The 72,089-nt window shown below is 38.1% G+C and overlaps 1 protein-coding gene across 2 annotated transcripts; it reads left to right on the top strand.

The window, feature by feature from the left end:
• The first annotated feature begins 1,762 nt into the window (after nt 1-1,762).
• On the top strand, nt 1,763-55,572 carry gabrg2 (gamma-aminobutyric acid type A receptor subunit gamma2). Of its 2 annotated transcripts, none has more exons than XM_054625343.1 (9): nt 1,763-1,900; nt 10,065-10,204; nt 15,854-15,921; nt 19,028-19,248; nt 20,866-20,948; nt 22,820-22,957; nt 41,942-42,094; nt 44,488-44,693; nt 51,420-55,572. In XM_054625343.1, the coding sequence occupies exons 1-9, from the start codon at nt 1,782-1,784 to the stop codon at nt 51,450-51,452; spliced, it is 1,161 nt and encodes a 386-aa protein (XP_054481318.1). In that variant the 5' UTR covers nt 1,763-1,781; the 3' UTR covers nt 51,453-55,572. The 2 variants fall into 2 exon arrangements, with proteins under 2 accessions (XP_054481318.1, XP_054481317.1); XM_054625342.1 differs by lacking the exon at nt 51,420-55,572 and adding an exon at nt 49,981-50,357.
• Nucleotides 55,573-72,089: the final 16,517 nt, after the last annotated feature.

Consider the following 72,089-nt stretch of genomic DNA (forward strand, 5'->3'; position numbering starts at 1 on the left):
TCAGATACTCGTCTTGGATTGGTTTCTAAATATGTAAAAAGACTTGCAAAAACACTTATATCATTAAAGAAATGCGTATAATGCCAAAATATAGATATATCCTCTGGCAAAGGCTACTTAACCTCATTCAGTCACGCAATGAATTTAAGTACAAAATAAACATCAAAGTAAACTAATCATCCTCTTTTTTGGAAGGACAGTGTTTATTTAATTATTTATTGTCAAATCAGCTGGGCCGTGAGAGCCAGTATTCTCTGATTTGATCAGCAACAAACTGGCGGAAGCTGTCCTTGGTGCTGAATGGTGGTTTGTTATACAGATAAAAAGTAATAGAGCTGTCCATGGTGCTGAAAGCGTGACTGGACTCGACTCAGGCCTGCGGCTCATTTAGGATTTAGGGTCTTAAATAGATATGTATGGCATGAAGGGACACACAAGCAGACACACACAGACACACAAACACACACTTCTCTACCTGAAATGATATGTGTAATTACTAAGTGTTCTACCGTCATTGTGAATGTCACCTTAGAAATTGTGTCACATTATTTTGTCACTATTTTAACATATATATATATGTATATATATATGTTTGTGTGTATATATATTTATATGTTTGTGTGTATATATATTTATACATATAATCAGATTCAGAAGCTGTTTATTGCCAAGTACATTACACATACAATGAATTTGGCTAGGTGATTGATTGGTGCGTATCAGTAAACAGTGCAATAATATAAGACATAATTAAAAAAATATATGAAATGTACTAAAAAAAACAACCAAATAAGATGTTAAAACAAGTATATCATTAAAATGTCATGTATATTCATATATATATATATATATATATATATATATATATATATATATATATACACCTATCTGCTTATGTCACTATGTATAGTCGACACTTGTGCTAGCATCTATACATATATATAAATATAAATATGTATATATCTATATATCTTTTTATAAATAAATAAATATATATATACTATATATATATATATATATATATATATTTATAAATAAATATATATAAATATGTTATATCTATATATCTATTATATATATATATATATATATATATATATATATATATATATATATATATATATATATATATATATATATATATATATATATATATATATATATATATATATATATATATACCTATCTGCTTATGTCACTGTGTATAGTCGACACTTGTGCTAGCAGTAAGAAATCAAGCTAAGGCTGTGTTCCCAGTCAGTGCAGCCCTGCTTCCGCTTGGTGAAACCACGCATGTGTTGATCCGTGCTGCAGCAACGTGCATCAGCTCCTCTCTGACCCCGGTGTTAATCTGCATTCAGACTCAGGCTCTTCTGGGTTTTTTTTTTTTTTGTTGTTGCAGCCGCTCGACATTAGAGTAGCATATTACTGGGGGGGGGTTCTCAGTCTGTGGCCGGTTTTTTTTTATTTTAGGGCCCTGTCAGTCTGAAGATCCGCCAACAGACACGCACAAAAAAAAAAAAAAAAAAAAAAAAACAAGACCAAGAACGAGGCGACGCGAAATCATCCTTTCTTTCCTTTTTTTGGGGGGTTTTTTGTTTTTGGCTGATTTCACTTCACCGCACGTCCGCATCGGGTCCAGATCTGCAGCCCTGCGCTCCCCCGCTACCGTGCGTAATGTACCGTAGAGAGGAAACACAGTAAATAGACGGACACGTCCATCTGCAAAAAAAAAAAAAAAAAAAAAAAAAAAAAAAAAAAAAAGAAAAGAGGAAACGAAGATGGTGATGATGATGGCTTCACCAAATTTAGCTTCCAAATGCTCGACAGCAATGGCGAAGCCTTCCCTCCCCCTGAAGCTGTTTCTCTGGGTGTTTATTGCCGTTAATCTTCCTACAAGGTAAGAAGCCGTCATATTCCGTCTCTAAAGCCTGAATCTATCTCAGCCTTTTTGCTGGGTTGCGGGTGTCTTATTTTAACAACGCGTAATTTCTGCGGTGCCTCCCAGCTAATGCCACACACACACACACACACACAGCGATCCTGGATGATTAGATAGCTCAGAGGAATATCATTTTATTATAATAATAAGAAAAAACATAACATGTTTGCGCATATATCACATGTTTAATCGCAGCTGGAGATGGAGGTGTGATATATCTTTTTTTTTTAAAGATGCCTATAGCGACACATGCATCGCATTTACTGGCAGATTTTGTGCACCATAATGCATTTTTTCTTTTTTATACAGAAAACAAAAGCGACGAGCAGCTATAAGTCTGATTTAAATAATCGTGCTGTGGATATCATACGATGTAATATCTAGCGTTGTTATGCGGTTAAATGTGTCTCTTGAGGAGGCCAGGATCTCTCACAGTCTGCCCAGCGTTAGAAATAGCATAGTGGCAGGCTAATTTGCTTGGAGCTAAGGCTACATATAGTCCCTGCTAAGCTGTCTTTAAGGATCACGTCTATTCTAAGAGCCAGAGCCTTGTTATTAAACACAGGTGTCGGATGTGGCACAACTCGAATAGCTTTAAGTGCAAACAGTCGTTTGTAATGAAGACAACTTGAGTATGAAGGAGGGTATGTTTGATGTCTTGTATTTGGAATAAAAATAAATAAATAAAAAAAAGCATTTCAAAATGGCAGACAACCACACAGAGAACACAAAGTGTAAAGGCACAATAAGGACAGGGATAACACATATGGAGTCATCCTTGTCTTGAACACACACTCGCGCAGACTCGCACAGGCAAAGGACTGCCATTTCAGCTGGAACTGAGGTGCAGATTTGAGTTTGTTGAGAGAAGCTGTTTGGTCTTCCCCGCCAAGACGTTATTCCTCGTGTGTGCTAAGATGAGAGAAGGCAAGAGGGAGGACTGCCTCGGCTCCTCGCTTCGCTTTTCCTCTTCTTGTGCTCTTCTTTGAGGGTGAAAAATGGAGGCAGATAAATCAGACGGCGTTCAACCATCGTCACGCTGATCGCAACCTCGGGGCTCACTGCCCCAGTGCCCAGGCTTCATTGTCAGGCCTGTGCATTTCTAATTGTAGGCAGAAGTAGTGCTCACCATAGGCTTGAGTAAGCACTACAGATTACTACAGAATTACACCAACAATTAAGATATATGGGCAGGTTATGGATGATACAATATGAACAGGGGTGTGACATTTTGGGGCTTCTTAGATAATCATAACAAGGCCAAATGGGAGCTCTATATGTGAACACCTGTACACATGTAATATATGTGTCTCAAAGCTAGTTACCCCCTATCACAGCAAGATACATTCTTTTCCAAATACTTCATGTACAAGTCCTGTGTATTTTATAGTTTTTATAAAACGGCTAATTGCTCTGTAAGTAGCATGAGGCGTTATTTGTGATTCACGTATGAGACCTCTTACATAAGGCATCTCTCAAGGCCTCAGGCATGCTTTCAGTAATATATGCTACTTTGTGACTCATTGACAGTTACTATGTGTAGTGATGTCCGATTACATCACCACACATGAACCCAAGTGCACGGTCCTAAGTCATGGAGATGTTGAAGATATTTATCCACAATTGTTTCAGTCAATAATTAGGCTTCAGATGTAGGCCCAGGGTCCGCTAGGAGATTTAGGAAACCATGATAGTATGGCCATCGCAGGAGGAAGTGATGTCAGAGTGAGGAAGTGCTCTGCTCAGGTTTTCTGTTATGCCAAGTGATGTGTACTGTTTTGGTGGACATCAACAGCATTTTAGGTTGCAGATGCTATTCATCATAGAATCATAATTTGGGACCCACTGCAATTTATTTTGTATTTTCAGTTTTTATCTGTTTTCTAACCATAACTGTACCAGAACTTTGTATTTTAATACAAATTTATATTCCCATGGATCAACAAAGAGCCTGTATTGGTTTGATGGACATGGACATATATATACGTATATATGTAACATTACAGTAAATCAGATTTCCGGATTGTTGTTTAAAATTCCAATAGACATGCTAGTTTGTATTGGTGTCACTGAAGTCACATTTCTGTCCATACATCACATATGGTATATGACATAATGTTTATATCTTCCTCTAATGCCTGACAAGCAATAATGCAGTTCCTATAATCTGACATATATGAAAAATACAAAGTCCAGCAGTGTAACACTGGTTGTTAACTACATATTTTTTTCCCGTTTCAAGTAAATAATAATCCTCAATATAGCAGATTTCCTCTAAATCTGTCAGGGTTTATACAACATCACTTTACAATATTTCTCTAATGTGAAAATGTTGTGTTGTGAATTTACCTCTGTTCCTCATCACCTAAAATGTCAATCAATGTATAGCTTATGTTGTGTCAATGCTGGCAATGCAGGAATCCGTTAACGTAACAAAGCAGTGCAATGCCTCATGTAGTTGAGGCTTAAGAGGAACAACAACAACAACAACAACAACAACAGCTACCTTTCCAACAACATAAACACCCACACAGTTATCTTCAGTTGGCATAATTGTGTATAAAACAAATAATGACAAAGTAACTTAACGTAATGTAAATATTCCATCTTTTTATATTTCTTTTACATGGGACTTCTGAGTAAATTTTCCTTGCTAAAATTGCTTTGCTAGCAAGAATATGCTATGGCCATAATACATTAAATGAAGATGGCGCCATGACAATCACAGCTGATCAAAATGACTATAGGTTTGTTATATTCTTTGGAGCTGTTTGCTCTTCATGACAAATATCATGGCACATTTTGTGCTTATTGAATAAATGAAATCCTGAGTCAGCCTCTTGTAGCATTCCAGTTATACCAAGCCTAGTTATACTTAGTTATTAGTAAATGCAGTTCCATCCATTTAATTAGGAAACCTACAGTGTATTAGGCTCAATCAAACACATACACTATCTGAAGATGACAATCTAAGACCAAAGCTGCCTTTTGTTTATAACTTTGAGAGTCCGTCATATTCATAATTTAAGGTGAATTTAGATTAATGGGATAGAGTTTTGTGAATTAACAACAGTAGTGGTTACTCTAATTGACTCAGCCATGCAAGCACCACATGAAACCTGAGTAAGGGTCATTGATATTTGGACATAACATGCCTTGTTCTTTCTGAGTGTCTTATCTAAATTTATTTTTGACTATTTCACTAGTTCAAGCTTTTCTAAGAGATCCCGTGGATAAATATAGATCTACTACCCTTACTACAAAAGGGTCTGTGCGTTTCTATTTTAAGGACACGGCTACACGGCAGGTGAATGATGATGCTAGAGTAGAGAGCGAATACTTGTTAAAACTAGTCCACTGATGTTTGGTTTCCCTCCATGGTAATATATATGGCCTGAATTCACATGCATGGGGGAGTTTATTACTAACCAATCAATGTTGTTTTAGAATTTGACTCACTGTATCCTCACGCATATGAAGCTCCAAAAAGTTACGTAATTAAAATGCACACAGAAAGGTCACCCCACCCAGAATTGGACCCTGCTATCGCTTCCTTAATGATTGATAACATGTTAATCCACCAAACCTTTTACAGGATCTTAATTCCTTATCATCATCAAACATCTTCAAACCCTTAGATTTAGATAATCTAAGGTATTACTGATTGGCCCTTTTAACTTGATACACCACATTGGCAACATTACAAATTGGCCTAATCTGCCTTTCTGTACTTGATTGCTGAAATACACAAGTCAGCCTTGCATGCCAACATCAACGTATCTACAGGATTTGGAGTGTATCCTGTAATTATATCCTCTCTTCCTGAGGTCAGTTATAGTAATTAGACAGTCCAGGTTGTTGGTTGTTCTTTATGCAGGAACTGTAACAGCAGAACCGTTAAGCAGAAGCACAATTAACATTTTTAAATGACTACAAGGAAAAAGTGTCCAGTTCATTGTGTTCTATTGTTTTATTAACGGTAGAGCTTGTGAGAGGAGGGTTGTGCTGTAGCAACAACGTGACGTGCACAAGAAGGTTATTGTGTTGTTGCCATAGGTGCAGAACAAATTCCATGTCGGTTGTTAATTAGCATGAGTGTTCTCTACATTTGTTTCCTTTTATTAGGAACGGTTTAAAAACATGCAAAGACGATAGCCGAAGGGAACTTGATGTGGATTCTAATGGCAGGCACAGAGCTGTTTCTATCTCTGGTATTGCTGTCATTACCCTACTTAGACCATCTCATGAATGTGTAGAACTGCCCCGAAATAGGGCACTTCACCACTGCTTCACATGGAACCTGAGATGTGATTTTAATTGAGGTCTGTTTTGACCGCTCCATATGGAGCCGATGAGAGTGTTCTTTGATGATGGCGCTAAATGTGAAGGGGTTAGAATGTATGAAAATAGCAGACTCGCCTAAATGACAGTTGGTGTGAACACAACAGTTAACTCCAGTGTCATCCTTACAAACCCACTTGCGAACATACATATTCATAAAAATAAAAAAACACCGCACACAAACGCATAACAGCACTCGCACACGTACACAACACACTGGCGCAGACCTCTCTGTGGATATTCAGGTGCCGAATTAGTAGGCAAAACCTCAGATCTGCCTGCAGTGGTGAACACGTGGCTCTTCCTTTTGATCTGTTTGTCTTTGGAGCATTACCTGATGCACAAAGTGAAAAAAAGAAAAAAAGAGATGGTCCAAGTTCTTAAACCCTTCTCTGCCCTGTTTATCTACCCATCTATACATCTAGTCTGTCAGTGCCAGAGACAGATACTCCCTGCATATATCTTTTATGACATCCAGCAAGGCATATCTAAAAGGATCCACCTGAGAAAATGTATTAAGATTTAATGTTTTAGCTACTAGTGTTATGGTGCAGATGGAGGGCACCTAATGGCACTTAATGCAGTCTTAGGAAAAGTGCTGGTCAAAACATTCTTCCTCGCACCCAGCCTAAGAACATAAGAAAGCTATCAGGGCTTCTATCCTTGTGCTTTACCATGGAAACTGTGTCTTGTCATCTCACCATTAATGATTCTTTATTATTTCATTTAGAAGTCTCTTTTTCCTCTCGTTGCTTTAAAGCTTTGCTAAAAGCTCGCTACTTTTTCACTGTTTCTCTTTTCTCTATCTCACCCTATATTTCTGTATCTATCTATCAATCTATCACTTTTCTCTGTCTTGTTTCTGATGCATTGTGTGCCTGTACATATCAGTGTTACTTATCAATGATTTCTGTCATCAGAGGCACAACTTCCATGTAATTAGTGTTTGTAGGCCTCTCTTTAATGCATATGCATACAGGGAAGATCACACAAATAGTAGGAGATATGAATCGTGTGGTTGATTGAAAATTCCATCAGATATTAGACAGGTCCTTGGTGTGCATCGGAAAATTAGCTCCTTCCAAAGAGTGTGTGCACATTTACATTGGTGTATTAAAAGCAAACAATTTCAATATTTTATTTTGCTCTTGCTATGCCTTTTACTGAATATATATATATAGAGCACAATAATACAGTGAAACTAAACTATTAAAGAGCATAGTACAAATCACAATGCAGTAATAGTGGAGTGCTACATATGAATGGATAGCTCTGGATTTAATAAATAGCAATGGCAAGCAGAAAAGTTGTAAGTATTGATTTGAAAGAACTGAGAATTGTAGCAGACCACAAGTTTGAATTTGCTCAGAAGCACTGCGTTTCCTAGTTTAGGCAAGATTTGTTTAAAGACAAAAGATATGTCCATACTAAGTATTTGGAAAATAATGTCTCTTGCTGTGATAGGGGGTAACTAGCTTTGAGACACATATATTACATTTGTACAGGTGTTCACATATAGAGCTCCCATTTGGCCTGTTTTAAGTCACTTTAATATTTTTAAATTCCTTTGACAGTAATATGATTTAACTGGTGCTTTTACAAACCTCTTGGAGTTGATATATTTTTTAATAACATTCATACATCATGTTCATACTTTTCTTTCCACTCTTCTCTTTCCAACACACAAATAGAGTCCATAAACATCTCACCCCTAGCCTTCAGCAGTACACGCATCATAATGTAGTGGTAAGTCTCCTGACACACTATAGTCCTACGTGGCAGCAGCATGTTATTGCCAACATTAATTGGCCCTTATGCATTGTCACACCTCCATCTTCGTATTTTGTAACAGAGACCAAACAATTCCATACATATCATTTACCAAGACCCCACTTGTCCCTGGGAAAGCTAGAGAAAACATTTACAGCCCAGCCGTGGTAGTATTTGTGGTAGAGGGCTCTTGAGACATCATTATGCTTTCAGTTTGAGATGTCTGAGGTGAGGAAGTAAACTTCTCTTCTCCAGCTGCCACAGAAGCTTGCTTGGCCCTGAAAACCTATTTAGACTTCGAAAAAACAACTCTGACGTCAAGTTACCCAACTTTCCCCATCTTCACATTTTTTCACCAAGTTGGAAATTGAAGGAGAGATTTTTCTGTTTTTGAAAGATAATTGTGGAGGATGTCGTTCAAACTCTGGAACTGACAGTAATAGTATAGTAAATGCAATTCCTTTACATTTATGAAATAAAGACAATTTGGGTACATTCTGGCTTTTACTTTTTGCAGTAATGAAACCTAGTACTTTCAATGCATGTCAAGCTATAAAGACTAAAGACAAATACACCCAGAGGTGGACAGACATGCCTTTACTTGAAGATATTATCGCCCTTTTTTTTGTTAATAGTGTCACAGCTCTTTGTCAATCAGTTCATCACACTAGTCCTTTGTCACGCAACTCTTTTTTTGGAGAGTTGGCCACCTGGATGGAAGCCAACAAAAGTCACTACGTCTCACTTTGAAAGAGGGACCATTATTGAACTTGTTTCAGTCTTGACAGAAAAATTTAATTCATGAGTGCTTGTGATAAATATGTCCAGATGGGCATTTAATGTTGCCTCCAAATTACTTGATATTAGTGCTAACATCGGCTGTCTAAACTGCGTTTATTTTGCATGACTGACACAGGCAAAGTTGCTGACTATCTAACTACATTACTTAAATGAAACATTAGCAAGATCTCTCCACGGGGAAAAAGTGTGTACAAGGCTTCCGGGAGGACAAATTTAATGATGAAAGTGATGTGTCACAAAGATGATAGTGGCTCTCAGCTGGTGTGGTGGTGCACACTTATATGCCCTGATGTGTGTTCCATTGAAAATAAACTAAACAGTGTAACACTCTTTAGATCACCTTACTGCATGTCCCCTCAGAGAAAAAATAATTCCCATCAACCATAAGCTATATATCTATTATATATCCTCCTAGATTAGCATATATATTGTGACATTTTCAGGCTATGATTGCTTTGTGCTTTGGTATTTGCTGCATCTCTTAAGTGTTCTATGCGGGGAACAAGACGGAGAAACCATGGGGTTATGAAAAAACATTGAATGCATCTGCATACAGGAAATGCAAAGATCTGAAAATCAAATAGCAATTTGTTTTTGTTCTCTTATCTGATGTGGTCTAAATGCATGATAGGATTGGTCTTGAATAGTTTTGGTTTTTTTTCTTCACCAAAATACAAAATTGTCAGAGATGTGGATGACCTTTAACATATTTGAAGAAAATCTCAATCAAAGAACCATGTTTAAAGTTACTTTTTTTTTGCAAATGACAATGTATGCACAAGACTGCATTGCTGCAAGAATACAGACATCTCAGAGTGAAAACATATTTGATTCATGATAACCTTGTAGTGTGAAAAATGCGTTGTTCTGTATCACATGTGTTACACTGAATGTGTACTATATATAATTCATATGTTAATCCTAAAAAAATTATCATTAATTTCAGTCTATTTTCTGTATCTTTTTTTTATTTTTAGCATTTTTCAACTACTTTGTTTCAAAAGAAATCACATAAACAAAATGGAAAGGGAAGATTGATCCCAAACATTTCCGTATGTTTCTATTAGCTATAATATGGTGCGAAAATATCTCTTCTGACCTTGTCTCTAAGCTCGTATTTATTTATAAAGAAAGCAGAGCACAGTACAAAAAACACTGCTAAAATAAATTATTGATTTCCATGCATTTATTTTCTTTCTCCTCCTCGCAGCTCCTTCCAGACTGATGACGATGATGAGGTGACCAACAAGACGTGGGTGCTGACTCCCAAAGTGTACGAGAGTGACGTCACACACATCCTTAACAGCCTATTGGATGGATATGACAACAAACTCAGACCTGACATTGGAGGTGGGTGCTGATTTCTCACAGATGATTCGTTTAGTAGCAGAATCACCAAAAAAACCCACCAACGTTTAAGTCCAAATTTGCAATCAGTCATGTATATGCACTCATTATCTGACAAACAGGCTCATATCCAAGCACATTATACATTTACTGTAGAAAATAGGACGTAGCATCTGTGATGTCAGCTACGTATTTCTAAAAGGATCCTGCCTTACTCTCACTTGTTGAAGATAATCCATGATTGTGCAGCTGTTTGAACCCAAACCCAAAATACACTCCTCTTACATCTTTCTCAAAATTGTCACTAAGAAATACATTCAATTGGTTAATAAATAAGGGAAGACTTTCCCCTTTTTTGGAGTATCAAGCATTAACTAGAAAGGTGTACTGCAGATCTCCCACCGGTTTGACTGCAAAGAGCATTGCTGTGTTGCAGCTTCACTCTAACAAGAAAACATATAGGGATGAATTAGGGCAATTAACTCGTCTAGCTGTCTTCCCGTGTAGCAGCGGCTGAATGATGGCGATGTACACCAGTCTGTGTGTTGGTAGCTCTGTTAGCTGTTAGTGTTAAGCCGAACAGACTATCCAAAACAAAAGACCAAGTGAACCACAAAGTAGTGGCCAAGGACATATGAACGCACACACACAACGGATTGATGACTTTCCTGGCAGATAACAGTTTACCACAAAATCCAAAATAGATATTTTTGGGTTGTTTTTGTGTAGGTTGCTGAGTGTTGGAGACATTGGCTGATGTTTTTTTCTCTCTACCAAACTACACCACCTAACCGTATTAACGCAAAGAAGTAAAGCGTGCATCTACTCATGGACGAGGCTCATGCTTGTGACAGCGCAAGATTTAAAAATTGATGGCGTCCTCCTTGGCTGAGCTGTAACGTCAGCTACCTCAGTGGTGCTAGATGAGCTAGCAGTATCAAGGATAGATGCACACTTCCTTCTTTGCAGTGATACGGTTGACAAGTTTCTGTACAAAGAAGATGGTTTCTACATGAAAGGGCTCACAAGAACGTCTGTAGATTATCTTGAGTAACTGGGTCATGATTTCTTGAAAGGGACATTGCTGTTGAGTTTTTCAAATGCTTTTTTAGGCTTGGAGCACCACAGGCCGAGTGCCATCTAGTCCCATTATATTCAAGAGAAGGCAGACATCTCTAGATCCAATATACTTAACAGTCAGCAAGTCACTCCAATGTAGATTAATATTTAGCACTAAAGGAAAGAGGAAAAGATAAAAAATATATATACGGGGGTGAACTGTCCCTTAGGGCATCTTTTTTATGAAAGAAATCCACTTTGTGGTTAGGTTGATGACATGGTTTTTATTCAGGGGGCTTTTAAATGGTTTCATATGCCCAAGAGTTTAGACATTACCCTCAACAAGTCATTGAGATCTATTGTCTTCTCACACAATAACAGTGTTTGGGTGAGGAATCAGTTGACTTTAAACTTGACTTTACAAAAAAATAAAAATGACTTTACCTCTACACCAGTGACTTGCTACTTTGCTTGGCCTCTAGCCTGATGGCCTGGAATTACTTGATATTCTATCAAAGCCCAAAGATTACAATTTATATTCTACATAGTACTTTTTCTTATGACAAAAGATACATTTTTAAAGGCTGCTGCTTTAGCCTATTTAAAATAACACATCAATAGTGGCGGGTTATATCACCTGTAGCTATCCAGATAACAATAATGCTATGAGTTACTGGTCAAATAGATACAATGAAACTTGGCTTTTGTCTGGATCTGCAACAGGATTTAGACTTGATAAAATGGTATCAAACATCAACCCTAGTCACAGGAATAACATAACATTACATTGAAATTGACTCATGACTTATTGAAGACTCAAAACACAATGTTTAGGACCTGGACTCAACTTGGGACTCCAAAGCTAAGTCTTGTGACCTACCTGGACTTGCCTCACCTCTGGTATCTCTGCTGCAAATTGAAAAACAACAGGAAATAATTACTCTTTAATTGTACTGCACTGGATGGCCTATTCACTGTCTGTGGAAATAGAACATTGAGGATTTATTATACAGAGAATAGAGTTCATTGTTACACCATGCTGGCTAGTACAAGGTGTCCATGTGTGTTTTCCTGTGTCCATTCTATCCATGTGTTTGTGTTGTTTGTTGAATGGCATCCGAGCTGACTATAAATAATGTGTACCTGTGACAATGTTCATGCACATATTGTGGTCGGGAAAGCAAGTCATAGACAAGTAGCTTACGCCCTTCACTCTGACATACAGCTGGGCAGGGCTCCATTTAATGCACAAGTGCACAAATATCCTGAAGCCCGTCTTGTCCACCTGCAAGAGCAGAATAGGGAGATATTCAGTACCCTTGAATACTTGATGATCATGGATCAGTATTCCTGGGAAAACTGGTTGAAGTCAGAACCTGTCACATACTCTTACAGAATAATAAAGACATGCCACTTCATATGCGAGCAGAGAATTGCTTTGCCATTCACTGTAGGGGCACAGGTTAATGCTGTATTAAAGCAAAAAATGCTAAGAGTAGATGTCAAAATATGCCCTAGCAGGACGTTGATCTTATATAGCATGTGCTATAACCACGCAGCTACTAAGGCGCTCCAAACTTGCCTCATTGTTTAAACACTTTGGAGAATTGTCCCGTTTTCTACCAATTTGAAATGTGCTGCGGTCTTTGTCACTGTTCCCTCAACTGTTGACCTAAGGAAGGTATATATGTGCTACCTCATCAGCTGCTTCTTCCCACCTGCCTCTTGAGAGGTTCTTGCTACCCAAGGTTTTAACCCCTTCCTTGAAGGAGCACTGCGACAAAAAGAGAACAATCCCTCACTGGCTTCCCCACCACAAACATGGCCAATTATTTTAGATGGAAAAAAAAAAAAGACAAAGCTGGCATACTACGACTATCAGAATTGACCTGATGCCGCTTTAAAGCATAATTAATGAATTGTTGAAATGATGGCACCAAAAGAAAGCAGCTGAGTAAGTCTGTTACACTGCTTTCATGGTTTCCCCCTATACTGTCAATTATACAATGCCGCATATAATGTGACGCATATCATGAAGGGGCAGCATCTTTATTCTTAAGACGTTAGAAGTGGGCTTGTGCTCTAAATTGAAGAGCAGCTCAGATCTGCTTTGAGGTGCAGCATCAGCCCAGAGAGCCGCTGCGTAGCTGGGCGGCTGGCTGCCACCGTCTTAACTATCATCTTCAAACACACTATGATCTTTCTCACTGGTGGTATTCCAGCTGCTGCCAAGTAACACAGCTACAGAGAGGTTATAATTAGCTGGCTATACTGTCATCTCATCCACCAACCAACCAATCAACCAACCAACCATACCAAGGCAAAGCAAAGCAAAGCAAAGCAAAGATTCTCCTCCACTCGTCAAAGCGCTGAAATGCTGTGGATTTAGATTCATTGCTGATTGTGCGACAGCCTCCCCTTTGAAGTCCATTGTGATGCTCATTTAATTTTAATGCCCCTGGAGTCTACTGTACATATGAAAAGTGAAGCAAATAGGACAGACACATTGAGAGAGAGGGAGAGAGAAAATCTTTAATTCTGAAATCACAATACATCCATAGCGTTGATGGAAAGTCATAGCCTTCTAGAAAATATATAGATTGTTTCATATAAATCACATATATAGAGATCAATGGAGAAGACAGGAAGATGTACAGTGATTTTATTAATAGGACTAGATGCATTGCTCATGCATGGAGCTGTATTTGGTCATTTTATGAGCTTCTTTGATCAACCATTCACTAGTATGCCTGTGGTGGCTGTGTTGCTGTATGATGTCGTCTCAGACAGCAAGTTAGAAATCTCTGCACAGCCACTTTGTGTTCACTGGCATCTTATATAATGTTTCCTTGGCATCTGTTTGTGCATATATGAAAGACATCCACTTTCCAGTTGGCTGTGTAAAAGAAGACACCTTGTTTTGAATTATTTATATTTTATTTACACCATGCATGTACATTTATATGGATTTTTTTTATTTAACCAAAAATCTAGTCCAGGTTTGGATTGGTTTTCTGCATCACATTTTCAGTCTAAATCAATCCTGATAATGCAAACACAGTAATGTGCATTAGTATTCATAGCCAATAGTGGAAGTCAACATTGGTGTGTTGTCTGTGTGTGCACATGTGTTTGTTAAAAGCTATGTGTGCAAATGCATGGGGGTGCAATGCACATGAATCTGTGCCTGTGTTACCCCCTCTATGTAACTATCTCTCACACTCACTTCTGCTACCATATCTTAACCCAGACTCTGTTCTCAGACATAACGTCCAGTCATCCATAAAGATATGCATTGTAGTGAAGCGCACGCGAGTGTAGTGATCCAGGCTGACTCGGAGGGTCTGACATAGCATGGGCGTCTGTTTGACACCAAGCCTTCCAGGTTTCTGAGCCAAACTGTTTCTGACGTCTGCCCATCTCACTTAGTGTACGCAGCAGACACCAAGGTGTAATGCATGGCGGTGGACAGATGCAAGTGCTCAAGCAAAGATAATAAATTCAACTTTCAATAGTTTAACAAAGGAAAGACTTGGACAGCACTCTAACCGAAAAGTGTGTCACTGTGGGAGCGCCCGGCATCAGCAGGTCTGTGAGAAAAAGACAGTGAATGATGAACTGGCTTTCAAGAGGAGCTCACTGGCCTGAAGCATAGAAGGGTAGGAAAGGGATGGATGGGATGTTGAACAGGGCACAAAGGTATTGAGGTAAATGGGACAGGAGTTTGGCAGTAAATACAGACAAAGCATGTGGTTTTCTGACATTGGCAGCAGGTCTGTTTGAAGATGAAGTTGTCCCTGGAGGCTCTGATGTAGACTCATTGCATACAAAGGAACATGGTTTTCTAATTCATTAGCGCCATCTGACGCTTCTTACACCTGGTAAAATCCCAATAATGTAATACATTGTCATGAAAGTAAACTAGGATAATTTAATTTAAGAAATGAACTGTATATTCTGGAGTTAACTGCCACTCATTAACTTTTAAAATGGATGAGGCCAGCAATTACAACAATATGAAATCTTCAACATCATTTCATTTTAGCCCCAGGAAGACAACCATTTGAAATAATCAAACACCAAACAAACACCCAAGACAGTTACAACAGCAAATATGGATGCAATATATATATATATGAAATGCTTTAAATATCAGCATGATATATTGGTATAATATTATATAATGAAAGTCATATATAATGTATTTTCCATCTCGTCTATTGGTTCTATTGTAATGACAATCTCTTTATTTTGCATTGCACATCTAGTCTTGGGAATTTCTATTTGCGTGTTTCCATTATATTCAATGGATTTGGGGTTCTGGCTTCAGTTTAAAGATGTTGTTTCATATTCTGGATTTTGATGCCTGATAAAGATCCATGATGAAATGTTTCAATTTTCACTGAACTTAGTACAGACAGTGTGCAATCATTCAAAACTTTCTTATGATTTCATCAGACGCAGCTGTCATTCAGGTGTGCATCAGATAAAACTTTGATTCACTGAAAGCTAGCTGAGCAGTGATGTATAATAAGTGGTGTATAATAAATAATTTCTCATCTGTAAAACTGACTTTCTTGTGCTTCTTTTCAGTCAAACCAACAGTGATCCACACAGACATGTTTGTCAACAGCATCGGCCCAGTTAATGCCATCAATATGGTAAGTTATACTTGAATATACTGTTAATATGGCAGCGTTTTTAATCAATAATCCGACTGAAACTGCGTGTTTAACTAATGGAGAATATTTATTTAAAGAATTGTCTTCGGCCTACCTCTATCCTCAGGGAACTGAGCACATAATGATCCACGGTATACAGTAGCTCTCAGGAGCTGTCAGGGTTTCACTGTCTTGCTCAAGCACACTCCAGCAGAGCAGATGCCTGCTGTCATGGTGGATTGGTTGGTCCACCTAATCACTATACTGCCCCACTGCCCTCGTAATGTAGCAACACAATGCCGTTGTCAATCAGCTACTTAACTACTGCACTGGCCTTTGCCCCCTCAGGGTATAAATGCGATCCATTCCTTGCATCTGCGTTGTTAACGCCTCTTATTTCAAATAAGAAATACTGATAAACAGTTGATCAATGGTGTTGTTCAACACACAGGCCAGTTTTCAAAGCAGCATATTTGCAAATGGCTGTGCGAGTTGGCAAATCCTAAGAAGCTCGCACTTTTTGGTTGCCAAGAATTGCATCAGCAACAATCGGATATGTCACCTGTTCAAGTTCTTTGTCTATTCAAATCAATATACCAGCTCGGGTTTCCTCAGATCTGGTTTGAAGACGAGCCTTTTTGATCATGTCTATCTGTTTTAATGGTGAAAGTGACACATTTGTCTTGTGTACCAGTTGCCTTTAATGTTATTGTGTTCACCAACTGCAAAGCTGTTTTTTTCTTTTTTGATAAACATTTCTTTAATGAAAGGTTTCATATAAAAGTTGTTTTTTTTTTCCTTACGTTTAAAACTATTTCAGTTATCTACAAATAAATAGCCTAACATTCTGGTGATATATAGGTTATCATTGCTATTATCAGGTACATGCACCAATATATTGCTGTCCATTTTGGAAACATCAGTATTAATCCAATAAAAGTTTCTCTCATTATTGTTCTGATAGTGTATTGAGTACAACTGTTGAAGTAGCAATAGAATAAACTGAATAAAATCATGTTGTTTTTTTCAACCACTTTATTACTTTAAGATGCAAGAAGCTTTTTATGTCTACAAGCCAAGTCTGTGTAGCATTAGTTTTATTACTCCTACAACGATGCACAGCAGTTTCAGCCAATATGAGTGGGAGCACTGCTTTTTTGTTCAGTACCCGCTTCCAAAACTGATCTCCGTGTGGTCCTATTAATAAAAATAACAATTTTCACGAGTTGGAGCTGAATTTCAGCTATTAGTTCAGATAGAAAGATCATACTGTTTTTTCTTTGATACCAATTGGTGATGTTGTAACAATGCATTTGTTTCTAATGAATTTGATAATTGAAATATGAGGAATATTAATAGAATATATATAGCTGTCATTCTGCAGTGTCGACCAAGAGTTCATCACAGTTCATCTGATTGTGTGGTAGGAAAAAAAAAAAATCTTTGGATAGAAAGAAGGATTAACAAATCAGAGTCTCTTGCAAATCTCCCATAAGAGTTGTTTTAAGTGTCATTGTTTTCTGTAGCAAGTCCCTGCTGAGAACCCACTTCTATTGTTTTTCTGCAGAGCAGTCTGCTCTACATGGTGGTGGTGTTCCATTTCACTTAGTCTTAGCTAAAACACCCACTCTCAATAACTGCAGTCACAACGAAGTTGGAAGAGAAGCGATGATGGGATCAGTGAGAGAATGTGTTATGCGCTCACATGAGGGAGTCTGAGTGTGTGTGTGTGACGAGGGCATCGCGCTGACATGAAACGATGACTGATCGCTTCACATTCACATGTAATTACCGTGGTTTGGCCAGTGCGTTCACACTATGACATGACAAATGTGGTAGGTAGATTTTCTGAAGAGCCCATAAGCACGAACACAATTTTTTAATTCTTAATTATGCAGGAGGAATCTTTTGAAATATGGCCAATTTGTGAGTCATGTCAGAGAGGGGGAAGGGATACGACCGACCAACAGCTAGAAAGAGAGGGGGAGAATTAAAGAAGCAAAATATATTCATACATTAACGCTTTGTAGCCACTAGAGCTGAACAGTTCTTAGCTGTTATTGGATGCAGGCTGCTGTTTGTGTTGAAATAAGTGTGATACTGTAAAAGATCTCAGAGTGCATATATATAGGTTAGGAAAAAAAAGATGTTCATCACACTCAGCTGAGCTCCTTATCCTAAGGCATTCAATTTCTCTCGTCATTGGATTTGAACTCTCTGCCTGTGCTTCGTGAGGGAAAAAAAGGATGTTGAAAGGATCGGAACGTTGCCTGGTGAAAATGTTGTTTTTCAAATCTCGTTTAGCACACTTTGGCATGGATTTAGACTTTATTGTTGGGCTAAGCTTTGTCCGGAAAGTTAATGCCTCTATGCCCTCTATGCACACAAATCCCCAGATTTTGTTCTCTCATGCTGTACTTCACTTTGAACCTCAGGGCTCAAACATCCCAAATAACAAAATATATTTGAAAGACTGATAGCTCCCTCTCACTCACCGTGTCTCCTTTCCCTCTCACGTTAGACCACATATCAGCTTAACTCTGCCCATGCCGCTTTACATCCCTCATACGTGTATTCATACACAGCTCTCACAAGGACTGAAAAGGAGACAGAAGGTTTTGTCAGGCGCAGGACAAAGTGCTCCCAAGGCAGCAGGTTATGAGGTTACATAATACTTGAGCCAAACAAGGGGAATTATTAATTGCCCCGTTGAACATTTAATTTTCAGGTTGAGGGCTTCAAGATGGTCTTTTCAGCAGACCTCTTTAGGAGGGACAAAAGGACTTCATGGCCTGAATAGAAACCCTCTTGTCTGAGGAAAAAAAGTACCTGCAAATGTGTTCTAGCATTAAGTTTCCACTGCCGTGAAAGAGTTCTCCTCAAACAGAAGAACCAGTGCTTTTGAAGCCAACACTTCTATTTGATCTCATTGCATATCTCAGTTAAAAGCCGCACATTGGTGACAGCACTGGTTGTAAACAATATTGTTTGCAAGGGTGTTCCTGACAAACAGAGGCTTTTATCTAGTGTGTTTGTATAAAGCATGTTCAGCTTTTAAACTGAAAGTTAAAACTTCTGGTAAAAACTCTGTTTTATCTATCTTCAGGAATACACCATCGACATCTTTTTTGCTCAGACCTGGTACGACAGGAGGTTAAAATTCAACAGCACGATGAAGGTTCTACGTCTCAACAGCAACATGGTTGGGAAGATCTGGATCCCAGACACTTTCTTTCGCAACTCGAAGAAGGCGGATGCCCATTGGATCACCACACCCAATCGCATGCTTCGTATCTGGAATGATGGCCGGATACTCTACACCCTCAGGTAAACTGTCAGGAACTGATTTGGGTATTGCTCATTTATCAGACCAACAGTTAAATTGATTGTGTGACATAATTATATAATTTACCCAATGAAAGCTCAGTTATCATTATCTAAACCCTTTTCGATCCATTTAATGCTATTTTGTCCGAACCATATATATAAAAAAAGTGCTTCTAATTTTAGATTTAATGTAAAAGTGCACTTTTGTCCTATGTTGGAAAGATAGCTAAGATAATGGGGAGTTCAAAAATCTATTAACATAAACAATTAGTTCTAGTGCTCTCAGTTGAATAAAGAAGTAAACAATAGATAACAGTGAAAATACATGCTAATTAGTCTCGATTCAACAATTTGAGCACTAAAGGTGGACTAAGAACTACAATAACTGTGCAGCATTTCATTTTTTAATTGGATAATTATCAATTTGTTGCCACCAAGGTGCTTTCAGTGCTTCCTGGAATCCACCATAAGCAATTTGTGTAGTTTAGAAAGTATACTGCATTACCCATCAATCGACAGCCTCTCTACACAAATGATTCATTGTACTGATTATCCTGAACAGCCATTTTAAATTCATCATTTATCAGCGCAAGTAAAATCTGTTCTACTGAAATAGTCAGGAAGTTGTAAGTGACAAGGTAACGCTGTAATGCATTACCCTAAACTGATGTTTTTAGGCACTCTTACACAACATATGGTTTGAACATTTTTAATTTTCCTATTGTATTTTTTTCAATAGTTTGAGTTTCACAAGTCTATGGGAATATATTACTAAATATAGTAATAACTTTATTCTAATTAGACAAATATAGTAGCCACGAAGTTACTGCTCCGGTTGGAAGTACTACACAATGTTCAATTGGTTTAATTGGTAATTGGTAATTGGTTTCTCAATAATAAACTGACTGCATACTGGTTATAAGTGTAAAACCCATGAAGCTAACAAGAAACATGTCAACCGTGTAAAGCAGGAGGATGGATTGAAGGGGAAATATGAATTGTGCTTATTATCATGTTTTGCATGCCATCATAAATACAGCAGACGTTTATTCTGACACCACAATACATCATCAGTGATAATAAGAGAGAAAGTGAACCTTTCTGGACTCAATCAAGCCGTGATGGATGTTCTGCTATGCAGAACACTACCCCTCCACTTCATTAATTTGTTAAGGAACTCAGAATTTAACCACTGGTTAATTAGGATGGCCGCTGTGATTGGGAGGACAATGATACATGACAATAGCGAGTGCATGGATGGGTAAAGTCATTTAAGGTCATTCTCTCATTAAGGGGAAGTGTAATGACTTTGCCTTCAAAGTGCCTCAAGCGTGAAAAAGAGGAGACGGGTGTGTTGCTGTGAAAAACATCAATTTAGTTTAGTGAAATTCTCATTAATAATTCCTTGTGTTAATATTGATAAGGATAGGGATGTAATTCTGACTTTTCCAACACCCAGTTAAATGTAAACTATTATTTTGTGTAATTAAAAGAAATAAAAAAATAAAAAAATAAAAATAATAATATATATATATATATATATATGTGTGTGTGTATACACATTTACATTTTTCTATTGTAACTGAGTCAGTTGATCCAAATACTGTGTCTCTGCAGGTTGACCATCGATGCCGAGTGCCAGCTTAAACTGAACAACTTCCCAATGGATGAGCACTCGTGTCCCCTGGAGTTTTCAAGCTGTAAGTTTGGCCATATGCTGATCCCCTACTGTTTTACCTCTTCCTCTGTTTCATCTCAAACACACACACGCTGTGGCCATGAATGAGCAACATATGAGCCTAACAAAGACATCATTTAAGCAATAATTATGCAACAGGCTTAGTAGACATCTCCAATAAGATGAGTCACATGTGTTTTTAGGTTTAACATCTTAATGTATGCATGTGCAGTATCTACAGTATGTCTTACAGTCTTTGTCGGCTATAATGCTTTCTTCTTCTTCAAAGATCTCTGTAATAGATAAGGAAAATATAACTATATGTATTTATGTGTTACAATAAGAGATATTTAAAGAAAAACATTTGTTAAACCATTCATCAATCCATTCATAGTATATCATGGCATTCATCAAGGGGATTTAATAATAGCTGTCTTGTTGCCAACTCGACCAAAAAGGCTAAGTACTGATTGATTTTCCTCCACTTTGTCGATACTATTCTAAAAGACATTTCAAAAAGTGACACAAGTCCAAATGAGCCAGTCCCTCCGAGTGAGGAGCGGATTGGGGGGGCAAGTTATGCTAATGAGGCCGCTATGGATCTACAGAGAGATGCACCATGGGATATTCTCCTGAGAGAATGCTTCCTAAATAACTCCAGAGCAACAAGAAAGAGAAAGCAGGGGGGGGGTAGCAGGCCTAAAAATGGAACAGAGGCATTCATTTAAATTTGATGAAAGCCATGGATGTTTTCAGAACTTTGAAAAACCGCTTGATGTACAGTACATGAGCTCAATCTCGGAGTCAGCAGGCGGAGCACCGAGCAGTGTGCAGCAATTTATCACGCGGGCATATTTTCTCAACACGTGCCACAAAGCGATGCAGATTTTTCCAGTGCCTGGACCTCTTTTTGCAGCGGTTTAGGAGACTGCTTTTACAGATACAGATGATGCACCGTATCATCTAAGTTTGCTCAAAGTGAATTCCACAACATTTAGCTCCAGGAGCATTGTTTATCCAGCTTCCCAAAAGGACACTGAATCAATAATTTGTCCTGGATGCATTGCCGGCGAAGGAGCAGACCGCCTGCCTGCCTGGCTGTAATGTGGCAAATGGGCAGATTCTTCCATCCCCTTCTCCTCTGAGGTCCAGCATTTCTGGATGCCTGAGAGCACTTTAGTAATAAAGCCATTTAAAGTTCGAACTGAGGAAGTTTCATGTGCATTATTCAAGCCACTCAGCTCATATCTTTGACTGACGACAACCTTCACAGGATAAGGAGTTGCAAATCCAAAGTTATCGTACAATCAGTTTAAAGAAGCGAAACAATGTTGTTGTTTTTTTGTCCAAATTTGGATACCAGACATGAATTCAATACTAACATATATCATTTGATTAGGTTAATGCGTCGGCATCTTCTAAGTGCATTAGCATCAGTAAGACTGTTATTGTAATTCTCACAACCAGGGAGCATCCTCTTGATGTAACAAAATTACTGGAATCCAAGTCAGAGACAGACGTAGATCAATTTACGAAAAAAAGTCAGCTTAGTGCTTCAGCTTTCAAGTTTTTACTCCACAGATGGACTGCATATTTTGTCAAGAGTCTGTTATATGATGATTCTTTCTTGAAACAGTTCCCCTCCAAGATACTGACTTTGTCTGTATGGATCACTCTAAAACAGAACAGACTGTGCCTTATGCTTTTGTTTTATATTGAAAAGTTTTCGCAAAACATTGTTTTATAATGCAGAGAGCTTATCCAAGGAGTCAAGTCTTAAGATATTTGTCTTGTATTTGTTAGTCTTTTGGATTACATTGTGTCTTTTATGCACCAAGCTTTTCTTCTCTCCTTTTAACAAAGCTCAATGTAACTGTGTTCTTTCCTGTTCAGATGGCTACCCAAGGGAGGAGATTGTGTACAAGTGGAAAAGGAGCTCAGTTGAGGTCGGGGACATTCGCTCCTGGAGGCTCTACCAGTTCTCCTTCGTGGGCCTGAGGAACACCTCTGAGATCGTCAGGACTGTCTCAGGTAAGAACATAATCTATGCTTTTTTTCTAACAAGCATCTTCTTTAAAAAAGAAAATATTCAGAGTCAAAATCTGACTGAATATACACGTGCGTTACCAGTGACACATTGCTTGTGTGACAGAAATGATTTCTTGATCTGTGGGTGCTGCATGACACAACATTTATGTCGGGCATGATATATTTAATTTGATGGAGGCAGGAGCATGCAGGCAGCATCACGGTAATGTGATGATATGGTGGAATTTCATAAATGAAAATATGAGGCATTATTATTATCAGGCTTAACCATGCATGCCAGTGACTCTAAACACGTTATGGAATAAAGTCGATGTCTCTCTGACTCTCTCAAAATTGCCATTCCTCTTCCAAGTCTGATCTGTAAACAATCACTGTTGATCCAAAGACTGATCTGCTTCTCGTCTGTTGCTAGGGGTTACAACATGAACATTTAGAGAAACAGAGACATGACTCATGATGTTTTATCTACTTTTAGTTCACACTTCTTCAAGTAAAATCCATAAGGGCAACCTACAGCATACATCACTTCCCTGTTTTCACAATGCATACCCTTTACAGTTTAGTCCACTTTTGACTTTCAACATTCGTGTTGAAGTTTTAATAAGACTTCTCTTATATTTCCCCCAGTTTTTTTGTAAAAGACTCTCTATAGCTTTTCATTAAATACCGTACCTTATGGTCCAAGTGTGTTAAATTTCAACGCGTGTGATGACGTCGTAGTTTTGTAGCCACTTCTGTCATTTAGAGTGTATATTTCATTCTTTCTCAGCCAGAAGGCAACATGACCTACAGTACAGTTTGTGGCCGCTACCTCAAAATATTTTTTTTATATATTTGAACAAAATGCAGTTATTAATAAAATATTACATGTATATCTTCTATTCTGCTCAACTTTCTACAGATACACTAACTGTGGAGAACCCTGATCAAGAGAGCAATGCACTTTAGGAATAGGTTATACATTTTATGATACATTTTAAAAAGCCAAGCCTTTATTTGCAAAATGGAAACACTGTCAGTAAAATGTTCTCATTCAATATTTCTGACTTATCTGCTATTATAGTTAAATGTCCTTCATGGCAAGCTCTTACAAGGGTGGGTGGGTGTTAATAATGTGGTGCCTACGAAAATAACACACAGACAGGGATAATGTGCATCATTCATTGTGTTGTACTTGCTGGATTCCATTCAGAATGAATATGAATGCTTGCTGGAGGAAAAACAGCTGCTTTCCCCTGACAGTGTTGATGTTTTAGAAGAGGGCAACTGTGTTTGCATGCAAGTTGGTTTGTTTATGTTTGTATTCATGAGGTATCGGTAAGTAATGTATATAATGTCCTGCCAAGGAATTGTTTGCGCTTGTCTGTGGTGTGAAAAAAAAAAAAAAAAAACCTTCCTGCAGAGATTAACTTTGGCCAGAGGAGAGTTTATGCTCATTAGATGAGCTGCATTATCCAGAATATCTGACAATGGCCATTTAAAACAAGGGTCTATAATATATGGACAAGTAATACATCCCCTTAAAAATCCTATTGTAAGAAATACAGCCATTTCTGCATTTATTAGTTTGAATGTGCACATTTAGGGATGATTTAGAAAGAAAAGCTGTTTCCCCATAAACACTTATGTAAAAAGGTTTTTTATTTATCCTTTACTCAATCTCCTTTTTATGAGATAGTCAATTCATCCTAGTTTTTCTCTTATTGATCAGAGGGAATGGATGGTTTTTTTGGCCGTACTCCATCTGTTTAGAATGTGCTACAGGCTGGAAGGCTACAGAAAGTAAAGTCATTATTTCAGAAGTGCGACAGAAGGGTCGTTATTCTCTGTTTCAGCTCAATATCTAGTCATTGAGTGTACTGCTTACCTTTCATAATAAAAGCCCAGTCTGCCTTTTTGAGAAGCACTTACTTCAGCTACACAGACAAGCAGTAAAGTGAAAAATCAACTGTTTACAGTTTTGAGTGTGATCACAATACAGATTTGATACGTACACACTCTAAAGATACAGGAAGATGATGTGTTGGCCTATGCAGTGTTGTTCATTATTCCAAGTGTTTCAACAGGAATAGTCCCATCAGACACATGTAATCAGATTTATGTCACATGCCCTGGGTACACTGGACTTGTGGTCAGATGCACCAGATTGGAACTCAAATCTTTCTTATAAATGTTGTTCCTAAAAATGCTTCCCAATAAAAAGTATTACTCTTACTCCTACTCTTCCTCCATGAAGTATTAGTATACTTGTTTTATTGAAAAATAGCCGCTTACAAAGCTGCAAAAATGTGTTGATTTTCCTATAATTCTTAACAAATAATTGAATATATTTGTGCCCCAGCCCCGGTTTACCTCCTCTCTTCCCGTTGCTCTCGCTCTGGAGAGGAACTCCCATTTGTGGGGAAGATGATGCGAGCCCTATGTTCTATAAATTGTCCAGATTGTGCCTACATGCTGTCCACACCTCACTGAGATCCATCTCAATGCGAGCTAGGCCATCTTGGCATGCTGTCTGGCTGATCGGATCCCAATGAGACCAAGATCCGATAGAGATTTCAATAATTATAATAGCTAATAGCCGACAATAATTGAACAGATTAAAAGTATATTAAGCGATAATGCTTTAGACGAGGGACGTGTGGTGTAATTGTACGAAAATGCTGATTACTGGGGCAATCCTTTTGATAAACTCTGAATCATGACTTAATGGAAATTCCAGAGAGGTACTGTTTGGTGGCTGTGAGATTTAGCTAACTGACGCTCACAGCAAAGCTAAACAAGAATCTTGAACAGAAGCAGCAGCTCGGTTTCGCAGGCTGAGAGCTGATGATCAGACAGCAGGACTATAATTAATTACACATGCTTCCAACAAAATCTACACACAAGTGAAGTACTATGAAATTCCTTTGCTCTGATATGAATGTGTTTTGGCGGTAGCAGTAAATTGACACATAGAGTCAGAGCAACAGTGTTTTTCCTCCCTGGGACATTCGTATAGCTGAGCAGCTGTTTCCAGCAGATGGGCTAATCTTAGCTACAGTAAACCATACATCATCCCATTTGGTTGATCAGGTCGGCAGATTATTTTATATCATACCAGTCCAACTGGAGTCCGATGTGGGGTAGTTTGAGGTAAACTGTTTTACATTTATTCAATAACGTTACTGTTATAAAAATACATTTATTTATATAAAAAAAAAAGAAATTCATTGTTAGTTATGTCCTCTAAAGAAGCTGGGCGGTGTTTTTGATGTGTGTAATACTTTGGATTTTGTTGGGCCAGCTGTTGGATAGCTACAGACTGGAGCTCCGCAATTTTAAATGAAGTCATTATTTAGTTTAATCTTTCTAGTAACTTGCGGTTTCGTTTAACTCCGAATGTAGCCTTATCAGATATGCACCGGACATAGTTCAGGTCAGTAGTTAAAACATTTTTCGAATAGAAAAACATCCAACGTATTTCATCAATTATTAATGATTAAACGATACCCAATTTAGGTGGACAACTAAAGAAATTCCTTCATCAGACATACACAGAAATACGCTCGTATGCACTCGCACACAGCGGCCCTGGGAATAACTGAATTCACCCAGTCGTCCTGTAATTCGCCACAGTTCAACAGCGTGTCACTGCATTGTGATGCTAACAAACGCCCGTACGCGGTGCATGTGCGTTGTAAAACCCTGCTTGAACAGAAGTGGTGCAAGTTGATTTAAAAAAAATACTTTAAAAAACATGCTCTTTTTTTTTTCTCCTGTTCCAATTAAAACATTTTGAAGTGACAACATGAAAAGGCTATCTGTGTAGGAGGACTAACTGTGGTGGAGAATTTGCACTGTCCTCTGACTCTCCCTCTCTCTGATCTGGTTTGTTATTTCCACAAACAGCCATCTGGTCTCTTGTCAGAGCAGAGAACCTTGGCTGTGGCCGAGAGACCGCTTGTCTCATTTTGCAGTCAGTTTGGGTATCCGACCTGCTTCAAGATTCATGAACACAACATCTGTCTCAAAAAGCAGTTAGTTAGGTCCTTATAATTACCCAGTCACCTCAAGTACTCGCCATGCAGTGGGTAGCACTCTTGTAAGGTATGCTAAAAAATGTAGACAAATTCCTTGATTATAGTAATAAAAAGATACTTGTGATCTAGATCTTTCCAAACAAAATGCTTGTCAACACTATTGCATTTATTTTTTTCTGCAGTGAATTCAATCTCAATCCTCTTTTACCATTTTCACTTTGATTCTGTCTTCTGGTATTACCTATAAAATATGCATTCAAATGTGTACAAATATCTTAAATTATCTAGATATAGCTTTGTTTCCTCATGTTCAGGCTTCTTCTTTGTGTGAAAGGTACAAAAAACGTTTTTTTATGAAAAGGACAACACTATAATCATCTTTGTAGCTGTTGTTAAATTGACTTTGGATAAACCGCTGTGTCGACAGCAACATTTCCTCATCTTGACTGGAGGAGTGTTGTTACCGAAGGGCCTGTAGACTATAGAGTGGTGAGTAGGGAGACTGTCCTTCAACCAGACAGCCCTGAGCTCAAGCTCTCATCCTCAGCATCTTCTTGTGTACACTACTGCGTTGTCCACTAGCAAGACCCTGAATCCCTCTCAGCTTAAAGGGTTCTTTGTCCGGCTTGGAAGGTTATAGTTATTCTTTAAATATAGCTTCTTTTTCACAGTATTCCAGTTCAAGCACTCTGCTGAATCGCCATCAGCAACACTGAATTGAAATAGGTCAGGTGAGGCAACAGAGGGACACATAATGGTAAGCTAAGCGGACAGGCAGGCAGTGTGAATTGGCCGTATCCCGACAATGAAGACTGTAGCAAATAGTCAGAGGAAGAGATTCCTTCTCATTCTACGAGACAAGTCAGTCTCTCCCGGGCTTTAATGTATCTTAGCTTGTATTCTCTGAGTATCTCTTTTTTATTTATTTTTTATAAAAAAGTTATGCATGATTAAATAATGATTGAGTGTTGTAATTAAAGGGGGCTGGGGCGGTGACATGCCATCTGCTGCTCTCATCCAGTTGTGTTGTAGCTTTTTGTAAAGGCTCTGTCTGTTTTTATTTTGTTTCTCTTCCTTCTCACAGCCAGTATCCAAAGCCCTGGTCTTTCAACATGTCACTTCACATCAGAGCCTCCTGTACTGCCTGGAAGCTTATACCTGCATTTACAAACACAGACGCACACATTTGAATGCACGCACACAATCTCATAAAAACAAAAACAAAAAAACGTTCACTGCTGCTTGTAACAAGCAAGAACGTCAGTGGACATAATAGAGAGAAAAAGAGAAGCAGACAATTTTGAAGGTTGGACAGCCAAGGCACTAGATAGACATCTAACGTTGCTGTTAAGTTAACCCCTCAGTGGGCTGGGTTAAGCTTGATGCTGGGAGCTGTTTTCTCACCCATCTGCCAGGCTGGAGTTCAGGGATGAACATCATAGTGCAGACAAGGACAGAGAGAACAGAACGAGAATGCAGGGGAAGAGCAGGAGCAGACAAATCTTAGAGGGGTGACAGGAATGAAATGGGAAGGGATGGTAGTTTGGGCTTTTTATTGGTTCTGCAAAGGAAAATTGCAAAACGGAATCCATTTTGCCATTTTACAGAGGTCAAGTGTGTCTGGATGTGAGGCTTTGAGCAAAATGTTAGGATTTACTGCATCTGGGGTTATATTTTAGGGATTTATGTCTCAGTATCTACGCAGGAAACATTATAGAAACCTGTACTGCAATTGGATTATTGATAGTTTTTTTGCAAGCAAATAATCAGAAAATTTGAAATAATTAAACTAATAACCATAAGCAGATGACTATTATTACAGATGCTTCACTGTATTTTTCATGCATATTACCATCTAGTTGACATTTGTGTATTTATTAAATTAATATAAAATAATGAAACGGCCAGTGTCGCTATTTACCAAATTTTATTGAATGTTTCAAAAAAAGGTTTCTGTCCCCATTACTAGCAGCCATGACAGTTTCTCATTGTTAGAGTAGACTACACTGAGGAACACCAAGTTTTGTTGCTGCATCTCTGTGGCTCGTTTTTGGCAGTTTGTCATAATCTTTGAGGGGACTACTTTTTCATTGCGAGAAAATTATTTTCTTTTTCCCCCCATAATGTCAAAGTGACACGCAATGTCAGCCTCAGGTAGCCAGCCAGAGAAAGAAGAAGATGGGTCCCCACAAAGCTAGGTATCATTGGAGTTGAGATAAGTTTAGACTCAACATTTTAACTCCTATTGAATTATTTAAACACCATTTGTTTAAGAGAGACTCTGTCCCAATCCATATCAAAGATCCAAAAGGTTTATCATTGTAACCATGATCGTTATTAGCGGTGTGTTTGACGGTAATATATTCACTTTCTAATAAATGCAGTGACTTGAATTTACGAACACACATTCAAAGCTTGACAAAACATTTATTTTTATCACCTAGAACACCAATTTGGATCCAACCACAGCGGTCTGGTTTTATTAACACACTAAAGTGTTTGCTTGATTGATAGAGGAGGTAAGAGGAGCTCTATTGTGAGTGGAGAACCAATAAGAATGAGTGATTTGTTTTATGAAGAAAGGGGTCGATTAGTCATTTTTTTCTAATGTCTGATTAATGTAGCCAGTGTAGTCCATTTACATTAACTATCAAATACTACCACAGGGATCTCTCTGAGGCTGTTAACCATCTTCCCAGCACATTAATGGAATAAATGAGTTTGGAAAAGCTCCACTTAGATTGCCAAGAAGCTTTTCGTTTCGAGCATAAGGGAATCAATGCCATTTGCTGTCTTTGTTTCTTGTTTTCTTACAAGCCTTACTCCTCTCAGCAGTGAATTGTGGGATGGTTTGAACAGAACTTAATTTGTTGTCCTCTTAGCTGAGCACAAATGTACGCTATGTGCTTCAGCCAGCAGTACACATCTGTGTGTTTGACGGTATTCAGAGTGCTTTGGTCTGCGCCTGTGTCCATGAATTAATGCATGCTTCCGTGTCCGTTTGCTTGCATGCACATTTCAGTGTGTGCTCTCCACTGGATACAAGTCTTTTATTTATTTTTTTTACGTATTGAAAGCTATTCTTAGAGTGACCTTCCAAAAGCCATGCCGTGCTTGCTGCCCTGTTGTCTGTGTGCGGCCGCCTGTGTGATTTAGTTTGAGTGGAGAACGCCCAGGGATACATCAGTGGCCCTCTCAAGATTACGGAGCTCCACAGTTTGCAGATGATTCGTTGATGGGGTGAATCTGGAGGCATTGTGGTTGAAAAGGAAATAGCCCGGCTAGAGGAAGACGGTCAGCAAAACAAACACATGAACGCCCATGCACACAGTATATATAAACACACTCATGTAAGCACACTCACTCTCTGACACGCCAAAGGATTCCCCTTTATAGCCTGGCAGAGTGCATCTTTAGGCCCTGTGCTGCAAAAAGCGACCTAGACTATAATTTATTCCTCAGATACAAAAACACACTCTCACGCAGAACTATAATAGATGCGGTTTTGCTGCGACGTCATTTCCTCCATCTTCCTTTTTGATGTCACATTTGGGTCCATAGAATAGGGTCTCTAGAACGAGAAAACCATTGCCATTGGGTCCTTGGATAACATTTCATGTGATTCATCAATGGTGGTTTGCATAACTATTGCACTGGCAAACCAAAAAGCTGTTCCCTTCAAGCAATCCACTTAAAAAGAGAGTCGGAACAAACATGTGACAATACTGTCTTAGTGTCAGGAGGTTTGTGAAATCCTCCAGTGGTGGTGTTGTAACGGGCATGCTAAATATGAGTTCAACGGCTGAAATTCAAAGCAAATTAAAGGGAAAATGTTATAACATTTCTGGAAACAAAATGATGCCACCGAGACGAGGATGCTTGTCACCACCTGCCTGGTTTAATCAAGAAAAGATGGAGGGAGACAAAAAGCAATAAAACCAAAATGCCAATAGCTTTTTTATTTTTTTATTATTGTTTCTGAGACATCGCATCCCTGATCAAATTAAACACATGTGAGAGCTCTGGCATATTGTGCGAAATTACACCAGTTTCCAACGCGCGCATTGTCTTGATGAGGAACATTTAATTCTTTGTTATGATTCACAAAAATGTAAAAGGAGATACAATATAAGATTGAAGATTATGCAGATGCATGCAGAGCAGGGACATGTTCAAATAGTATGTCTTGTGTTTTAGTGATGTTCCGTTGCGAATGATACAATTCAAGCCTGAAATCCCCCCATAGACTGTACAACTGGAACTGTTGGTTAAAAATCCCTTTATTTTGAGAAAGGGATTTTAAATCAGACATTTACTGAAAATACTACACAGGTGGTGCAGAATACGTCACCTATGACTTCATGCTGTATATGAAAACTAATCACAGTAATAAAACGTTGCAATTTTTTATCAAATGACAATCACTCTATCTTTGCTGAGGGAAAAAGGTTAAGAAGCACTGAAACAATCCATTAGCCGCGGTGAGGCTCTGTTACTGTAATAGCTGCTCTCTAATCTCTTCCTTCCTTCATTCTTTCTCTCTCTCTCTCTCCCCTCTCTCTCTCTCCCACTCTCTCCCAACCTTTCTCCCCCTCTCTCGGTCCCTCTCTCTCATTCTCGTTCTCTCTCTCTCTCTCTCTCTCTGTCTCTGTCTCTCTTTGTATCTGTCTCTCTCTATGTCTCTCTCTTTGTCTCTTCCTCACTCTGTCCTTCTCTCTCTGTCTCTCTCTCTCTCTCTCTCTCCCACTCTCTCCCAACCTTTCTCCCCCTCTCTCGGTCCCTCTCTCTCATTCTCGTTTCTCTCTCTCTCTCTCTCTCTCTGTCTCTCTCTCTCTTTGTATCTGTCTCTCTTTGTATCTGTCTCTCTCTATGTCTCTCTCTTTGTCTCTTTCTCACTCTGTCCTTCTCTCTCTCTCTCTCCCTCTCTCTCTCCCACTCTCTCCCAACCTTTCTCCCCCTCTCTCGGTCCCTCTCTCTCATTCTCGTTCTCTCTCTGTCTCTCTCTCTCTTTGTATCTGTCTCTCTTTGTATCTGTCTCTCTCTATGTCTCTCTCTTTGTCTCTTTCTCACTCTGTCCTTCTCTCTCTGTCGCTCTCTCTCTCTCTCCCTCTCTCTCTCCCACTCTCTCCCAACCTTTCTCCCCCTCTCTCGGTCCCTCTCTCTCATTCTCGTTCTCTGTCTTTGTATGTCTCTCTCTTTGTATCTGTCTCTCTCTATGTCTCTCACTTTGTCTCCTTCTTACTCTGTCCTTCTCTCTCTGTCTCTCTCTCTCTCTCTCTCTCTCTCTCTCTCTCTCTCTCTCTCTCTGTGTGTTCTCCCCTCTTGCTTCTGGGTGATAGTTGTGATGGGCAGGAGTGGGAGGCAAAATGCTCTGACTCAGCCAGAATCCTCCTTTTGTGAAGTTAAATACCAATTTACACTCCTCCCCATTCCTTTTCCCATCCTCCACACACACACACACACACACACACACACACACACACACACACACACACACACACCCTATAACCCGCCCCATACACTAACAGCATTCACAGTTACAGGAGTCTGCTCTATACAACCCCCCAGAAAACAGATGATTTTTATTTTGCTGCCCGTCCTATTTTTTACAACCTCCCCCTCCTCTCTCTCTCTCTCTCTCTCTCTCTCTCTTCTCTCTCTCCTTTTCTCTCTAATCTCTCTCTGTCTCTCTGTCTCTCTCTCAGTTGACAGTCGAATAAGCTAGTAATTAAAACCTGAAAACGGAGAATGGTGATATGCCATAGGAGTAAAGTTTTAGTAGGAGAAAGTAAAGCTGTTGTTTACCTCTCCGTCGATTTCCACCTGCATTCAAAAGAAAGCCTGTGGTGCACAGCAGAGGAGCACAGATTTAGAGGAATAGATTTTATTTTTGTCTCTGTGGTATGATAGCTTGTCAGAGCTCTGTGCTCTGAATAGAAGTTATATATGGAGGACGTACCATAAAGCTCACAGAAATATAGATCGAAGGCTGAGAAATATAATAATATTCAGTGTTAAAGGCAGGCTCCACTCCTGTAACTTACTTCAGTTGTACTGTAGCCTCTTCCACTAATATGTTAATATAACTGTCCTCTTGATGTATATATTTTTTCATCCACTTAAAGGACACCAACGTTTTCCAAAGCAGTTGCAACATGAGTTTAAAAGTGATAAACTACAACGCTGGAATACTTTGACTACAAAATTAGTCATCTAAATTGCAAAAGAGAGAGCGAGGGGGGGCGAAGGAAGTGGACGTAAATAAGTGAGGTTGTTTTGATTCCTTTTTTTCCGTTGAGATGCTGTTGGCAAAGATGGAGGTCATGGGGCGGAGAGATCCAAGATTTAAAAAAAAAAAAAAAAGAAAAGGAGAGAGAGAGAGAGAGAGAGAGACAGAAGAGGATGTTCAGCCAATACCAAAACAGGTCAAAGCTGTTTGTGTCCTTCTTGACTTCTGCTGGTGCAGCTGTCATTTCGAAAACATCGCTTTCACTTCACAGTGTGAAGCACTGAAGGGGTTGATGGGGTTGGACTTGGATTTCTACAAGGAGAGAGTAAGAGACTTTGTAAGCCTGAAGGTGCAGCAGGGGAGATATTCACACATACTGTAATTATGATGAAATGTTCTATTGGATGCTCGGACAAAAGTTCTCCTGCTGCTACTACAACCACATTTGCTGCTACTGTTATTGCTATTACTACTGCAAATATTAATACTGTTTTCTAATACCGCTACTTCGGATTATAATGTTTCCACTACAACTACTTCCATTATAAATGCATTGAATTTCAACTTTTTTTCTTTTTGTTGATTTTGGTCTGACAAGAAATGCAACGCATATTTGTCACAATGAGCTCTGCAGAATTGTGGTAGTCATTTTCCACTACTTTCTGAAATTTGATCCACCAAACAATTAATTGAGAAAATAAAGGGACAGATTAATTGATGATGTAAGTAATTGTTAGTACCTTAAACTCTGTACCATTATGTCCAATATGTACATTAACAAGTCCGTCCTAAACATTTAACTAAAGCACTACAAGTAAAAGTAGGGAGGTATTATCAGATAAGTTTATACAGAAGTAAAAATACCAATTATGCAGAATTGCTCCTTTCCTATAGTTATGTTATTATTACATATGGTATATTGTTGTTTATATTTTACTTGTCGCTTAATTTATGAACCATATTTTAATGTTGTAGAGAGTTGAGCCAGAGCTGATTTAACAAATGTTGATACTTTTGGAAATATGATTCAGAACAATGCATTATATTTTATTAACTGATCTATATGTTATATGTAAAATACCTGCGAAGTATCAAGTAACTATAGCTTTCAAATAAATGTAGGTAAGTGCAGTGCAGTATAAAGTAGCAGTAAAATTCAGGTACATTACATTTGTACGTAATATAGTATTTGATGTTCTCAGTTAAACTCCACCACTTAAACATATAGTCCAAGCCTAAAAGCATAACTTATACTTAGGGGTAAAAACAATACACAAGTACGTGAACAGCAAGAGTGTTTATATATTAGCTAGTGCGTAGCTCTTAACAGCGCTATTGTAATGTGAAACAAGAGGGCTAATCTTTTTTGATAGATGTGCAGAATGGGTCACTTTAGAAATCCTACATTGAACTAGCTATTACAACAGCCTAAATGGAGTTTATATTTGTCCCGCTGCATCTGCGTGCACACACAAAATGAACTTTAACAGTCTCTTCTTCGTACCCTGAGACAGACAGAGCTGGTTCAGAGGCTAAAAGCGTTCAAAGTTGATGCCACTCTGTGGAGCAATTGTTCCTGGGCCAAAACCTCATTGCTAGATTAATTGTTGTGAGGTTTAGTCCTAGATACTCTTCTCACTCAGTTTATTGGCCTCGCATAATATTCTGCAACCCAAGGTTTCAAAGTAATTAGCTTTCAGAAATAACGAGAGAGTTCTGGAACATCTTGTGTCGGACTAGTTAATACATGGAAGATGAGTATAAACCTCAGTATTGCAATTAAAGCAGAATGTGTTTCCCATTAATCATAATGGCAATGTGCAGCACATCACCTGAATTCTAGGGAACCTATAAATACAAATAAACAAAGAGAACTTAGAATCAATATTATATTATATCTGTGCATATTACGCTACATGAATGTCACAGATACTCTATTGTATGAGAGGCTTCATGTTTCCAGTACGTCTGGCAAATGTTATAGTTAAATTCAATTCCATGTCATCTAAACTTGGACTTGGAAATGTGTTACCTTCAATGAAACTGTTCATGAGTCTGTATGAAGGGATGCATTGTTAGCATGTATGACGTTAAGCACAAAGTGCACATTGGCATATAGGGCTAACTGCACTGAAAATATCAATTTCTTTAAGTGTGCACGTGTTTTCCTGGGAGTGCTTTTTTGGCCTAGCTTTGTGATTATTGAGGTACTTAAAAGAAAATGCTACTTAGTGTGAGTATGCACAGGAATAAATCAGTGCTGTAGTTTTGGGCAATTCATTCAGTGTGTTGAATATGATTAATTAGATTTCAAAGCTTGAAACCAGGGATCCAGAACTCTAATCTGTAATAGCACTAAGCCATTGGCAATGAAGTGGGGCCTGATTGTCTTAGTTTATACAGTGTTTGTCTGAGCTAATCCATCAAAGTTAGAATTAAATGACATTGTTGCCATTGTAAAGACCAATACATCGTGCCATTAGGACTCAAAAATTGTCTTGAAGATATCCCGTCTTTTTTTTTTATCAGACAGCATGTATGAATCATTAAAGTAGACATTACAGTAGAGATATAGTGAATGTCAACTGATTCCTCTAGGTATCTGTTGAGTGAAAACCAATCTAATCAATGTAAAACTGCAATGCAAAGTGACGTAAATCTTCAGAGTCTGTAATGCATGAGATCATATCCTTTAACAATACAATTTTGTGAGACATCATATCATCACATAACAAAGTTTATACTCTGTCGTTTGAATTCTTAAAGGGGCCTGTGGGAGGTACTTGTAGACTTTTTATGATGAATTGTTAATGCTGTAATGTTTTTGCACAAGATCATTACTCAATAGTAAAACAAAAAAAACTACACCCAGCGCTTTGACATCCTTGCTTTTTCATTTTCTGTTGGCTTTTCAGCCACAGAGGTTATTACAACTGACGCTAACTACTCAATGCTTTTTCTATTTATTACAAACAAATTGCTGTCCCTGCTGCAACAATCCTTTTTTGCTGAAGGCTTTTTTTTCCCGGTCAGTATACTGCAGCAGGTGTTTAGAGTAGAACAATGAAAGCTAAAATGTAAAATCACTGAAAAAGATATTCATACGTCCAAGATATTACTGAGAACAATGGCAAACAATTGTCCATCCATCTACTTCTGAGTGCCTGTCTGAACATGTAAAGTCATCCGTCCATCTTTGTTTTCAGGTTGTCCATAAAAAAAATTCTTACGCACACAAACCATAGCTGAACGGATCCCCATACCACGAGGCCTCTGGAAAGCTTTTGGTCTTGTGTTCTCATCTTTGGTTTTCTTTCACTGCATCACGCACAGCATCACATTCTTCTCTCCTTGCTTTATATTTAGTTTGAATTGCAGCTCATCTGTCCTTTTTATAAATAAGCACAAGAATGTCTGGCAATAATTTCCGTGACTGTTCGGTGAGAATAATTCTTGTCGCCTGGCCAAAATAGTTCAAACTGAAAGTGAGACCAAAAAAAAAAAAAAAAAAAAGGTGCTATATTAAACATGGGGAGAAAGGAGAGTGAGAGTTGAATTTTAGAAGTTGGAGCTTATATAATGAGTGTGAATCGCATCTCTCCTCAGTGTGTGGCTGTGAATAAGAAATTATGAATCCATTTTTAGACGAGGTAAGCTGGAACACGGATAACAGACTCATGTCTCATCATATCTGGAGAGAAGTGAAACAGTTTAGGTGAGGATAAAAAAAAATAAACAAGATGTTTGTTTGTGACCTGAAATAAGAAGTAGCACCAGTAAGGGTGGCATTTATTTTTAGATGGTATCAGCGGCTGTAGCAGAGGGAAGAACTGTCCCATGGTCTGCGTGGTAAATGCTTTGTAATGATTAGAATGATAACAAATTAGTTTGGTAATACGCACCACTAAATCACAATCAAATCTGGGCCACAAAATGGCAACTGCCCAACCCTACCGCTGCATAGAAATACGAGATTTCAAACACGCTTTCCTAACTTTTCCACTTCAAATAATAATAAGCAAAAAAACCTTTTGGCAGATTCTCACTACGAGTCATAAATCCTATACACAGCCTTGCTCTCGATAATTTAAGAGCTATTAGTGTGTCTGTGAGAGGGATAATCATCAGTCTCTGTCACATTCAACACAATGTTAACAACAAGGCAATCAAACTCTGCAGACTCCTGTCTGGTGTTTAATCATGCTGCTCTGTTCCCGCAGTTAGTCACCATAACAATGCTGTGCTTTTTTTGGCGTGACATCATCTTAGGCCACCCGCTGTAGGGCAGGAATAGCTGCAGAAGCCTGTGGAGGCAAAATGCAAAACCATAGTATCTAGTTAATCACTGGCATTAAGCTTCTAGTCATGTCACAGAAAGTGGTGCGTTAACATTCCCTGTAGGTATCGTTGACCCTGGCAAACAGCCATGGCATAACCCTGGTCATTAGCAAAGCTCCTGTCTTTCTCACCGACACACTTGCATACACGCACACATGCACAATAGCATCCGCTGTCACCCCTGATTTGGTTGACCCTTGACAGGAGAGGAGCTCAGTAAGACAGCCTGTCAGCAGCCCTGCAATGTGTCTGGCTCGTCTCCCTTCATTGGATGGCCAGCATGTGCCTCAGGTCTCCCCTGCCCATCCATATCCACACCAATTTACAGCCTGGCTGCCAGCAGAACGATATTCTTATGTGACAGTTTTCTTTTCCATTTTTTTTTTTTATACTGGTCAGCAATCCTGAATTACCATGTTTCATTCCCATGAATTCCCCTGTGGCTGTTCTGCAATAATGTACAGCCACATTTGGATCAGCATTCCCTCTCGCAGGTTTAATACTCTCCCGTCAAATACAGAATGTTCTGACAATATCTGTATTCTAATAATAATAAAACATTCACTTTTTGTGTGTATTTCCACCTCAGTAGAAGGCTCATACTGGAAGAATGATCTTTATTCCCCTGCTCTGTGTGTGTGTGTGTGTGTGTGTGTGTGTGTGTGTGTGTGTGTGTGTGTGTGTGTGTGTGTGTGTGTGTGTGTGTGTGTGTGTGTGTGTGTGTGTGTGTCTAAATTCTGTTGAGTGCGTCGTCTCTGCGGCTTTTAACAACAAAGCAACACATTTCTGATGAATGATCATCCCCGGCAAGTTTTTATTGCTTTTTTGTAGATTACATCAGCTTGTAGCAAATCGCTTTTGCCGAGGAAATGTGTGATCCTAATAAAAATACTTCAAACCATATCTTAATGCAAACAATAGATTTGAGCTGTTGTCTGCATAGTTGATTTTTCACACAGCTGTCATCAGCATTTTTCATTCATGAAGTATAAACACAAAAGAGCGGATTGAGCTGATAGTCATGTAATTACAGCGGAAAAAGATGATAGGATTGGAGACATTTTAACTTTTCATAATGGAGACGCAAAGAGGCCAAATGGGAGGCCTCGACAGAGATCTGAACTCTGAGTGTGTTTTTGTTACTGAAGAAATCGGCAAATTAAGTCGAGATGACAATTATGACGGACTTAGGACAGAACAGGAGATGTGGGTGTTGTTGGAAACATGCTAAAGGCTGTGAAATCATTGCATCATGTATGACAGCTTCTTTATATTCGTTGTTGATCCAAAGAAGTTCAGTTTGACCTTTGTGGTAACACCCTTGAAAAAGAGAGCTTTTTTTGGCCCTGTGAAGATAGCGCCCTAATCTGCTGGCGTTGACAGATGGAGAGTTCTAGCTGAGGTTAGTTTGGAGGCTCCCATTAGGAGGAACGGAGGCACTGAGGCACGGAGGCACGGATGCTTTGATATAACAGCTGTAGTCTTATTAGAAATAAACAGGGACCTTTCATCCCACACACACAGGCGTTGAGTACGTACAAGTGTGAACCGCCATCTAACTTGACCTACAGCACGTTAAAGTGCAACTTGGAAAGAAATGCACACACGTAAACATTTTTTTTCGAGAGGACGAGTTAAATGAAGTTGAGTCTGGAGTAATAACAATCAGGTTCAACTTTTTATAATTTTTATTGTATGAATCAAACGACAATAACGAGGAAAATGATTTATGTGTTGGAAGATTTAGGGACATAGTGTGATGCGTAGGGAACAATGATGGGGGATAAAGTTGATCTGATCTAGAGTGGAGACATGAAGGGACAGCTCCATAAACTTCTCTCATAGGTGTAATATAATTAATATATATATTTATTCTCCGGTGAGCTTAAACTTCATGGCGTATGGGTCTGATACTTCTAAATATATATCTATGTACAATCTAGAATTGTGAACTATCTAACTTTGGCCTCTCTTATAGGTGCAGGGTTCTCCTTGCCTGATATCAAGAAATGGTTTTTATATATAGATAGATTGCCTATATTCAGAATTATAAAAGTTCACACCATCAAAATACTCTTTTGTTTCACCCAATGCGGGGCTTCACTCGTCGCCCATGGTCGCCCATCACCCAAAAGCAGTCAAAAAAGGAAAACGCTGTCTTGCAATGCACATTAACACATGCTGCTACACCACCACCCGCCCCACACATAGACTACACCCATTTTCAACTGGGATTGTATGCTTGTTTTTCAAACACAAACATTGATATAAGAATAATTTAAAGGATTGAAGAATCAGATAAGAATTTGACACTCTAACAATCATTCAAACAGGCAGTCGAATACAAATAAACTACATCTAGCATGTCCACTAATTGTTTTGGGACTGTTTATCTGGAGCACTAAACTATCTGCTCCCCATTCAGTAATGTTATGGAACAACAGCCAGACACTTAAACCAGTGAGGGAACTGGAAATCATTTTGTATTGAGTGGAATCAGGAAGACATTAACAAACTGATGCATTACAGAGGCTTAATGGCTGGCAGGCTGATACAGATAGATCAGCCTGCCTGAATGGAGGGCAGCGGTCAATAACACCTCCTAAAAGTGTCTTCCTGGCAAGTGCTGTGCTCCGTAATGAAACTAGCATTAGAGATGCATGAGGCAGGAGGGTCTTTCTCCAGCCAACCTCACCCCTGTGGTGGCAATCCCATTATCATTAAGAGTCCGAAGAAACGTGAAGGAGGCTTCATGCTGCTGACTGAGCTGAAAATAGTGTATTAACTGGCAGTTTCTCAGCTGTCAGGGGTCTCGGTTTTCGGGCCCCTGCTAATGTAATGTTAATAAAAACAAAATAGTGGGCTGTGGGACCCCTGAGAGCATCCTTCATGTGTCTCCTGTACTCCTACAAACCGAGGCGGCGCACTGTAATATGCCGTGCACCTGCCTGCATCAGCAGAAAACACACATGGTGATATGAACAGTTATGGTTTTGCTGCTCAGGTTATTGCACTTGGTTGGTTTAATGATGCTATCAATGGTGCATTGTGGGATGAATCTCACAGACCTGGTCCCTGTCAAGACACTACGTGGACTTACTCACAAACAGAGTACACGTCTTCACAGACATAATAAACGATGACAGTCTCATCTCTTCCCCTCTCTGTTTCTCATTAACACACAAATACACAGATGTTGGCTGTTTTTCAATAAACTGCGGTGTGCGTTGTGCGCATGAGGAAAATTATTAGCCAGCTGTTCAACCCCCAGCTGCAGAGACTGTTCCATGGGCTGTGGGTGCTTAAACACACACACACACACACACACTGTAGACACATGGCTGAGAGAGAGTCATGTTGCAAGCCATAGCGAGAGGCCAGGGAAGGTTTCCGACACCGTTAACAGTCTGATGTTAATCAATTAGCAGACAACTGACTGAGCCGGAGGCCAGCAGTGAACTGCCATTAAACCCAGGGAAACTGACAGACAGGTACACGGCTACACCGCTCAAGAGGACAGTAACTATTGGCAAGCACTGCCGCTTGATCAGGCTGGCAGGTACGCTACTGGAATATGTGTGTGTGATGAGTTTGTTCTTGTACCATGCCTGTCTTTCTGTCTGGTCCTGGTTCAATTCACTCTTTTCGCAAATGTGTTCAAAGCCCATTGTGTGAGCGTGTGTGGTGCGGTTGCGTGTGGTAAGCATGAATTTTAAACAGGCAGGCCAGATGATCCATATTGTCAGGGTCAGGCCTATCTGGGCTCGGCTAACCTCAACCTCTTAACACCCAACATCTGCTGGGGTCAGACAGACAGCCAGCCCAGGGATGGCTCATCATCAGCTGGATGTTAGGGTTCATGGTCCAGCTAACTACTGGCCGGAGCCGAAGGTTTGTTTGAGTGTTTGAGCGTGCGTGTGTCTGTGTATGTGTGTGAGCTCATGTGTGAGTGTGTGTATCCAAGCAAGTCTTGCTCTAGCTCTCTGGAACTCTCAGTTCAATTGTAGATCACCACTTGCCTTGGGCAAACTTGCTGTGAAGATTTTGGTTACTCAACATCACATATTGACCAGCCCACACATATAAATGTCTTTAATCCATGCTTGGAGATTTATGCAATGACAGCCTATCATACTAAGATAATACTTACTAATATTTAAATCATAGTTTTCATCAGTGAAAGGCGCTGTTTGATTATTTTGTCCTTGTCTTCTAGGATGGATGTGGAAATTAATACTCAAGACTAGTCACAATTTCTGTGCTTAAGTAATAAAGTAAATGAAATCCCACATGGACACTTTATAGCCCTTTTTGTTTTGTCACACATTGCAAATGCACTTACTCTATCTTTCTTTTTTCCTGTTATTTTTCCCTCTCCAGGAGACTATGTGGTGCTGACCGTCTTCTTTGACCTGAGCAGGAGAATGGGCTACTTCACCATTCAGACCTACATCCCATGCACCCTGATCGTTGTCCTCTCCTGGGTCTCATTCTGGATCAACAAGGATGCGGTACCTGCAAGGACATCATTGGGTAAATGGAAAAAGAAAACTTTAAAGATCTTTCTGCTGCAAGATTTTTACCAATTGCTTTACATCAGTTAAAAAAGAAAAAAGTATTTTATTTTGGGCCGTTTATCCGTCTCCTCTGTAACTGCTCATGAAGGCTTGACAGTGTCTTTGCTTTACTTCATTTTTGTAGTTATTCTGCTCGGCCCAAACACACATATGCTTCAGTAACACCAGTGGGGTTCATTAGCGACCCTGGCCTTAATTACTCTCTGCTGTGAATCGCATCAAAAACCCTGTGGTGGTCACACACCACCTCAAACTGAAAAGCAGTCTGCCTAAGCTTCCTCTCTCCTGCCTTTCTCTCCTTTCATTTTGCCTTTCCTTCACAATCCTTCCTCCTCCTCCTCTTTCCCACTTTGAGACAGGGCAGCTGCTTAGGAAATCTAGTCCATCTTGATTAGAAGAGCCTATCCTGGCACATATGTTTTCATACATGCCTTAATGAGGCATCAATTATGCAATACGGCAGGGAAGTTGCAGAGATGCCGCCTCAGCACAATAAGAATGCAGGTGGCCTCCTAACTGAATGCAATATGGAGACAGAATGAAAAAAGAGGGCAAGAGTGAGGACTTCAAGGAAATTTATCAGCTTTTGAACTTGCCCTTGGCATCAATTGGACATCTTCAGAAGTTCACTCATGATGGAGTGTACATATTCCTTAGTCAGCTTTCCTTTTGGCCCCTTAAGGCTCTAAATCCTGACCTCAAGTCAATGTGATGAGATGATTAGCGAGCATAATTCAATGTGAAACAATCCCTGCAGGAAGAAACCCATAAACCCTCATTCCACCTCACTTGCATTGTTACTTTGCCCATCATTAATCTCTCTAAAAATAGGTTGTTGGTTTTTTTTTTCTCCCCCTGCTTAAGCAGCTCCAGCCATGATGTGCAGTCTTAATAATAACACTTTTAATTCCCTGCTAAAATTGTACCAATAGTCAAAGATTTTAATTTCCGTTGAAAGATATTGCAGAAGGTACAGGAAGCCAGGTGGTTAGGAGGCGGATTAATGCAGATGACATAATTCCTAATCCTTCAATGCCATCCAGAAATATATCAATTCACTTGCACTGCTTCAATGTTATTCGTGACTTAGAATGATGTCCTTCTGTCGGCAATAGCTTTAAACATGAATCATCTCCCATATGCGAGTCGGTACTCATAGTAGGTTCTTGTTTGTTGATGAATGGGGGTTATGATGCTGCTGTTGATAATAATGTTGTATCGGTATACTTAGAAATGCATTTCCTGGTCATGTGTCATCAACCCGTCTCCATCTACAGAACATCATCATTAGAGACGGAAAGAGCGTGAAAAGGTCCAGGGGTTTAACAGATGGTGGATAAAGGAACGTTGTATGTCAGTGTGATGGTCAATGGCAGATAAACCGTAAACCAGTAAAGTATGTGGATCAAGGGGACAGTAAAACAGCTGCTCACTCCGTCCTCATGGGCGTCTAACTGCAAGAGCTCGCTATTGAACAGCAAACACTAATCCTCTGTTCTATATTTATATCTATATATATATTATATATATATATATATATATATATATATATATATACATATACAGATATATATGAAAGAGGATTTTTTATTTTATTTTAAGAATTATCATTCATTTTAATTCACAGTTTGTTATCGTTGGAGAAAATAAACCTCTAGCATTACATTAGGAAAACAAATACCATCATATAAATATCACACCTTCCATCATATAGAGTTTATGATATGCATCTCTGTGAACATTTTAATTAGACTGTATTTCTCCAGTGATTTTTGTTTTTTCTCCCCTTTAAGTTTACATCATACACAGCCATTGGCTATATTTATTGAGTCTTTTAATAGGCTTCCCAAGTTTGATCTCCACTTGAACTTTGGTTCGTTATAGCTTCCCTTCAACTGTGAAACTATTTTGAGGAGAATAATGTTTCGGTGACAAATGCAATACTATCTTATTAACTCTTCTTTATGCACCTGAATAAATGTCTGAACTGTAAGCAGATCATGTTCAACTTCATGAGAGATTTACGAACACATTAAATACTGCAAGATTATTGTATTCATGTTATAACTAGCTGTTGTGTTGCCTTTTTTCAATATTACATTGTACAGTATGGCAACAGATAAGACACAATATAAAACATGTTATGCAGGGAGATTACTTTTTAACAAATAACAAAATCGTATAGCATTTTTTAGATTAAATAGGAATGCAGAGTGTAAATATGATGCACACCATTGAGCTCTATGTGGCAGTGCGAAAAAGTCCATTATAATTGAACGTACACGTTTCTGTTTTGTATAGATTTAGAGCATATCTCATTTTCTGTGTTACCTCCTTATTTATTACCAGGCATCACCACTGTGCTGACCATGACCACGCTGAGTACCATTGCCAGGAAATCCCTTCCAAAGGTCTCCTATGTGACTGCCATGGACCTGTTTGTGTCAGTCTGCTTCATCTTCGTCTTCGCGGCACTTATAGAGTACGGCACACTGCACTACTTTGTCAGCAACAGGAAGCCGAGTGCCAAAAAGGACAAGAAGAAGAAAAACCCGGTAAGCGTCTCTTTTAAAATACATTGAAGTGATTTTTTTTTTTTTTTTTTTAATCACAAATTCTTCAGGTTTCATTTTCTGACCGAGAAAGTTTGCTAAATTTCTCAATGTAGCTAAACACAACATATTTTTAATTGATATACTATATCTTTGTGTAATATCTATACATTTTTTACAGTATCCTCTTATATAGGTGAAATGTAAAGTTCTCCTGACCCTCTCACTGTCCTACCCCCCACAGTATTACACTACAGGGATTAAGCCTTGAAAAAAAAAAAAAAAAAAAAAGATAAACAGTGTTTTCGCAAGGGAGCCTTTTCCCAGGGGCCACCACACAAATTACTCAATGAGCGAGGCGAGCAGCTCAGACCTTTTCCTAATCTGCCACATATCTGTCACAGTTGTAATTTAGACCCATGTCACATGACTGGAGAATTGGAGGCATGTGATGTGAGCCTTAAATCCCTCAAGAGATCAGCGCAGCTTGGTTTGAAGGGCCATGAGTTCTCACCACATATCTGAGCACTTATGCCGAGAACATTTTTTCCCTCAACAGCGAGACTAGCACTTAATCAGCTAGAATAGAAATGAAGATTTTTGCATGAAATAAGTGATTAGTAGACAAATTAACTACTTGAAGTCTTCTTAGTGAACAAATGGTTGTTTAACTGAAATCCGTTTTTGTAGAAATGTAATTTTTTCTGCTTGGTTGGGATTGGATTTGAAAGATATTTAATCTTAAACCTCTACAGTAAGTTTTCTGTGCTTGGGTGAACAGAAGTATCGAACTGGAACTTTGGGTAAAGTGGGGCGCTCCAGTTTCAGCCTCTGTAACTAAGGTTTCTAACCGTTTTGTGGACGAATGAATGACTAATGAAGTGGAAGGTCTCATGCCAGTTTGCCATCTCAGAGGGGTTTTTCTAGGTTCTCTGCATGACTTGGCAAGATACAGGAAGAAGAAAGTATGCAAGAAAACAAGGTCTTTGACTGAAATTCATCTGATATTCCGACACTGTTAAAAGCATGGAAAGAATAGGAAATTGAGGTAATATAAATAAAGAACTTCAAAAGTTTCTCCTACTACTTGTAAGTGGTGTTGGTTCCTTGGGATCTTCTTTGCAAGATGCATAGGGATTTTCGACATCAGATGTCCTTCTATCAGTTTATTTAGTTTCTTCTAGATTACTGTCACAATCTTGTGAAATACATATATCCCCCCATGCATTTCCCTCTCTGTCTGTTCGTAACATGTATGTCTCTCTACAGTATAATTCTTCTCTTTCCATTTTGACTTAGCCAGTAAATTGATTGTAAATTCCACACATTATCTCGTGTTTGCTTTTCTTTTTATTGATGTTTTTTGTTCTCTGTTTACATGTCTTCTTTGTTTTTGTTTGTTGCTCTCTTTCAATTCCACATATTCTTTGTTTCCTGTCTGGACAAAAGCTCCTCCGGCTCTTTTCCTCAAAGGTATATTGCCTGTGTCTGACTGCATGTGTCTGCTGCATTTTGGCTCTTTGAGCCCCCAGCACCTCACTGCTTTTCTGTCTGTTCTACAGCAGATATGCCTCTCTTTACTCCCTCTTTATCTACCTGCATTCTTACCGTACTCCTCATCAGTTAATATTTATCAGAAATAACATTAAAAAGGGGCGCTCTGCAGTGCACAGTGCGGAGGCAGCCAGCAAGACGTACTTATGGGGTTTTTCAAATTAACACAAGCATCACACACATCCAGTGTCCAGAGGAATGTATTGGTCCAGGCCCAGCGTGGACTCATTCTGGCTCCCTCTGTCCTGTTTCACTCTTTGTTGTCGTTGTAACCACTGTGATCTAGCAGCCGCTGCAAATAGCTTCCTGTTCCTTCCCTTCTCCTGCCAGTGAATCTACCTGTGTGTTTGTTGGGCTTCTCAACCTGACGCTTCCTACAGAGTCAGCAGAGCCTTAACAGACTGAAACAGACAACCCCTGCATTGTTAAGTCTAATTAGAAATGGAGGACCATTCAGAAGATTAACACGTGTCAATTTTTAAATACACAAAAAAGCATCCAGGGTGGGTGGGAGCTAGCTTGATCTAAGATTAATCTCACACACAAATCAAGACTAGATCTGCTTTTCCACATAGTGGTACACATCAATATTTTATTGGGAGGAATCATTTTTACAGTAACATTAATTAGATTTTCAGCCTACACATGGGGCTAAATGTACTGCTGAAGAATCCACCTTTATTTTAACACTACCATCAATATTAAATTTAAGTCGGATAACCAAGAGATCCTCCAGCAATGACCCTGAATGTTTCTGCCTTTTGCCTTCCCTGAGAGGTTGTCTACTTTCAGCCGGTTAAAGTTGCCAATGCCACTGTGTTGTTTCTCTGTCGTTGTTTTTAATTTGTTTTTGTTGCTAACACCGACACAGCACAGCCCAGCTTGACCAGGCCATGTGGCAGGATGCTGTTAATGCTCCTTCTGCTTGAGCTTCCACTGCGCTTCCTCCAGTGCAACCAATACCCTTTGAGAACTTAGTCATAACCTGTTCTGCTAATCGCCTCATTACCTCAACATACTGTCCATGAAGAAGGACAAAAATGGCAAAACTAACCCGAATGTTGTTTTGTTTGTGGTTATATATAGTTTTCAAAGGGACCGCAGGTTTTTGCACTAGTGCTGGGCAAGATGAGATGTTGTAGGGAATGAATAGGTTCGTTCGAGTTGACTGCGCCTCGCCTCGAAAGTGGACGAGAGCAGCAGGCGGCAGCAGCAGGGGGCGTTGAAAAAAAACTACAATCAAGTCGGACAGTTTTCAGCCGTCTTCAATGAAAACACAGGAAGTCATTGAAATGTTTACACCCTGTTTGTTACATTTGCAGGCCACCTGGAGTTTCAGACTACGTTTGGGTTATGTGGCGTGTCCATCAGTGACAATTGTGCTGTCCTTTTAAAAGGTTTTGTGATGCTTCACACATTCCAGTTCTCTGACTGAAAATATGGTGACATCAAGTTGGAATTAGGCTTTCTCAATAAATATCTTTATTTACAGATACTAAATAAATAACCTTATATATTATGATAATAATAATAATAATTAATATTTTTATTAGCCAAATCATTGCACAACGTGAGTCCACTAGCCAACAATCTAGCGTCAAATCTTACATTTACACAGAAAATAAGAATTTTCTACAAAACGTGGTGTTTGTTGTCAAAACTAAGAGCCAATCAGATCTTTGATCAGGAGACAGCCAGGCGTTTCCCATCATGCACTGGGTCATGCAGTCGGTTGAGAGCAACTGCGGCGCCTGGCTCTAAAACCTGCAGCCGCCTGGCTCTCGTGAGGTTATCGTTGCCCACGTGTTCATGACGTCAGAGCAAGTCGGGATCAAGTCGGAGACAAATCTAACCGGCATGCATTGTGCGGCGATCGCCGGTGATTGATTCTGTGCAGGACTGGCTTATCTCGAACGAACCTATTAGTTCAATCAGGTTAAAGTATTTTAACCTTGTTTTAGAATGCATGCTAACAGATGATTTAACATTCAAACTAAAACTGCAATGACCGATTTATTTGTTTTTTTTGTAGCAAGCATGGCTATTGTAGAAACATTAAAATAGGGACAAAACATTAATGGAGAAGGAGTATTTACTGTTTAGTGATCTATGTTGCATTTAAAAAAGAAATAATTAACACAGAGCATAAGTACATGCTAAAACATAGTTTGAGTGCAAGTAAAATCATTGTTCCTATGTTTTTAAAGACAATACATAATGAGGGAAATAACAGCTCCTGGCATTTTTTTTAAGGGAAAGAGGTGATGTGAAATTCTTAGAAGTTGAACTTTGCTCCACTCACTGTGTCTTTTTTTAAAATGATGAGCTTGACACCTTAGTTAGTCAGCAAGGTCAAGGAACCTTTGCCAAAGGGGGTGGGGATGTGGGGGCCTTTTTAATCTGCCAAACAGACAGAATTCCAATTTGTGGAAAGGTGGCATGGTATTTCCAGATAAAAGCTGATGAAAGCAGTCTGTTTGAATACCAATTGTCTCCTTTAGAATGACAGGGCCACAGACTCACTGATGTCCTATTTTAGGAATCTTCACAAATACAAGGCACATGCCCTCCAGCGGTGAGCACAATTTGAAAAGGAGGTTTGTTTCAACCCATTTAGTGACAGAAAGAGTGGGCTGGAGATATATTGAGCTGTGTATCACACATCTGCCAACACATGCTCCTCCCTAAGCTAAGCTTAATGATGTATCATAAGCCATTTACTACATATCTTATAAATGCATTTCAGAAAAAAAATACTTACAACATCCATACATGTCCAAATTATGACATTGTGTTGAGTCACTGGGCATTCAAAACATTTAAAAGAAGTGCTTAGAACATGTGACGCACAGTCATCCGTTTGCTACAGCGTTTTCATGCATTTTTAAAGGTTTTTATACGATATTCAGAACATTGATATAGCGTCAAACAACTCTCCGTATGACCGGACCATAGAATGAAGTCGCGCTCTTCAGTATTCCGGGTTACTTTGTGCTTGGTTTACATAGCAGTGCTGCCACACGGGCTTTTAAGTGCGTGTGAGTGTAGCCGACTGGTTAACTCCCGGCTGCCGCTCTACATTCTACTTATGCGGCAGTTCTAGAAGATCACGCTGTCCCGACCTACGTCATCGTCATGGAAGCCTAGCGCCTCCCCTCTGGTTCCCCCTCAGGTGAACACTGTTAGCTCTCTCGGCTGTTGATGTATGCACTTTTAGTGCTCTCAACACCATTAGCTGCAAGCCGCTGGCTCAGCCGTTGTCATGTCGAGAGCCATGCGGAGGAACTAGATATGCTCTGAATTTCGTATTGACCTTTAAATGTTGCGCAGAGCATAATAAAAAAAACAATTAGAAATACAGCTTTATACAGTATAGCTGCCAAGTAAAGCAATATGGGCTACTGTACTAAAAATATTATGGCTGCTTCAGTCGCCACCCCAAATGTGTAATTTGCATTATGGGTTCCACAGGGACGACTGACCCTTTGCCACTATAAGCCTCTCTAATTACAACTACAGGTGGTAGTTATGGCTCAATTTGTATTTTCTGCCATTAAATGGGTCCATTGGCAAATTGAAGGTGCAAATTACATTTGGCTGACTAATGACAGAAATTGAAGCGGGAGACAGGAAATGGCAGCTCAAATTAGGTCCCCTGTTATGTCAGTGAGTTCTCAATTATGGCACTCTGGGGCTCTGATGGCTAACCGTGGCATTTTTGTCCTGTTAAAAGCAGACACCCACAGTAGACATCCGTCCCCGCTCGGCCACAGCCATTCAGATGAACAACGCCACCCACATGCAGGAGCGAGATGAAGAGTATGGGTATGAGTGTCTGGACGGGAAGGATTGCACAAGCTTCTTCTGCTGTTTCGAAGACTGCCGCTCCGGAGCCTGGCGGCACGGCAGGTTGCACATCCGTATCGCCAAAATAGACTCATATGCACGCATCTTCTTCCCTACTGCATTTGGTCTTTTCAACCTGGTCTACTGGGTCTCCTATCTCTATCTCTAGGCCTGGGGGTGTATCCAGTCTTATCATATAGCTCATTACATTCTACATATGCTCTGTGCCAGCAAGGGACATTGTGAAGGAAGGGACCCACTGAAATAGCAACCGATTTGATTTAAAGCGTTTCCTTTAATTCCTTAGTCTTAATCTCTTGAAATTTTAGCCGTTTTATTCGAGAACTTACCAGACATTGCAAATGTTGTAGCATTACATTTAACTGGTACGAGGAGGTGAATCGTTGATTGGGTGAGCAATCAAGAAGACATGTAAGTTTGGTTTCTGGTTTTATGATATGATTTTGGACTTTTTATTTGGAATTTCTTCGAATTCCTTCATTTCTTCGCAATGGGACTTCTACTAATTGCTTTATTTTAAGACATGCATTACTGCCATAGAAAACAACTGAAATGAATAGCAATTCATTCCCATCAAAAGCCCATCAAAAAAAAAACTAAATGACATTATTTATGTCTTATCATTCCTTTTCACTTTTCCTTTTCACCTAAAATACTAAAACATAAACCTGAAGCACTTTAATAGAGCTATGTTTGACTGTGATGCTAATTCATTTTTCATTTATTTACCTTAGGTATTGTCACAATTAAACATTGCATTTTTCATGTGCGGTCAGAGACGGAGAGATGTTGCTGTTCATGGAAAATGCTCAACTGTAAAGACACTGTATATATTTTACTATTACATAGTGGTTTACATATATTGCATGCACCTTTCAGGCCAAAAATCAACATCTTTTATGGTCTTCTGTTGTTGGCTATGGAAAAAATAAAAAAAAATTAACACTGTTGATTAACATTTAAGATTTAATTAAACTATTTTCTAGGAAAATTGGAAAATTAAATGATAAAAATGTGCCCGGTTTATCCTTTTCAGTTTAGGAATCATCTTTGCATACAGGTAGGAGGATCGGCCCAGAATTTCAGGTCAGACAACTGGTTTATTCATTTTCCTCACAGCTATTAGCTTACAGTATAGACAACACTGACCTCTCGTCCTCCCCTCCATTTGCTGTTAAAAGTGTGCATTTACATAATGACACACTGCTGTTGTATTTTGGTTATGCAAGCTTTTACAAGAGAAACTGTACTAAAACAAGAAATTCTTTGTTTAAAAAAATAATCATTCTTTGTCCTTTACATTACCAGTGTGAAAGCTGCAACAATGGAACCGGTAAGTGAGTTTCAAACAGAGAAATTCAAACTTATCTTCACTTTAATGTGAATGTCAATACAGACAGCTGTTGGGTATTTTGAAATCCCTGCAGTGGGACATGATTCATTCTATGTGTCATATCTTCTAAGTTGAGCAACAAAACAAAACAAACAAATCAAATAGACTTAAGAGCTTAATACGTACAAAAAAAGATTTGAGAAGGGATGTGTAAACTTTATTATTAAGCATTTCATATCTGATCTATTTTAGGAGAAACACTTTGAGAATGTAAATTATTACATAGTGAGGAAATTGATTCACTTGCTAGATGGAATTCTAATTATTTTTGTATTTGTTTTGACATTTTCAGAATAAAATTAGCTTGAAGGCTATAATGTGTTGCGTGTGAAGAGAGGGGGGAACACATCGAAAGCATCTGAATTGTAAATGTTGTGTATGATAACATGTAACGCACATGAATTACAACCACTAATGGATTACAATTGTGATAGACACCGGTATGCAACAAATGGAGATGGTGCTTCAGTATAATTTGTTAACTCACAAGGAGTGGGTGTATATCACATTGTTTATGTACATAAATTATGACCGGAAGAAAACACTTGTCCAGCCCTTGGGATTTTGTAAAAGGGTATATATTTTGGAATTTCAGCATACAGTATATCATCATACAGTATATTAGACTTATTGTATTATGCTGGACTGACCATGTAGAATACTTTGGGGTAATGGGGTATTTATTTATTTATTCGTTAATGGTATTTATTTATTTATTTTATTGAAATAAATGTATTTTATGTTCATATAGCCCCTGAAAAGAAACACAGAATGCTGTCATTATATCAAAGAAACATTTTTGTTTAATGTGTCAATGAAGCTTGAGCTTATTTATCTTGTGTTATCTATGTTGTGATCGATGTACACTACTCTCACAAAGGCCTGTCAAACTGTTATATCTGTTGAATTAGTGAGTTGCAACATTACTTTTTGTGCAGCTTCTGAGTAGTATTTTCACGGGGGAAAAAAAAACACAAAAAACAGTTCCCAAGCCACCAGAAGAAGAACATTTGCTTGTCAAAGTGACTATTGATTATATCCACTTTTTCCACCTCCACAAGGGTTTTCATTGGTCTTGGTATTTGCCACCTTTAATGAAGCATCAGTGAGGAATTTAACATATGACTTTACCAGATTATCTCATATTTACTGAAGTTCTTTCCCTCATGTATTTGATGGTGGCCCTGTTTTGTCACAAAGCTGCCACTTAGTAGTCTGTCTTCAGTGTGCACATCTTTTAGGGACGTAAGTGTGTCAATACCGATGTAGAATGGTCATCATCAATGTTCTGTAGTATAAAGTGTAAAAGAGTGATTATATCTTCTAAAGTGCCAAACTGACACACATGCAATAGAGAATATCCGACAATATTATCATTTGTGAATCCACTTTTACTGCCTTGAAGAAAAAAAATATGCTAAAAGTGTGCGTTTCTTGTAAGAAATGCTATGCAGCAAATGTTGGCCACACCATATTTCCTCTTTTTTTGTATGTTTTTTTGATAGTTATTGATATGGTATTGATCCAAAAGCAACCAGACAATTTTTTTGAATGTTGACCAGACCAATAAAAACTAATCATTGTATCAAGGCTAACAGGAAGACATTTTTCATTCCGACTGAATCTGACTTTATCAGTATGCTGGTTTTTAAATAACCAAGCATGTGTTTGCATTACAGTGGCCCAAAAAACTAGCATACTCTTTGCCATTTTATTATTTTGATGATAGTAAAAGCTTGTTTATAATGTGTTTATTATGTTTCTGTCCACTTTACTGTAAATGCAGAGCTATAAAGGCATATGGGAGGTATGGTGTATATTCAGTTGTGTGCATGTTGGATATGTTTAAAGAATTGGGACTAATTCAAGCACTGTATTATCTGGGTTCAGTCCTTTGCCTGCATTCACATGGACTTTTATTTCATTGTACCTCTTTTTGAAAAAAATGATTTGATTTACTTTGGGACCCACAAATGAGACATATTATGTGAACCACACATGTAGATATATTCTATTGTTATGTATTTTGTCAAAGAGATGAAAATAATACACACTGGAATTACAGAGCTCAAAGGAATCCAACAGCAACATTTATTTCATATGATCCTCATACATACATTATGTTAGTTGTTTGTCATCTATGTATGTTGAGTATTGTAAAAAAAAAAAAAAAAAAAAAAAAAAAAAGGGGGGGCACTGATCAATTCTGTTAGGGTTTGCATTATATACTATACATGTACTGGAAAAAATCCTTTTCATAAGGGAATGGCACATAGCTGTGGAATTTTACAATAAAATGGTTGCATTTATCACTGGCATAGGTTCATCATTATTATGGATTACTGTATGTGTACTTTTACTTGTGGTAGCAATAGTTTAGTAGTATGCTATAGTTTAAAAAAATATATGTGACACTATGCACAGACATGCAAGTATATTTCCAGCATTCAAAATCCTACTTGAGTAAAAGTACAGTAATATTTACAACAGTTTGGCAGTTTAGTCCAATGGCTCAAAATCTGGGGGACGGGATCATTCAGATGGGTCACTTAATGATTTTAGCTTTTGCGGCCTAGCACAGGTGTTTAAATACAACAATGTGAAAAGTTTAGAGGGTATGTTGAAAGTGTTCCTTTCCACCATTTTTTGGACAAATACTCAAGAACTCCGATTTCTTAGTAGCTGACATTTCTTGCACAATTACACTAAAAACATCTTTCTTTTTTTTTTCAGGAAAACAGCTGGTTGTGGAGCAATATGACTATACAGTTCAACTAATGGGGGGGGGGAATTAACAAACTTAGAGATTGCTACCATGTCATTATCTCCCACTGGTATGTCATTATCTCCGTTTGTGCGTGAGTAAGTGAGCACCTCTGTGTCTGTCCACAGCTTATCTTATTACATTTTGGTTGCCAGTCATGGCTGCATGTTCAAGGACCTCTCGTGGTTGCCGTGACTCACACTTTTTCAAAAAACATTCTATTGCCTTTTTTATACTGCTAGTGACAGCCTGCTGACTCCTCGCTGCGTGCATCTCGGATGCACAAAGCAATAAACTGGTACGGATACTAAGATTCACAAAAATAGCAGAATATAGTATTTACACCCTGAGCAACTACATGGCCATTTACAAACTTTATACTTGAACCTATTCTCAGGCAACAAGTTATTGAAAAAGACTACGATAAACACATTTATCCAATTTCATTGTCTTTTTACAAAGGGGTCAAGGGGTCATTTATTTTAATTACATGTTATTAATTAAGCTGACATGTTGAAACATTTTAATAGCTATGTCTGCAAAATTGTCCAAAAAGGATTGATTTTGCCCTTGTGGGAACAAAACACATTTAAAAGATCCCTCCCTCCTCGTCAGTTGGCCAAATTTACACTTTACCACTTGTCACTCATCTTGATTTCCTGTCAACATTGAAACATTATGTTTATTAAGGCTGAGATAACAATCACACCTACAGCCACCACAAGTTTTGAGGAAGCAGATGGTAGATGTTATATGTGTTGGATCCTACGGTGTAATATTCGGGCTTGTGTGTAACTTCTATTGTGAACTTTTGTAGCATCATTTCAAAACATGTCACTGAGTAATCTGCTCTGTTTGATGGAAACAGCTCAGCACATTTGTTTGGCATGACTTAACTCTACCGGAAGAATGTTTTCATTTAAGAGGACTGTTTTAATGTTGGAATAGCACACACTGTTCTAGTCCTGTCCAGTGACTCTCTTCCTTCCAGGAAAGTGCACTCGAACCAGAGCGGCAGTTGGCTGATGGAACCCTGTGCTGGCACCTCTCCCTCCACTGGGCAGTGTGGCAGCTGCAAAGGACAGCCATGTGAATCCCTCTGATTATTATACAACCGTCTGCAATGTACCACAGCACAGAGCTGTCAGAGCCCTTTCATCAGCTGAGGTACAGGCTCTTCAGCGACAGAGCTAGGATCGCAGGGAGAACCACATGAATTATGAAGCCTGCACATGGCTTACTTTTGAAGACTTCACCCTCATGTTTTCATCATTCTGCGCAATGAGATATCCAGAATATGAATATACTGCTATTAAATATACTTTAATCATTCTGCCTCGTGATGTTTTTCGGGTTGTCAATACATCTGTTCCATTCTCGTGAATGCAAAATCTAAGGAAAGTCTCGAAGGAATTTCTAGAATTAATAATAATTTAGTGGTCAAAGGTCAGTGTGATCTCACAAAACAAATTATGTCCATAACTCAAGAATGCATAAACTAATTAGGAAAAGAAATTGTATTTTGACAAACTATCAGTACATTTTTAATGACTTATTTTTAAATGCTATTCTGGCAATTTTGTTTTAGATATACTAGACTATGAAGATTAAATGACTCCTTGTAACATAGGATTAAACGGCCTTTTTAATTACTTTTTGTTGACGAATTATACTTTTTTTAGACATAGTATACAATGGCTTTTAAATGAATTTCTTTGATATACTACACTTTGACTTTTTCATGACTTTTTTGACATAGTAAGCTATGACTTTTTTGACGATTTAAACTATTAATTTTTCATGACTTTTGCAACATACTATAGTATGACTTTTTAACTACGACTTTTTCATGACATTTCTTTTTTTTATACATACTATACAATGACTTTTTTTCATGACATTCTTTGATGACTTTTTTCCACATACTATAATATGACTTTTTCAACATTTTAAACTATGACTTTCTCAGATATTTTTTAATTTAGACGTACTATAAAATTACTTTTTCATGACTTTTTTGGATATATTATACTTTGACGTTTTGATGGCTCTTTTCCACATAATATACTATGACTTTTTTTTAGCTATTTTAAACTATGACTTTTTTAGACATACTATACTATGACTTTGTTAGACATTTTAAACTAATAATTCGACATACTAAACTATGACTTTTTCAAGTATTTTTTTTTCACTTAGACATACTATACCATGACTTTTTCAGGACTTTTTGGGATATAATATACTTTGACGTTTTGATGGCTCTTTTCCACATACTATGCTATTACTTTTTTAGATATTTTAAACCATGACTTTTTTTGACATACTATATAGTATGACTTTTTTCAACATGTTATACTATGACTTTTTCATGACCTTTGAAATACTATACTATGCCTTTTCGTGACTTTTTTTCAACTAACTTCACCTAACTACATTATTTACTAGTACTACTTTATGACTTTTATTTGAGATTTTAAGCTATGACTTTTTTTCAACGTACAATACTATGACTTTTTTCGACATACTTTACGATGACTTTTCATAACTTTTTCAGACATACTATACAATTACTTTTTTCAACATACTTTACTCTAAAAAGAGCAAAACTTTCGCACACCAATAGGACAAGTGCGTAGGAGAATACTTAGGGTAGAAAATATAGAACAAAATAACTCCCGCACACAGTCTTCTTCACTTGTATATAGATATATTTAGTTACAACGTTTCGGTACACATACCTTCATCAGGTTATTTTCAACATACTTTGCTGTGAATTTTTTACACACTGTGACTATTTTCACATACTATACTGTGAAGGACTTTTTTAAAACTCTTTTCCACATTATATACTAATGTTTTTCTTCATGAATTTTTAAAATATTGCATACAATTACTTTTTCATGACCTTTTCAGACATACCATACTATGACTTTTTATAACTTTTTCAATAATATGTACTACTAGGTTTTCATGACTTTTTTCAACAAACAACTCTCATCAACATACTATGCCATGAATTAGACTTTTTTTTACTCTTTTCTACATACTCACCATGACTTCCTTTGATATTTTATGACTTTTTTACATAGTATATATGACGATTTAGGACTTTTTTCGACACGACAGTTTTAGGACTTTTTATAACATACTATACTACGACTCTTTTGACATACTAAACTATGGCTTCTGATGATTTATTTTTAAATGTTATACTTTGCCTTTTAGATTAATTTTCTATATGTACTCTACTATAATGATCTATGACTTTTTGCGACATTCAATACTATTGTTATAATGCATGGAGAACTTGACCCAAGTGCAGACACAGGCTTGAGACAACAAGCAGTTTTATTTGATTTATTTAAACACCAGTTGATAATGTGCAAGCAGGGGAGGGATTTATCTGGGAATCAGCTGGCAGGCAGGAAAAAATAGACATCTGGCAGATAAGCCAAGAGGAGTTGAAGCTGGTGTGTGGGCAGACTGTCAGAGCGAGGCAGAATAGTAGAACAGAGCGGAGAATTTTAGCAAGGCAGGGTTGCTGATGAGCCACTTAGAGATCTTGAGACACCAAGAAAGCAATTAAGAGTCAAAAAAAATAAAACAAGCAAATTGATTTGAGTAAGGTTAATGACAACTATGGCTTTTTGTGCCCTTATCAACACACTATACTGAGTTTTTCATGACTTTTTTCAACATACTATACTATGACTTTTTTCAACAAGCTACACTCTGACTTTCATCAACATACTATGCCATGAAATATACTTTTTTTTTTACTTTTTTTAATACTATTGTTATAATGCATGGAAAACTTTACCCAAGTGCATAAGATGAATTTTTCATGACTTTTTTTTTTAGCCATACTATTCTATGACTTACTCGCCAACTTTTTGACATCATATTCTATTCTATTTTTAAATGACAATTACATTTTTGATATGTTATACAATAACTTTGTAATTTACTTCTTTTTTGTTACAACTGTCCCAAAAGCTACACTATGAAACAGAAAACACAGGGTTATATATGAAAGAATACAATATGTGTGTAAAAAAAAACCACACATTATGAAATAAGGGAATAAAAAAAACTTATACTATGACTTTTATGACAAAATATACTTTGACGATTTAATTTTTTTTATTTGTATACACTTTTTGAAATGTTTTACTGTTACTCTCATGACTTTTTTTACATACTTTTTTGTGACAATAGCCAACGTACTATACTTTGACTTTTTCACAACTTTTTTATCATATGACCTTTTAATATTCTATATTAAATATTTTTTAATAAGATATACTTTTCATGATAATATTCAACATACTATACTGTGTTTTTAATGATATACTACGGACTGACATTTTTCTACACACTGTACTATACATGTTTAACATATTCAAATATGGCCTTTTCAATGACATTTTTCAAAACAACTAATCATTTTACCAAAGATACCTCTGTTACATCAATAGACCACACACTTCATTAGAGATGACATTTTGTGACTTCTGAAATGTTCAATCAATGATGCACATTGTAAAATGTCAGCCATAAAATAATTTGACCTTTCACAATAATTTAGACCACTCACTGAGGGCTTGTGGGTGTGATCACAAATGTCCATGTATGTAATTCCAGCCCTTTCTGATGTTTCAAACCCTGTTTATGACATGCTTTTAATTGTGCATGCATGTTTCATTCTGGTTTTCTGCAACCTTCATTAACAGCTCAAATAGTATTTGCATTGCCTCAGTAATAGTGAGAAAGGTAAAAGAGGGATGGTTGCATAACTTCTTCCTTTAGGCAAGAAAGTGTACAAACAAGGATTCATTCACAGGGCTTAAGCTCAAATATTCCAATCATATGTAGGCAGATGATGAACAAGATTAATTTCTTATCATTTTTGATAATATATAATATTATATATATATTATTTATTATATTAATAAATAATGAAATCAATAAAACATTAATTATATGTATTTACTTTAAAGGCCAATATATAAAACATTCTCACTGTAACATCACTGTCCCAGTGAATAGTCTCAGATCTCATGTGTTTAACTTATCCAACTTCAAAGGGACAATGAGGACATATTGGGAGATTAAGGGTAGGTAAAAGACAACTAAGAACAGAAAAAGAAGAATTCTTTTTTCACATAGGTAATTGGCAGTGACCATCTGTAAAAGCTTCTGACATTCATGTGACTAACTTAATACCCACTTTTAGTACTTCCATAACAACACATTCTGTCGCGATTTCTTAGAAAGATGATTTTTTTTCCCATGTCCTAACTAAAACGAACCTTAAAATACATTGCAACACTTGCAATTGTTTGGGTTTATAAACGAATGGTAGAGGAAAGGTTAAAGCCTAAATCAATACATTTTTGCCCATTGAAACAAAAGCAAAAGTGGTGAAGCATTTTCAGCCAAACATATTATGACCTACCACTGTAATAAACTATTTATTTAAGGTTATATAAAGACAGGTTACGTTTAAATGAAAACAAATGATGAAGATAATGCAAACCTGTTGAGCTTGTGTTAAATGTCCATGAACCATTTCCAAGTAATATCATGACATTGTAACATTGACATATTTCTCTGTATTTTTTTTTTTTCAGTTTTTCATTACTAATACTGGGGCTGCACGGTGGTGTAGTGGTTAGCACTGTCGCCTCACAGCAAGACGGGCCCGGGTTCATTTCCCGGGCTGGACAACCTTCTGTGTGGAGTTTGCATGTTCTCCCTGTGTCAGCGTGGGTTCTCACCGGGTTCTCCGGCTTCCTCCCACAGTCCAAAGACATGCAGCTTAGGTGCATTGAAGACTCTAAATTGCCCGTAGGTGTGGATGTGAGTGTGAATGGTTGTTTGTCTCTATATGTCAGCCCTGCGACAGACTGGCGACCTGTCCAGGGTGTACCCTGCCTTCGCCCATTGACAGCTGAGATCGGCACCCTGCGACCCTTAACTGGATAAGCAGGTTACGGAAAATGGATGGATGGATTACTAATACTTTAAGACATGGTAAAGACCACTCTACACTTGTTTTCGTGCATTGCACTTGTCATTTGTGATTTGCATCACAAATGACAAGTGCAATTTACTTTTTTTAACAATTTTTTCACCAGAAAGAATAGAGTTCTGATTTGTCCTACTACTCTCACCAGCCTGACTTAATTTGTCACACCTGCGGAAGTAAATTAACAACATTAGCCGTGACCACCAAGCAACTACGAGTGGTTCATTCAACGTGGTTAACAATTTACAGGTGTTCCTGACCTTGTTGCCTATGCTAGCAGCAGTTGTGCAGTTAAATTATGCATTATATAATGCCAGTTCTGCCTGCATGCACAGGAGGCAAGCTATTATTAGAGCGCTTTGCAAGCACCTTGTCCAGTAGCATTATCAGCCCTACAGAGCAGGCATTTGAAGGCCCAGTTTGTGGCTTTAGATGGATATAAAACAGAAGATTTTATTTTTCTTATCAATGCTTAAGCTTATTTTTTATACAACTGTTGTGAAGTTCAAAAAAAAATTGTAAACAAATAAAAGCATAGCTGCTGCTCTCCAGTAAAACAGGGACTTACAAGCACCTGGCAGAGCTACAAGTGTGAGAACAGACACAAACATAAACCAAGGGTTAACGAGCATGTGTTGACCAAAAAAAAATGAATGTGAGTGTGAGAGAGAGTTGAGCAATACATATAGATAGCCTTGTAATTAAGTTAAACAAACTTTTTTTTTTTTTCAATAACTTAATCGGTTTGAGTGCCTGTCTGGGGAATATAGAGAAATATCTTAAGTATCAAACAATACTTTTTTAATATAGGAAGTACAACAATACTCTGTAGTATTTTCTATAACTTAGCAACCAACTGCCCAATGTACATGAATGGTCTTGTGAATGGTCATGGCTTGAATGCAATCTAGTTGCATGTTATTGTTCTAATTTCCAAAATAATCCCTGTTGTGTTTGTCTGAAAATCCCCCTGAGCCTCTGGTGTTTCAGAGTAAAGAAAAAAAAGAAAAGCCACATTGGAAGTACTTTTACCTTTAAATTGAAAAATTACAAATGTAATGCCTTTGAGAGTAAGAATACCCATTGTATTTAACATTTGCTGAACACAAATCTGACCCACATAAGAAGGCTTATATGCTCTTTTTTTCAATGTAGTGCGAAGATCTAACACAGTATGACATCCTTGAACAATATATTTTTGTTGAAAAGGTACATTGACTAGGAAGTGAAAGCACCATAAAGCACAGGCTTTATGGGCAACTTAAGTTCAATGATCCTTGATGCTTGGAGCTGTGCAATAGGCTACCCATAGTCCTTCAATAAAGTTGGAAACGGGAACAGTATTTACATTTTATTTAGCTTAATATTTCTACTCCAATACATCTCAGAGATATTGTATTGTACTTTTAATTTCACTATATTTTTTGATAATATAAGTGACCCCTTAGGTTACTTTATAGGTTCTTAATAGAAAATAAAAATCAACTAATGAACTATTATGTACTATTAAGTTGTATATAGCGCAACTATGAGGTATCAGCTGCAATATTGTGATGAACAGATTAATGCATCAATAATTAGAATATTTGGCAGGCTGCCACAGTCTAGCTAATCAATGGGAAACACTGTATATATAGTATATGGGTTGATGACATGGCATGGCTTTTTTTACTGTCTCACAAGAACAAAATGAATATAATTAGTACTGTCATCATTAAAAATGCAGTGAATGGTAAACATGGACCTGCTTTGTTATAAGATTTTTAGAATTTTTGAGCAAAATCCCCAAATTGTCTTAGTGTATCAGGCATGGTCCAATAAATTACAACTTTTGTAAAGTAAAAAGACAAGCATATAAAAGTTGAAACCTCACGCATCATTTTACAGGTGTCTTTTTTTTTAATTAAGTAGCAATCATTGTTGTCATCTATATATTTGTACAAGGCAATGTACAGCTGGTCACCTTCAACCAAGTGGATAAATATTGGTTGATACAATATTGTTGCAAGCCATTTTCTTTTAGCTAATTTGCTTATAATATCTGCAAATATTTTTAAACTTCCTATATAGATAGACAGTATGAGCCTGGGATAAACATGACAGGACATGAGGAAATATATGTGATTATGTTACTTATAATACAGCTTCAATACATGGTGGATATCTGTGTGGCAAAGTGGCATTTTTTTTAAGCCTAGAGCATGCGCATCTACTATACAGCATGATTTTATTAATATCTATATTTTTAAGTTATTGATATCATTAAGCCATGGCACATTTTACTAAGTCAATCACCAACAGGAGGCAGGAAGCCATCTGTTCTACCAATTTGTAATGGCTGGTCTTATGTTGTAGACAGAGTAAAACAAGCACTGTGCTGGATCCTGAGCCGAATATTCAACTCACACACAAGTTATCACCTTCATCACTCCTCTCATCCCTCCAAGGGATGTAACTTTTTGCATCACACTTTTGCTAGCAGTCATGATACCATAAACCTCTTCATAAAATAACCTCAGTAAAGTTGGAATGCAAGCAATGTACAGTATGTAGAAATGACTTTGCATTATATATTTTCTCTAAATGTAAGCTTTTTAAGCAGTGACGTCAAAAAGCATTCCCTACAGAAGACTATTTTTCTAGGTATCATCCCTCTCTCCATTTAACTCTACTTTTCTTTGCGGTATTCTGTTGCTATTTGCTGATGCAGTTGAGCTATATTTCCCCTTTAGGAATAATTAAACAATCATTGTATCTGAAGTATGAGGTGAAGTTGTTAAGCTGTTACTTGGGCAGAAGTCTTCACCATCTCACATACAGTATAAATTAAGGTTATTTAAGGTCTTAGTTCTGTCAAGAAAGTGTTGTCTCAACAAAGGAAAACACTGGAGAGCGGGAGGCAGGGAAGTGCACGTTTACTTCAGATTATACCATATCGGTGAATGGTTTGCTGGCTTCTGACTTAAAAATTGGATTTACGGTATATATGTTTATTTATTTCACAGTGATAGCAGCAAAACAGTGGTAGGTACAAGTTGGTTTGGAGTTCTTACATTGAGTCAATTCATGTCCTAACTACAAAATACAAGGTATATGTCACAGTCACACCTGTTCACTCTTCCTGCACTATTTCTCTCAGCTCACAGCCCAGCCCCCGCTCTCTCACCACACTCTCCCTCACTCACCTAATCAGCCTCATGCAGTGCACCTGTCTGCCACACCCACCTCATCAGCACAATCACTCTCACCTGCTCACTCTGCTGCACCTACACCCTGCAGTATTTAAACACCAGTCTCACACACACTCACTGCCAGATCGTTCTCTGCATTTATGTCAGACCTTCCAGCAATTTCCTTTGGACTGATTTCCCGTTGCCGACCCTGCCTGCCTGTCTGGACTTCCCTGCCTTGCCTGTGCCCCGGTCAACGACTCAGCCTTCTGTCCCCGACCCCGAGTTTAGCCTCCGCTTCCTCTGGTTTCCATCTCCCTGATTCCCCTGCCTGTTTCCCTCTGTGAGTCATATCCTGCCTGTCTGTCTGCTGAGTTCTCAGCTTTGAATAAATCTCCAGAACTTTATCCGTCTCCTGGTCGTTCTGCTTTTGGGTCCACACCGCAATCCGTGACAGTATAGAAGGGTTATCTTGAAGTGACTAAAGCTGAAAGATTTGAGAAAAATATGAGATTTTGTTTTTCTTTTAACCAAATACAATTCATATTGTAATTATAATCTGTGACTTTTATCATTATTGCCTCTAAAAAGTTAATGATGCAATTGCTTTTTGTTGTTTTCCTCCCAGTTTGTTTTTTAATAGCAAACTTCACTCGTTTACTATATCTGCAATTACCATTTTAGCTCCCGTTAAGTGAGATATTACTTTATGATTGCTAAATATAATCATGACATTCAAAGTGTTATATTATTTGATAGCAGCTATTGTACATACTATGGGTGTCATTAGTTTAGCAGACTGATAGGATGTGTGGCTTCACAGAACCAAATCCCAATTCAGGGCTTTTGATAGGCTTAAAACTATATGATGATCTTAAATGTTCAACAGTTGGAGATTCTTAATCACCATAAGCCATCTGTCAGTTATTTAAAGTTACGTACAATACAAACAATCAAAATCAGTGGTGTTTCAGAAGAACCGCCTTTTGCCGCGTCTACAAAGTAAAGAGACCAATGGAAATTGTTTTTGTAATACTTTCCAGCAAGGCCAAAATTTATAATTGCCTAAAAATGTATTCATGTTTTAAGGCTGGTTCACAAATTGTTAAATACATAACCTAAAATTGTGGCTCTTAAGATTTGCAACACTACAATTTCCATCTTGAAAGTTTTAGTTTAGTCAGTATTAGTTAGCATTTGAGCTAGAATTTCTTTTAGCTTAAAAGAGTTCTGTGATGAAAGAATCACCATTTAAATTATTCGACAATACCAGACTTGATAATTACAGGAAAATTATGATTCATTAGAATATGTTAAAAAGACATTAAGAACTACAATAGACACTAAATAAATAATAAAGTGGCATTATGACCTAGAACAGTCCCATTAAAGGTAATTTATGTCTAATTTACTTTCAAAAGATACTAGCCATTTATGGCAAATTAAGTCATTACATTTTTTTGAAGTGAATAATCCCACTTTCCTTCTACCCTTCAGAGCACCATGGACCCTGTGCATCTACTCGGTTCCTTTTTTAGCATTCTGGCCCTGCAGCGGGAGATAGCTGCAGGTATAGAGATGTTTAAATCTCTAATCTCTCACAGTGACTGACTTCTTCACTGTGACTAAATCTGTGAAATTAGAACACTCAGTGGCTTCGGGTTACTCAGTGGATAAGAGTACAGTTTGGCTTATGTTGATTAAAACAGCTAAGAAAACGATTCCTTATTTAGAAACTAGTTTGCATTCTCCATATAAAAAAAATTAAAAAAAAATGTTTTATGGTTATAATAACAGATGCAAGAGTTTTCGATGTGATTTCAAATTATATACGTCTTTATTGCAGCACAGGCACGTTAGCTCCCAGTCTCCCCGTGGGGCAGCCACCTTTTCTGGTGTATCATTTCCACTACTGTAGGCTCACTGGTCTGGCAGGTTTCCTCACATTTAGTTTTCCTGTCCATCTGAATCATATTTTCTGTATTCTTGCTATTTATGTCTCATTGATATTAATACTGAGTGAAACATGAGACCCATGCCCCTCAGATTGTTAAGACATAATCAAAGCCTGATAAGTCAAGCCAATAGCATTACAAGGCTTTTGTGATGAACTGTAGCAACGAGCTTTGACAGGTTTGACTGAGCATGCAAACAGGAGTGTCCCCCCGCAACAAAACCACATCACGTCGTACCAGGATATAAATTGTTGGAGAGAGTCAAACGTGCTGTGACAATGAGACATTTGACAGCTATATACAAACCACACGCTCACCCACACAGATGAAAAATAAATAAAAAACACATGCAGGATGGCCAAGAACATACCTGTTTTCTTCAGTCTAGCGGTTGTATTATTCAATGCCAAGTTGTTGTTCCCAATAAGACTAACTTGATGGCATGCACAACTCTCGAGTTTTACCAGCCTTTTTTCGTAGGGCAAGGGCTTCTTTTTTTATTTGAGGACCCTATGGAATCTATAGCGATTTATAGCTATATTGTCTTAGCAAGAATTGAAAAACGTATTAACTGATGCGACAGCCATCCTGACCACAGTTATTTTGCCATCCTGTAGCAAATGTATGGGCCCTAATTCAAACTGAGTCAGATGAATACTACACATACTTGTACCATCTGTAAGTGCAGTATCAAAATAAAAGGGGGCCTTTAAAACACACATACAAAATAAGCCTTTGAGCATACATGACTATAAACAGAGAATGAAAGATGATGTGACAGGAGGAGCAAAAAAGATATGTCTATACTCCACCACATACACATCAACAAAACACACACACTCACCCGCATGGTCAACTACCTTCGGCAGCTGTCTATTCTAATCTATTAACCGAGTAGATGAGCTGATCTGTCAGGTCTGTACTTGGAGTTTCTGGGTGTTTTTTTTCAGTTTCACTTCATAAGCATTTGTCAAATGGTGGGGAAAACCAATGTTTTGGTGGCACTGTTATTTTAGAAATGGCTTGTTAACAGTGCTTAAGCTTCCGGAATATAAACCACTGAGCCTTAGCTGTAGGCTTGTCAACTAATGGGCAGCCAGTGCAGTTAGACTTTGTAAAAAAGCAACCCCACATGGACTGAAAACTCTGCCACTGTAGTGCAGGGACTAAGACGGCTAAATCTGTTGCCACATAGGGAGCCATCCAGCGTGACGTGGAGGTTGAATTATGTTCTTTTTTTCTGTAAAGGATAAACTGTAGCAATACTGTATACACTGAATAATAATATGAATGTTTTTCAAAAGAAATGACAGTGGATTATGTCCCAACACATGTAAATTGCTAAAAAATTAAACAATGAAAGCAAACTGACCCTTCAGTGTTCGTTTATTTTTATTATTTAATTATTTTCTCAAAGTGAGGTGTGTATATTTGCATATTTGTGAGTGTTGTTGGTGTGTATGCATATCCTCTCAAATAAATAAATACTCCTAAGTGTTTGTGCATACATTAGACAGCTGGTAAAGCACACTTCTCGACCATAATGTCCTGACACTACCTCTCTCCACGTGACTGCTCCTGCCTGGGCTCCCTGAGGCGATGTCGCTCCAGCGTCAGACCTGTCTAGTCGAGAAAACTGGCTCTCACTCTCCCCACGGGGCTTAAGGCCTAAAGTTGTGTGCCTTGGATATCTCTTCCACTGGCTGTCCATTCCCTCCAGGTCCGGGTGACTCACCCCAGCACACAGCTGAGTCACTCCCATAGGCTGCACACAGACAAGACACAGGCACAAATATACTGCAAAAGTAAGACATTTGACTTATATTAAGAAATATTTTTTGAATAGGTTCACTTCATATTACATTTTGTAGAGGTTGAAATATTATATTTGCTGTCAATAGGACACTAGGAGAGGGTATCACCTGGGACAAAAACTGCTCGTCTGTGTATGGGTCAGTGGGTTAGCCAAGATGCTTACCCACCATCTGGTAAGCATTGGAAGTTGGTAAGCCGAAATGCACTCCCTAAACATTCCCTCCAGGGCCTTCTGGATTTACCTGAGGCATTCCCCAGGTGAGTTAAACAACCCCTCCAGCCTGTCTGCCCTCAGGGTTTGGCCCCAGTTGGATTTTCCTGTTCAGATGCCTGAACCACCACACCTGACTCCTTGTGAGAGTACACACACTGCTGGCAATCCTGCACACATGGATATATGGCTAATATATACAGTGCATTATCTTAGACAAACATGCAGACGCTAACATAATTGGATCCACATATGGATTTTGTAATGAGCATCACATAATGAACGATCACCCTTTCAGCTTTTCTGTTCCATTAAGAACATCATCCATATCTGCACACTCCATATACAATGGATTAATATCACACACATACGGTATGCAAACACAAGCTGTAGGCAAAGAACTGATGCATGCCTAGAAGTATCATCCATATGATGTTTTAATGAAGATTGGCATCTTCCAGGAATTTCCTGTCCTGCTATTTGGCATGGCAGGGAGCAAGATGAGGGGGAAGGCATCTGGAACATTGGCTCCTTATATAACAGCTGGATAGTCTATGTGAGTATTTGTTACATGTTTGTTTGCCTGTGTTAAATTCTGAACTACACCACATAAGGGGACTTTTTTTTTGATTCAAGCCAGTTGATTTTAACTTAACTTGCATAACCTGGGACAAAATGAAGGGTATTGCCAGTTTGGATTTATTTCCATTAAGGTAGAATTAGATTCTCTCTGTCTTTAGGAGTGGAAGAGTAGATCAGTGGTAGCCTGGTCCCTGCAAAGCAAAAAGGTGCACCTTCTACCAGTGTATGCATTGGTTTTATATGGCTGCTCCTCTTTCTTCCCACAGTCTTGAGAAATGCAGGTTAGGTGAATTAGAAACTCTAAATTGACTCTATAGGTGTGAATATGAATGTGAAATTGCCCAGATTCATCTTTTAGTCGTGTAATAGAATGGCAGCCTGTCAAGATGTACCACCCCTCTTGCCCAATACATGCTGGAAAAGGCTACAGCAACCTCTCAACCCTGACCAGGAAAAGCAGTTTAGAAAATGAATGGATAGATTAAAGATTTCATTGGCAATAGGTTAAGATTGGAATTAGCCTCAATGGAATAAGTGTAAACCGAAGCAATGTCCCTTTAAGTGAGCTAACACAGTGTGTGTTTCTGTGCATATGTGCCTCTTTTTCTCAGCTCCATACGTGCGATTTTAGTGTCTGTCTGAAATTTGTTATAAATTTAGCAAAAAGTGAAATCTAAATGATGCGGCAACAACAACAACACCACCAAGGTCATCGAGTGACTTGCGATGTCCCCTTCATTCAAATAGCATTATCTTGAAGCCATTGTCACAGTCATGAGTGAAAAATGTTGTTGGCTGTCTGATATAGCTATTTATAATACAAATGTCAAAGATGTATGGATGAGCACAGACATGGAATAAAAATGACTGTCTGTGTCAAGTTGGAGGATAAATCACAGGCATCGACAAAAGGTCAGGGGTTTAAGGAGCTTTTTTATTTCATTATTTACTCAAGACCTAAAAATAAATCCAGAGTCCTTGGGTGTTGGATGGCCTTTAGGAGTATGCTCAGGACGGCCGCATTGACTGATGATATTTCCCCAAGATGCAAATGTGAATTTAATCCGATTTGCTTTGATTCGTTCTTTGATTTTTTTTTTCTGTCTCAAAATACTGTATGCTTGGCACTCCCAGCGTAAAAAAACTGACCTTCTCTTGAATAATTAGAGGAAGTGGGGAAAAAAGGAGATAAACAGAAATGACTGATTAAAAACTGTTAATTTATTGTGTAATTTATAAGTAGACCTGAGTTGCCTGATGAACCTTTGAAAATTAATCTTTAGAATGCCAACAGATGGAAATTCCAACTGGTTTATTGAGGCTTTTCAAACAGTATAACACAACAAGCATTACACAACTCTAAAAACAATCAGCTATGACTTCAGCATGACTTAGTTTAATTGAATAACATCAGTGCCCTACAGTTTGCCCATATGCTGTTTGTCTCTGATGGGAAACAGAGTGCAGATCAAAGCATTTCAAAAAGGGTTTGAGTTTTGAACTTTGAACTTCATCAAAAAACCTTTACCCCTCACCTTGGACTATAATGAACTGTGTATGATGTTAGCGAATGAACAAGAAAACAACAACCAGGATAACAAAAAAAATCTGAGTGCTGACAACATACAGCCTAAAAGCAATAATGAAAATAAAAGAGAAGACAACTAAAGCAAAAATAGTTGATGAAAATTGAATGAGCCAGCTGTTAAAGCATGTTTTGTCATGCACAACCAACAAGCATTAAACTTCAGCTCATATTTGCTTTGCTTGAAACTACTGAAATGAATATAACAGCCAACATTATATAAGAGAGGAAAATATAATTATGCTGAAAGTCATTGCAAGTTGACTGAGTGTGCTTGCTCTTCTGCTAACTCGGAGTCCACATCCACACCTGGACACTGCCAGTTCAGGCAGAGTTCTCTACTGTTGATGAACACCTCAGCTGGAAGAGTTAGAGGTTTTATGCATCACTCAAGGGCAAACAGTAGAGGTGGGAGTGCTACATTTTAGCAACCCTCATTTTTCCAGGCAATTCATGATTTTTCAATGGAAAATTAACATTCGTAAACTCAATGCTCTGACTTCATACACACATCTGACACAACAAAGCAACCCGCTAGGAATATCTAGCTGATTACATAATGTTATAAAATGCTGAAGCAGCAATTAAGAGTGGTTACAAAGAGAGTAAAATACCATATTGAATTTATTTGGTTTAGTTTTTTTTGGAAAGGTTGGATTCGTGTTCACAGCAATAAAGCCGAATATTAATATTGTCTTTTGCCATACCCTACTGGCAGCTGCATAGTACAACCACAAGTGTTTATTGTTGTATTTCACTTTACATGGGCTTCAGATTTATTTTATTTTATTCGGGGAATCTGGAAATCAGGGCTTCTACGACAAGTTAACTGTTACGCTAGCTAATGCAAGTAGCTCGATAATGCTGAAACGTAAATCTGAAAAAAAAAGGAAAATTCGACTCTCTTGTGAGGCCATATAGAAAATGGATTTCTTTTAATGATGTATTTAAAAGTGGCTCACAATTTGCATGTTATTATTATTATTTCGTCAGTCTGTGTATGCATATACATACAAGTTAGCCAGATCGCCTACTGCAAACTGCTTTTGTTACGACTGACTTACTATTTAGTTTATTTTAGCTTACTGGCTTTTACATACTCATTGAATAAAGCTGGGTCATCAAACAATAATATACTCCTTAGCAAGCGGCTTGATCTCCTTTATGAGCTTAACAACCTTCTAAATGAAATGACTCTTTCAAGGGTGCAGCTACAGCTGGAAATACTGTAGGCCTTCTTTATGATAAAAGAATAGGAGAGAAATTGTTTAGTCACTTGAATAAAGCCAAGCCTCTTTACTAGTACGTTGTTGGTCAAGATTGTGTCATAATTCCATTAACAAACACTTTTGGTTTTGATAGCTCTTATAGTGATTGAACAAACAACCTATGGGACTGAAAATGTAAGAAAGATAAGAGACTGTTTACTTAAGGGATCACCATTGTGAGAACCACAACTGAGAAGCAGCGCTGCAGTTGACGGCTTGTCAGCTACAAAGAACGCTATTTCGGTTGGAGACGCAGCAAATTAATTACCTTAAATGTCTTTTTATCCTAGACTCATGTGTATTACAGTGCTGTTTATTGTCTAGACGGCTGTCAAAGCTCCACTTTACCCATCTCTATTTGACTGGTTAATTTCTGATGTTGAGGAGGAGGACAGTGAAGTAAGGAGATGAAGACAGTGGCCTTTCATTTCTCAGCCTAAAAATCTGCTGACTTTCCCTATGGAGGCAGTGTGATTGATGGTTTTTTTTGTTTTTTTTTTTTAAAGCCAGTGATTAAGCATTATTGCATCTGTTTATCCTCACAGCACCCCTCTCTGTGTGTGTCTCCTTCTGTAACTCCACAAACGCTTTCCATATATGCATTTACTAACACTGTAATTAAAAAGAAGATAGCGAAAAGATGTTTCCTTCCTCTGTTGGAAAAAAATAATCAGTAATGGTGGATGCATTAGTCTGTTTACACCTGAACTTTGGCTCTCCTATTGAATAATAATATGGCTGGCTGTAATCAATTAGACAGTACTTTGAAACTCTGAAACATAAACTCTGAAATATACAAAAGTGTAATATTTTAACATGTTATCAAACAGCTTCCCCATCTTTAGTGAAATGAAAATCATTTACCACAAGTTATTTTATCTAAGGTGTTCTCTACTGTTGTTATATAATTTAAAAACCTACAAACTCATGACTGAAACATGGCTTAACGTGGCATCATATTATCAACAGCTAACGGCTACTTGCCTCCTAGTTCCTGGTCTCATACTGTTTTTCTTGTGGGGTTCAATTTTAACCAACTCCCTGTGGGTTCCTGCAAAATACAAGTTATCACAAACAGCAATATTGTAGTACCTACCCTCTCAATATATAGCTTTTCCACTGAATCCCCTAGAAAGCCACCAACCCCTACGTTATCATGGTTACATGCATTTGTTGGCAGCTAAAGCTGGAGATGTAAAGG

The sequence above is a fragment of the Anoplopoma fimbria genome, chromosome 24 (genome assembly GCF_027596085.1).
Source record: "Anoplopoma fimbria isolate UVic2021 breed Golden Eagle Sablefish chromosome 24, Afim_UVic_2022, whole genome shotgun sequence".
Classification (NCBI taxonomy): Eukaryota; Metazoa; Chordata; class Actinopteri; order Perciformes; family Anoplopomatidae; genus Anoplopoma; species Anoplopoma fimbria.

Coding starts and splice junctions, on each gene's coding strand:
- gabrg2 (XM_054625342.1), top strand. CDS start 1,782: ATGGTGATGATGATGGCTTCACCAAATTTAGCTTCCAAATGCTCGACA. Junction 15,922..19,027: donor CAGTTAATGCCATCAATATG/GTAAGTTATACT, acceptor ATCTATCTTCAG/GAATACACCATCGACATCTT. Junction 20,949..22,819: donor TCCCCTGGAGTTTTCAAGCT/GTAAGTTTGGCC, acceptor TTTCCTGTTCAG/ATGGCTACCCAAGGGAGGAG.